Source organism: Puma concolor, chromosome B2, assembly GCF_028749965.1.
Source record: "Puma concolor isolate L17-30 chromosome B2, mPumCon1.1.hap2, whole genome shotgun sequence".
Classification (NCBI taxonomy): domain Eukaryota; kingdom Metazoa; phylum Chordata; class Mammalia; order Carnivora; family Felidae; genus Puma; species Puma concolor.
In genome coordinates, this window is record NC_141671.1 from 42325546 (window position 1) to 42393545 (window position 68000).

The 68000-nt window shown below is 50.8% G+C and overlaps 3 protein-coding genes across 21 annotated transcripts in view; 2 read left to right on the top strand and 1 right to left on the bottom strand.

Annotated features, from left to right (window-relative positions):
* The first annotated feature begins 4406 nt into the window (after positions 1-4406).
* ABCC10 (ATP binding cassette subfamily C member 10) lies at positions 4407-25317 on the top strand. Of its 4 annotated transcripts, none has more exons than XM_086706926.1 (22): positions 4407-4547; positions 4911-5082; positions 7738-8956; positions 10286-10513; positions 11140-11296; positions 11579-11688; positions 13311-13390; positions 14042-14213; positions 15593-15691; positions 16087-16276; positions 17045-17122; positions 17281-17475; positions 17876-18029; positions 18215-18404; positions 20622-20965; positions 21254-21423; positions 21913-22073; positions 22406-22659; positions 23836-23981; positions 24077-24174; positions 24413-24525; positions 24829-25317. In XM_086706926.1, the coding sequence occupies exons 2-22, from the start codon at positions 4922-4924 to the stop codon at positions 24980-24982; spliced, it is 4473 nt and encodes a 1490-aa protein (XP_086563052.1). In that variant the 5' UTR covers positions 4407-4547; positions 4911-4921; the 3' UTR covers positions 24983-25317. The 4 variants fall into 4 exon arrangements, 3 of the variants coding, with proteins under 3 accessions (XP_086563052.1, XP_086563054.1, XP_086563053.1); XM_086706928.1 differs by lacking the exon at positions 4407-4547 and adding an exon at positions 4564-4664; XM_086706927.1 differs by lacking the exon at positions 4407-4547 and adding an exon at positions 4711-4788.
* Positions 25242-29859, bottom strand: DLK2 (delta like non-canonical Notch ligand 2). 2 transcript variants are annotated; one of them, XM_086706929.1, is made up of 6 exons: positions 29637-29859; positions 29009-29138; positions 28676-28739; positions 27559-27689; positions 26965-27109; positions 25242-26163 (listed from the first exon to the last, which is right to left on the bottom strand). In XM_086706929.1, exons 2-6 carry the CDS (start codon positions 29082-29084, stop codon positions 25428-25430), a joined length of 1152 nt encoding a protein of 383 aa, XP_086563055.1. In that variant the 5' UTR covers positions 29085-29138; positions 29637-29859; the 3' UTR covers positions 25242-25427. The 2 variants fall into 2 exon arrangements, with proteins under 2 accessions (XP_086563055.1, XP_025781456.1); XM_025925671.2 differs by lacking the exon at positions 29637-29859 and having other exon boundaries at positions 29009-29476.
* A 16338-nt stretch (positions 29860-46197) lies between these two features.
* The window catches only part of TJAP1 (tight junction associated protein 1), a 23990-nt gene continuing 2187 nt past the window's right edge, over positions 46198-68000 (top strand). Inside the window, exons 1-11 of one of the 15 annotated variants that reach the window (XM_086706938.1) lie at positions 46198-46279; positions 46792-46887; positions 55877-55987; positions 56080-56208; positions 63101-63198; positions 63936-64061; positions 65663-65691; positions 66432-66593; positions 66808-66874; positions 67109-67138; positions 67859-67966. In XM_086706938.1, coding sequence (XP_086563064.1) covers positions 63963-64061; positions 65663-65691; positions 66432-66593; positions 66808-66874; positions 67109-67138; positions 67859-67966 — 495 coding nt within the window. In that variant the 5' untranslated portion in view covers positions 46198-46279; positions 46792-46887; positions 55877-55987; ... (1 more) ...; positions 63101-63198; positions 63936-63962. Of the gene's footprint in view, positions 46280-46354; positions 46888-55876; positions 55988-56079; positions 56209-59766; positions 61195-63100; positions 63199-63935; positions 64062-65662; positions 65692-66431; positions 66594-66807; positions 66875-67108; positions 67139-67858; positions 67967-68000 lie in introns of those variants that run through there. The other 14 variants (XM_086706943.1, XM_086706947.1, XM_086706935.1 and 11 more) reach the window with 14 other exon arrangements.

Consider the following 68000-nt stretch of genomic DNA (forward strand, 5'->3'; position numbering starts at 1 on the left):
AGAGGGCTAGCTACATGGCTGGCAGGTGCAGTGTCCCTGAATAGTTGAGAAGAGAAGAGATCCAATACCCAAGTCAAGTAGTTGGCCTTGGGAGCAGAGACAGTATAGCCATAGCAGGAGGAGAGCAGAGTGTCAGTGGTAGGCGTGGTGGCAAGTGCCTTAATTTTCTCCTTGGATTAGTAAGCAGTGTCAAACAAACAAATGAAACAACCCAAATTTCCATCAACAAGTGAAAGGATAAAAGGAACTTTCACCTACTAACTTCCCCTCTTCTGCTCTTTGGCTAGTGTCAAAGCTCCTCCTGAGGAAGGGTCCTGTGAGAACAAAGCAAAGAGAATGTAGGTAAGAAATATAGCAGATAGGAGCTCCTGGGGGACTCAGTCAGTCGGGTGTCTGACTTTGGCTCATGTCATGATCTCACCGTTCCTGTGTTTGAGCTCTGCATTGGGCTCTCTGCTGTCAGCACAGAGACCGCTTCAGATCCTCGTTCTCCCTTCTCTCTGCCCCTTCCCCGCTCTCTCTCTCTCTCAAAAATAAATAAACATTAAAAAAAAAAGTACAGCAGATAAGGTCACTTTATTTCCTTCAAAGATAAATTCATGGCAAGATGCCATATCTTCTTAGTCTATTTAGCATAAACTTCAGAGTGAGATATTGTTGTTATTACAGGGTCATTATTAACCTGTTTATTTCAATTGGAAGATGACGTATTTGAGGACAGACTTTATCAGTACATTTATATGGCAGACATTTTCCATACATTTAATGAGTTAAAAATATACAGCTCAGAGATTTTGACAAAAAAAAATATTTAAAATATGTTATAAGATAAACATGTTGTATTGTAAATACTTAAAAATTTTTCTGTATGACATTTTAACATGTTAAAAAACCTTTCTGGTTGGGGAGAGACTGCCTCTCCCAGGCTAGCCTATAAGCATGCCTTTCACATGCAAACCAACCCATCCAGATTTTATACTCCCAAATACCTTCTGATCTAACTCTCACACACTAAGCCAATATAGTTGACCCTTGAACTACATGGGTTTGAACTGAAAGTCTACTTATACCTGGATTTTTTTCAATGAATATACAATATTATATATTCAATTTATATATTCAATGAATATATAAATGTACAATCTCTGTCTTATATTTTTCTTAATGACATTTTCTTTTCTCTAGCTTAATTATACGAATACAGTATGTAAAATATATAACATACAAAATATGTGTTAATTGACTATTCACATTAGCAGTAAGGCTTCCAGGCATCAGTGGACCATTAGTAAAGTTTTGGGGGAGTCAAAAGTTATGTGCAGAGTTTTGACTATGCACAGGGTGGGGGATAGGGTGTGTCGGTGACTCTAACCCACACATTGCTCAAGGGTAAACTGTATTTCCCTCACCCTAAATCATGCCAGTTCCCAGTACCAGGTTACTAGGGACCACCCCTATAGCTTACAGCTGACCAAAATTATTTCAAACTAGCCAATTCTAAACTGTTCCTTCTGCCTTGCCTTGCCTTTTCCATGGAAAGCCCAATAAAGGCCATGAACTGTGCTCTGCCTCCTGACCAATGCTGGTGCTTGCTCTGTGGCCCTGCATAGTGTATGGTGACCTCTCTAGGATATGTGAGTATTAAGGTTTGTTTATTTGTCTGTTTATTTTAAGTGCAAATTTGGCCATCCTTCCACTCTACAGATTGTGAATTAACTAGTGACCACTGAGTTCCTCCTCTCCACCTCATATTTGCACCTGGGTGTCACTCCACTTACTAACAACTCCCCCAAAGTGGAAGGAAGCAGACAGACTTGTACCCTTGGCCTCGTTTTTTAGAAACTATGGGATAAAATTTCTCTGGGAATCTAGGTGAAACTATAGGGCCAAATTATACGGACTGGAGAAATAATTTGTTTCAAATGATTTTTCCTCCTCTGTGTTCTGGGGAAAATGTAAATTATTTGGTTGTTTGTGACAGTCAGAAATTATCCTGCTAGAGTGGTGACTCCTTTGCCCAGCTTTCAATGGAAAATTAGGGCACTGGAGTGTTATGAAAGTGAGGGAGCCACATCCTGCACCACCTTCTTCGGATGGTCAGTGGAAACTTGGGCCCTCCCAGTGTGCCTGAGCACCTAGCTGACCATGGATTAGAGTGGAAGATGGCAAAGGAAGAGTAATCTTTAACAGAAGCATTAACTACCCCTCTTACCCTCTTTTCAGAAGTGGACTTTCTAAAGAGTCCTCTTGGTGTGCCTGGGTGACTCAGTTGGTGAAGCGTCCACCTTGATCTCGGCTCAGGTCATGATCTCATGGTTCGTGAGTTGGCAGTGCAGTCTGCTTGGAATTCTCTCTCCCTGTCTCTCTCTGCTCCTCCCCCACTCATTCTCTCTCAAAATAAACATTTTTTAAAAATTAAAAAAGAGTCCTCTTGTCCTCTGGCTCTTAGATCCCCACACTTAACTTCACCCCATCCTGCTTTGTACACAGGCAATGAGATACACTTTAGCTCAGGCGTCTGTATAGAATGATGTATTTATTTACAGTGGCTAACATAAACTTGTGAACATCTGCCTACTTGCAGATACCTCTGTTGTACTGCTTAACTGTCTTCTATATTTCCTGCCAGTAGATAATCAGATGTAGTGACTTGATCAGATTCAAGTTAGATTTTTTGACAAGAATATTTTATTTTTCATAAGGAAGCATACAATGTCTGGTTGTCCCTCTTTTTGTGGGTTAGCAGCCATTGGTGATCATTGCCTAAATGATTCATTAATTATTAGTGGTTGTGAAATGCAAATCTACATTTCTTAAGTTGCAAAAATAGGAACACTAATTCCCGACATTAGAGATATGAGGCATCCTACTGAGATTAAATGGGGTAATCATAGTTATTTGTTGAGCTATTTTTTAACTTTATTTACTTAAAAGTTTATTAAAATTTTTTTAATGTTTATTTATTTTTTTAATGTTTATTTTTCAACGTTTTTTTTTTTTTTATTTTTTATTTTTGGGACAGAGAGAGACAGAGCATGAACGGGGGAGGGGCAGAGAGAGAGGGAGACACAGAATCGGAAACAGGCTCCAGGCTTTGAGCCATCAGCCCAGAGCCTGACACGGGGCTCGAACTCACGGACCGCGAGATCGTGACCTGGCTGAAGTCAGACGCTTAACCGACTGCGCCACCCAGGCGCCCCTTAATGTTTATTTTTGAGAGAGAGAGAGCACACGTTAGTGGAAGAGGGGCCGAGAAAGAGAGACAGAGGATCCAAAGTGGGCTCCAAGCTGACAGCAGAGAGCCCAATGTGGGGCTGGAACTCCCAAACCACAAGATCATGACCTGAGCTGAAGTTCACTGCCCAACCGACTGAGCCACCCAGGCGCCCCAGAAGCTTATTTATTTATTTTGAGAGAGAGTGTGAGTGAGCGGGGGAGGCGAAGAAGCAGAGAGAGAGAATCCTAAGCAGATTCTAAGCTGTCGGTGTAGAGCCCTATGTGGGGCTAGATTTCATCAACCATGAGATCACGACCTGAGCCGAAATCAAGAGCTGGACACTTAACTGACTGAGCCACCCAGGTGTCCCTGCTGTGTGGGGTACCAGTGTCCCTTTTGTAAGGTTCCAGTACCATGCCCAATAAACAGATATAAAACTAAGATGAAGCAATAACTTGTCCAAGGCAGACAGCCTTTCCTTTGCTGTCCTGCTTGCCACTCCCTTGCGGTGTATTCAACAAACTTCTATCTCCCTAAAAAAAAAAAAAAAAAAAAAAAAAGGAAAAGGAAAAAGAAAAAAGAAGTAACTTGCCTGAGATCACACTACTAAATATTCGTGGAGTCAGGATTTAAATCCAGGTCCATCTAACTACAAAGTTTATGTTCTTCCCACTGCTTTTCTAAAATGTATTTATTTATTGTGGGACTACTCTAAGCAAGGCACTTGCCCTAAACACTTTATTCAACTCTCTCAGCAGTACCTTGGCATTGGTATTGTTGCCCACTTTGTACAGGCAAAAATAAATAAAAAACAAAACAAAAAAACCCTTAAGTTCAAAGAGGTCAGTAACTTCCTCAAGGTTATGCAGCCTTGGAGTAAAGAAGTAAATGGCCTAAAAGTCCCTAAGTGGCATTATACGTCCGTGTACCTCGCACGTTGGGCTTCTCAGTTCTGTAAGCTTTAAGAATTAGTGCAATGCACGTGCCTGCTAGTAAACAGGAGACAGATGGGAACTAGTACTCTACCTGAGCGTGAATAAATGACGTCGCAGTAGAGCTGACATCAGTTCCTATGCAAATAAGGTAGCGTAAACCCGCGGCAGGGTGGGACTGCCGCGCCAGCACGCCGGCTCAATGAGACCTTCGGCGGCAGAGAGAAGTGCGCACGCGCGCAAAAGCCTGGCAAATGGGCGGGGCAAACGGTGCCAGAGAGGTCATCCCGCCTATAGGGGGTGCCAAGCGAGCCAGGCTAGCACCCTAACCCAGCAGCAGACTCTTGCATTCACCAGTGCTCGGGATCTTGGAATCCGGTGGCAAGTAGCTTCTCCAGGTCAGAAGTTCCGGATCTCTGGGGGCAGAGACACAAGAGAGGGGGAAAAGCGAGGTCGGATATGTAACCAGCCCAGAAATCCGCCCGCTCGGGGGAGCCAGACTACTTCCCTTTGAGGTGACGCGAGAATGGGCGGGGTCTGGCCTCCGCGCCAAAGCGAGGGGAGGTCCCGGTTCGGGGGCGGGGTTAGAGGCTGGCAGACCCGGCTGTCAGAGCCCTCTGACACCACTCCGGCTTCTTGGTTAGCGCCCCCACTTCGTCTCCCAGGGTGTCGGCTCCCTGCCTGGACTTCGCCGTTGGGAACACGGATTCCCCTCTGTCTGGGAGGAACCTTTCCTCCCTCCACCTCGGCTTTCTCCACAGGTGAAGCCTCCATGGAGCGGCTCCTGGCCCAGCTGTGCGAGACCAGCGTGTTGCAGCCGCTCCCGGTGTGGGAGGGGGACACCACGGGCCACTGCTTCACCCAGCTGGTGCTCAGCGCCTTGCCCCACGCGCTCCTCGCCGTGCTGAGTGCCTGCCACTGGGGCACCCCGAGGTGGGTAGAAACAGGTGCAAGACATCTGTCCATGTGTGCCTGCAGACCTCACCTGAAACCCGCATATCCGAGGCAGTTTAACCAGAATAGTGAGGTCTCCGGAGTCGGGCAAAAATAGAATAGGATCTGGGCATTAGCACTTTGCAGCAGTGTGGCTCTTTTGGGTCAAGTTACCGGTCTTCTCTGGGCCTTATAAGCATTATTGGGAGGTTAAATCAGATAATGCTTTTAAGCATATAGCGCCGTGCCTGGTACATTTTTAAAGGCCAGATGCTTGGTAGAAAGCATCACTTCTGTAGATTTTTAGATGCACAAACCCAACTGCCATGGATTGGAGGCATAATTGAGTGAACAATGTTTTTAGACGGAAAGGATAACTTGTGTTGAAGTTGTAGGATCAGTTTATCACCACCACTTCCATGTATGAAAACTGTGTTCCTTGGGGCTCCTGGGTGGCTCAGTCAGTTAAACCTCCCACTCGATTTCGGCTCGGGTCATGTTCTCATGGTTATTGAGGTCAAGTCCTACATCGGGCTTTGTGCTGACAGTGCAGAGCCTGCTTGGGATTCTCTCTCTCTCTCTCTCTCTCTCTCTTTCTCTTTCTCTTCCCCCTCTCCCGCTCCTCCCCTGCTCACACTGTCTCTGTCTCTGAAAAATAAATAAGTGAACTTAAAAAAAAATTTTTTTTAATAAAAAAGAAAACTGTGTTCCTAGACTAAGAGAGGCATATGTAACCAGCTGGAGAGGAAGCAGTTAGTAGAAGAGAAGAGCAAAATCAAAACTTTAGTCTTTCTGGGTTTGGGTCTCTAAGGTGCAAGTGCCAAACCCACTTTGATTTTGTATTTATTTCCTGTATGACTAGATATGTCTAAAGTTACTGTTACTCTGGCTACTGACAAGGCAGGAGAGAAATCTAGTCTCTGCCGTTGAGAGTCCCTAGTCTGATAGATGGAATGTGTCCCTATCCAAGACCAGTCAGGGCTTATGAATCTCTCCCTTCAGGAGGAGAAACTTGGGATCTGCTTGGTCTGGGGGGGCGGGGGGGGGGGGGACTCTTGATTTGTATTTTACACAGAATGAGACAGAAGTCTAGAGAGGGTTAGTCAGCACAGACATCCAAAACCTGCTCAGAGGTGTATCTATTAAACACAGTTCTTTGGGAACTCACAGTCTAAGGAGCAGGCAAGAAAGACCATCATATAATCAATAGAAACCATGGTTATCTCATTTCACTTACCAGACATTTTGTACATTGCTGAAAAGGTTTAGAGAGATCCAGAATCTCAGACAAGAAAAGACATTAGAGGGCTTTGAGTCCAGACTCCTTACTGCTCACTGTAGAAATGAGGAAAATGAGATGCAGAGAGAGAAGGAGACTTGCCCAAGGTCATAAGACTGGCTGATGGCCAGCTTGGGACCTCCAAGGGCCCAATGTTCTGTCCCCACATCTTAGAAAATAAAATACTTAAAGGTTGACTTATATTCCGATATAAAGCACTCCACATAGCTGTGGTTAGCTGGACTTTTTAGAGGCAATCCAAAGCATGCTAATCTACAGGTAAATTTTTTCAGTAATCCAGCCTTGCTAACAAAGGGAATAATAGATTTAACCTCACTGTGTGAACCTTCAAGGCCTTCTAATATTCACTGCTACAGGTGTGTTATCCTGTACTTGGTTTTCAGTGTAGACAGATCACCCTTTTGTTCGCTAAAACTGTTTTTTGCATGCCAAGAAGATAGAGACAAAACTAAAAAGAGGTTTTTCTTCAGCAAATGGAGTCACGGAATACGATCTATACCACCTTCTACAACCATTGGAAAGACAGAGAGTAGAATATTCTGAGGCTTCATAAAATTTAGGCTATAGTATAAGAGTGTAGAAGCCATATATAAGTTCATCTAATTGTGCTTCAGGTGAATTTAAGGGTTATTTTAGGTAGATAATTTTATAAAAATAAATACTCATTCCTTAGTTGTTATCTGTGTGAAAATTTAGGATTTTAAAACCTTTTTATTTTCATTTAAGTAATCTCTGTACCCTACATGGGTCTCAAACTCACAACCCCAAGATCAAGAGTTGCATGCTCTTCTGACTGAGACAGCCAGGTGCTCCTGGGATTTTTTTTTTTCTTTTTTCTAATTAGTCTTCATGTTCCACAAAACCTTAACTAAAAATTGTTAGTTTCTGGGGCGCCTGGGTGGCGCAGTCGGTTAAGCGTCCGACTTCAGCCAGGTCACGATCTCGCGGTCCGTGAGTTCGAGCCCCACGTCAGGCTCTGGGCTGATGGCTCAGAGCCTGGAGCCTGTTTCCGATTCTGTGTCTCCCTCTCTCTCTGCTCCTCCCCCGTTCATGCTCTGTCTCTCTCTGTCCCAAAAATAAATAAACGTTGAAAAAAAAATTAAAAAAAAAAATTGTTAGTTTCTGTGGCAAAATAATGGTCAGAAATTATATGGGTAGATTGGAAAATGGATTAGGTTGTGACAGGGAGACTTCCTGGAGGAAAAGCCCTGAATTTCAGAGTAAAATGGGATAGAAATAAGGTGTACAAGGCAGGAAAGGGAACTGACTACCTCTAGGTAAGTGAGTTATTATTTAATGTCTGGGTCTCAGTCGGCCATTATGTGCCTCCTTTTCTTTTGCCCCCTTGTCTCTAGGAATCCAGATTACATCCTGCACTGCAGTCCTGGCTGGCGGCTCCGACTTGCAGCTTCCTTCCTGCTCTCCGTCTTTCCACTGCTAGACCTCCTTCCAGTTGCTTTGCCACCAGGGGCAGGCCCAGGGCCAATAGGGCTGGAAGTGCTGGCAGGGGGCGTGGCAGCTGTGGCCTGGACCAGCCACTGCCTGGCCTTGTGGGTGTTGGTTCATTCCCCTCATGGCCACTCCCGGGGACCCTTGGCCTTGGCTCTGGCTGCCTTCCTGCCAGCCCCAGCCCTAGTGCTCACCCTGTTATGGCATTGCCAACGAGGCACACTTCTGCCCCCACTTCTCCCAGGACCCCTATCCCGCCTATGCCTTCTCATCCTGCAGCTGGCTGCACTCTTGGCCTATGGACTGGGCTGGGCAGTCCCCGGGGGACCACGGGAGCCCTGGGCCCAGGAGCCCCTCCTGTCCCAGGAACAGGAACCTGAGATAGCTGAAGATGGGGAGAGTTGGCTGTCACGCTTTTCCTATGCCTGGCTGACACCCTTGCTGTCCCGAGGGGCCCGTGGAGAGCTACGGCAGCCCCAGGACACTTGCCGCCTTCCACACAGGCTGCACCCCACCTACCTGGCTCGAGTCTTCCAAGCATGCTGGCAGGAAGGGGCCCAGCTGTGGAGGGCCCTGTATGGGGCCTTTGGGCAGCGCTACCTGGCACTTGGACTGCTAAAACTGGTGGGGACCATGCTGGGATTCTCGGGGCCCTTGCTGCTTTCCCTACTGGTGGGCTTCCTAGAGGAGGGGCAGGAGCCACTAAGCAATGGCCTGCTCTATGCCCTGGCGCTAGCTGGTGGGGCTGTCCTGGGTGCTGTGCTGCAGAATCAGTATGGGTACGAGATACGGAAGGTGACACTTCAGGCACGGGGGGCTGTGCTGAATATTCTGTACCGAAAGGTTTTACAGCTGGGGCCCAGACGCCCTCCTGCTGGGGAGGCCCTGAACCTGCTAGGTACCGACTCTGAGCGGCTACTCAACTTTGCTGGGAGCTTCCATGAGGCCTGGGGCCTGCCCCTGCAGCTGGCCATCACCCTCTACCTGCTGCACCACCAGGTGGGCGTGGCCTTCGTGGGTGGTCTGATCGTGGCACTGCTACTGGTCCCTGTCAACAAAGTGATTGCCACCCGCATCATGGCCAGCAACCGGGAGATGCTACAGCACAAGGATGCACGGGTTAAGGTGAGGGGCTACTTGGGGTCCCTCAGCAATCCAGAGACCCCGCCCAGCATCCTGGTCCCCAGGTCCTCCCATGCACAGTGCCTGAGGGCGTTAAGATCTCAGACTGCTAAGAGCTAGAAGTTAAGAGCTCAGACTAGAGAAAGACAGACATGGGTTCAAATCCCAAATCTACCACTTACTAGTTTCATCATCCCAGACAAGTTACTTAACCTCTTTGGGCCTCTGTTTCCTCCTCTAAGAAATGACCATAATTATATTAGGTAACACTGGGTACAGGGCAAGTCACAAAGTAAGCACTAAATGAACAGGACCCATTAGTAATACTATAGTATTAGCTTATACAGCAATCCTAGGAGGTAGGAAGTAGCCTGTCTGGACCAAATGGGTTTTTAGTATTAGTGCTAGGACCCGAGCCTCCTGCCTCCTCATCTAAGGGCACAGACCATCCCGTAGCCATAGTACAGAGGCCTGGGAGAACCCCAGCTACCTCTAAGGGGTGGGTTGTGGGGGAGGGAGTAGGTCAGTCTTCGGTCTAGACCAACGCTAGGTGAGGAGGGTCTGGCTAAGTCAATTCTGGGTTCTGCAGTGACTGAGGGATGGCAGGCCTGGAGCTCCACACAGCATAGTTATCAGCCTCTTCTGGGAGTAGCTCAGAGTGCTAACAGGGAGGAGGACTCTCATAGTTGGTTATGGCCCAGGGCCTCTTCCCTTACCCATGACAGCTACAGACTAGATCTCCAGCACCATCTGGGAAGACTCCCAGTGCCAACCTGGCTTGCAGGCTGGGGATGTGTGAGTGTTGGGATCCAAAGAGTTTATCTGGCCCTTGCCCGTCTTGCCTGGGCTCGTTGGCCTGTCTGACCCTGGGTTTTGTTGTGGCCTCTTACACCTGTATACTCTAGCCATGGGCCATACTGGTGACTAGCTCCTGAAACCATCTTCTTCTGGCTTTGGGAAGTAGTCTTAGTCCCTCATCTCATGGAAGGAGTGCTTTTACCCCAGTGTGGTAACACCCCTGTAGTTTCTATCACTTCATCTCCTAGGAAGGTGGGGGGGATTCCAACTCTGACTTGTTCCCTGCTGGAGCACACATGGAGGAGAAGTAAAAGACTGGCAGGGGAAGCAACTCGGGGCTGAAAGGGATTTGAAGGCAGGGTTTCAAGTTAGGGCTGAGGTGGGAAGAAAACCAGGGCTAGGAAGTACAGAGTATCTGGGAGCTTGGAGTACTTGGCCTCCTCTGTTAGGAGCTTGGGGAAGACTGGGTAGAGGAGAATGGACACACATGAGCAGTATTTCCACTTCACACTGCCCTCTGGTCTCTATCCCTAGCTCATGACAGAGCTGCTGAGTGGCATTCGAGTCATCAAGTTCTTCAGGTGGGAGCAGGCCCTAGGGGCCCGAGTAGAGGCCTGTCGAGCTAGAGAACTGGGGCGACTCAGGGTCATCAAATACCTGGATGCAGCCTGTGTGTACCTGTGGGCTGCCCTGCCGGTTGTCATCTCCATCGTCATCTTCATCACCTATGTTCTCATGGGGCACCAGCTCACTGCCACCAAGGTGAGGACCAGGAGAGGAGGGGATGGCTGTAGCAAAGCGTGGAGAGAGGCAGCAGCCAGAGACTGCGATGGAGTTGGGAGGTGGGCTCAGACCCTCGGGACTACTGGGAAGGAGGATCCCTGGCTGCCTTACCCTTTCCTAACCAAGCGGGAATTCTCTGAAGTTTCTGGGGTCTCAGATCTATAACCCTTTCTCCTCTGTGAAGGCATTCCTTTTTTTTCCTCTCTTCCTTAGGCCCAGTCTTCAGGCCTAAGTCTCCATGTTAGGTCTCCTGATCCCCATTCTGATAGCCTTGGGCAAAAAAGGTCCATGATGTAGTGCTGGCTCTGGCCAGGGCCAGATGATGTCTGTCCTTAGAAATTCTGAGAGGGTCTCAGAATGCGCCAGGCCTCTGTGCTTATTGAGGTGCTACCTGGATCCCTGGAGGAACATCTGGGATTTCTAGGATTCTGAAGTGACTACCTTTGCCATCTCTGACCCAAGGATTTTCTAGCCAACCCCTCAGTTCTGCTGCTGCTGCCCTGTTCTTCCCTCCACACACCTGTCCACAAGGCCACCCATAGAGCAGGCCTTCAGATAGCTCCTGGGCTTCAGGTGATGCTTCATCCCCTTTCTATCCTACTTAGGTGTTCACGGCATTGGCACTGGTGCGCATGCTCATTCTTCCCCTCAACAGCTTCCCTTGGGTGATTAATGGCCTCCTGGAGGCCAAAGTGTCCTTGGACCGGATTCAGCATTTCCTTGACCTTCCCAACCAGAACCCCCAAGCCTACTATAGCTCAGGTAATGGGAAGCTAAAGGGAAGAACCTGGCACAGGGTGAGGAGGGAACTGTAGCCCCGAGGATGCTGTACATAGGTGCTGGCAAGAAGAGCCAGAGGCAGCAGAACCCAGGCAGAGCAAGTGGCCATTTCCTGCGGGAGAATCCTCAGACCAAGATAGGCTGAATTAGCACTGGGCAGGTAGATACAAGACAAGCAAGCCAATGACACACTCCTGGTTTACCTCCCCAAGTAGGTAGATTGTGCATTAGAATCCCAAGTTGAGTGCCTTTTTCCCTGTTTAGATCCCCCCACAGCACCATCTACGGTGTTGGAGCTGCATGAAGCCCTGTTCTCCTGGGACCCAGTTGGAACGAGCCAGGAGACCTTCATCAGTCACCTCGAAGTGAAGAAGGTTTGTTGGTTAGACAACCTAGGGGAGTCCCCAGATGAATGAGAGAGATGCGGACTCAGTGACAGATAAGCAAGGATGGTGCCAACCGTAGCTAGGTGGCCTACGTCTCTAATCACTGAGGGAAAGACTGGAGGGGCTGTGGTGAGCAGGTCTACACTTATCTCTGACCACCCTCCCATTAACACAGCTTTGTCAGAGTTGTCCACTCTCTCCCTGGTCTTTAGACAGGTATATCCTCCTAGTGCAGGCCAACAAGTATGTCTGTCTCTCCATTGTCCCTCAGAGGCCAGCAAGTTGAGAACAGACCCCAGAGCTTATTCAGCATCTGCCCCAGGCTGGGACCAGGGGAGAGGCCCAGGAGTCTCTTCTGAGAAGGATTTTGCAAAGAGGGTAGATAATCCTCTATTTAGCCTGGTGAAAAGGAATCACACCTTGTGACTCACACCATAGCATACACCCTCAGACAAACACTTGAAAGAATATTCCTGGCAGGACAGTGACTTCTGTTTACCCAGCTTCTGAGTTTTCACTCTTTTCTGACCCCTATCCAACCCTTTGCCCCACAGCTCAACCCAGCATTCTCTAGTCTCTACCACATTTGGCTCACATTTCTGGCATGGGCTGTATATTTTGTTTTTCTTAGTTCAGGCAAGACAAGGCTGGAATTTTTCAAAGGAATTTTACTAATGTGTCGGTTGGGGCTTTTTGGATATAAGTCATAGAAACAGGAGCTAGCTTAAGCAAACAGGAATTTATAATGAGGATATAAAGATGAATTGCAGAATCCAAGGGCATGCATGCAGCTGGATCTCAGCAGCAACCCAGAACCAGGACTCAACTCCTAGAACTTTCCTTCTGTCTACTTCTCTCATCTGCCTCCTGCTTCTCTCAGTGGACTTGCTCTCCACTGAGCAGAAGATGTGACTGCAGACAGCCCTCCCACTTACAGGCTAAGCCAGAAAAAGGGAGAATTCCCAGGGGAGGGTCTCAGCTTGGTCTGGTGGCCACTCAGACACGGGTCAATACTGGCTGACAGATTGGGGGCATTATAGAGCTTCTGAGAGCTCTACTTCTTTCTTAAAAAGAGGGATTTTTTTTTCCTTTTTGTGCAGGGAGATAGCCCCATGAATGTATGTTACCACTAAGAAATGAAGGGAGAACAGAAAATTTGAAACTGTAAATCACAGAAATGGGCATCTGTGCAAAGTACTGCCTTTTACTCTGAGATAGCAGAAGTCTAGCCACAGGTGGACATAGTTAGCCCAGCATCCAGGCCCCAAAGCCTGGAGTCCCTCCCCTCCCCTCTCCTTCTGGGCTCCCTACCTTGACCTTTCCTGGGAAATTCTGGGCAGATTTCCACCCATTCTCTCTAGCATACTCTCTGGCTTCTCTCCAGAGGCCCTTCACACAGACGGTGAAACTGATCGCTCCTCTGAGTGGGGAGTAAAGCACTATACTTCTCTAGGTGCTGCACAGTGTCTCTGAGGCATAGCTCAGCCTGAGGGCTGGAACATTCTTTCCTTACAGACTAGTGGGGGCCCAGAGAGAACCCTCTGTGGAATGTTTGGCAGCCCAGGGCCTCAGGAGGGAGACCTGATACTTACTGTCTGGCTTCCTTGCAGGGTGCCTTGGTGGGCATCGTGGGGAAGGTGGGCTGTGGGAAGAGCTCGTTGCTGGCCGCCATTGCTGGGGAGCTCCACAGGTGAGCAACCTCTAGTGTCCCGCTGTCCTCAGCTTTGACCTTCAGCAGACACTTGCCTAGTCCCTGCCATGTGGTGGACACCATTTTAGGGTCCAGAGATGCCAAGAACAAGACATTGTCCCTTTCTTGGGAGAGTTTTCAGTCTGGAAAGGGAAAGGCAGTCAAGAAAGTGAGTTATAATCATCACACCAACGTGTTGCAAGTGGTATAATAGTGAGTGAAGAAATAAATGGAAACATCCTGCATCAGCCGCTATTTCAGAAAATGTGGTTATGCAGGGAGGGATCCAGAGAGGAGCAGAAGTATGAAAGAAGGGCTTTTGTCATGAGAACGAGTGAGTGCAGGGTGGTGGCCATGCTCTCCTCTGAGCTTCTGAGCACATCCAGATCTGACAGCTGCTTGGCTGTACCCAAAGAGCAATTTCTTCCCTTCCCAGACCAGAATGACCCCCCTCCCCCAGCCTCATTAGGACGCCTCAACCTCAGTGGCTGCCAATTCAGAGACCCATGTGACATGAAGGGGGACCTGATGTAGAAGTCTAGAGACTTCTAGACTGATGGCAGTCTAAAGAAGCTTCTGGGGGGCAGGGGCTGGGTATGGAGGGACCCAGTGGGAGCTGGCTCCCCATGCTGCTGGCCCTGCTCTATGCAGGCTGCATGGACGGGTGGCAGTGTGGGGGCTGTCCAAAGGCTTTGGCCTGGCGACCCAGGAACCGTGGATCCAGTTTGCCACCATCCGGGACAACATTCTCTTTGGGAAGACATTTGATGCCCAGCTGTACCAGAAAGTGCTAGAAGCCTGCGCCCTCAGTGATGACCTCAGTGTGAGTGCCTGGCCCTGAAACCTCCTGGCTACCTGTTCCCCCATGTCCCTGATACCTCAAGTCAGAGACTTGCTTCTCTGGGAAGGGGTTGCTTTTAGTCAAGCACCATTAACCAAAGACTGGCTGTTAGGTTTGGTCCTCCCAGAGTGTCCAGCTGCGTGGTTCCCCCTTCTGTGTAGGACCCAGAGCCGTGGTAGTGATGGGGTGTTCCACACAGCCACTAAGGGAACCCTGAGGCCTCTGAGGCTAGGGGAGGGTTCCCTCTCAGGCTTCGCCCTACATAGGTTTGGTTCTGATTCAAGAGGCTCCCCCACCTCCCACTTAGAGAGAGGCTTAAGAGAGTCAAGAGAGTCAAGGTTACTCTGGGCAAGTCCATTAGATCCCCTATATCCTATGTACTAAATTTAGAGGGATGAGATTCCAGATTTCTCCTGTGACTTTCCCACTCAATCCCATGTTCCCTGTAGGACTATTATCACCACTACCCTGTCCAGGTAAATGTGGAACTTCCCTGGAAAAGAGGACCTTTAACATTGACCATGGGGTATCCTATGCCCATGTATCATTTATTTCTTTTTCCCTTTTTTTTTTTTTTTAGTTCATTTATTTATTTTGAGGGAGGGGAGGGACAGAGAGAGAGAGGGTGAGAGAGAATTCCAAGCAGCCTCTACATTTTCAGCACAGAGCCCGACTCGGGGCTCAATCTCATGAACCATAATATGGTGACCCAAGCTGAGATCAAAAGGCAGATGCTAAACGCACTAAGCCACCCAGGTGCCTCATATCATTTGTTTCTACATCAAGCATTTCTCAGATGTCTGCTGGGTACTGGGAACTGTTCTAGGCACTAAGAAAAAAGATGAATTACAAAGCTGTTCCCTCAGAAGGAAAAGCTGTCTGGTAGACCACAGGTGCTTCCTCTGGTATGCATACCCCTTAGCTAAGGGGACCACTCCTGAGGCCACAGGAAGACTTGGGGTACATTCCTTCTCATTCCTTCTGGAAAAACCTATGAAAGCTATCACACTGATTTTGCCCATCATCATCCTTGCCTGTTAAAAAGGCAAGGTAGTGAGTGGGACAGGGTGGTTAAAAATCTATATTCATGTCCTACTACTTATGAGCTGTGGAACAACCTTGGGCAAGGTAGTTACTCTGAACTTTGGTCTCATCTGTGAGAGACAAAAATACCAACTTCATGAGGTCGTGGGGATTGGATTATTGGAATTATGGGTTATCCCCTGTGGCTTGCTCACCCAAATTCAAGTCTCCTCAAGCTCCCTGGCTCTCTTGACCCCCTCTACCTCTTCCCTGCAAAGAGATGGAGTAGAAGGTATTGGGGAGCCCACTGACCAGTGCTGGGGGGCCTTTTCTGTCAGATCCTGCCTGCTGGGGACCAGACAGAGGTGGGGGAGAAGGGTGTGACCCTCAGCGGGGGACAGCGGGCCCGGATTGCCCTTGCTCGTGCTGTCTACCAGGTAAATTAAAGATAGGGGAGTCTGCAGCCTTGGAGGGAGGGGGGGTGGAGATATTTTCATTAGCATCTGGTTTCTTTCTTCCTTACTTAATGTTCCTGAGGTGTTGGGCCCTTGGCCACCCCATCCCCCTTTTGCAGATTGAAGGCAGAATTAAAGGCTCTTTAAAAAGCATTGTGTAATTTGAATTGCTGGGACCCAGCAAAGCTGAGCACAGGCCTTGCTTGACTGGAGGGAAGTTCACCCTCAGCTCTTACCTCCTTCTCTTATGCTCTAAGGGTAACCCCTAGGGTTCCTCTCAATTGTCTTCTCTACCTCAAGATTGTGTCCTAGGAGAGGTCTGGGTTCTAACCAGAGGACCTGGACTTGGTGCCCATTGTGCCCCTACCTCTCCCTAGGAAAAGGACCTCTATCTCCTCGATGACCCTCTGGCTGCTGTGGATACAGATGTGGCCAACCACCTGCTGCATCGGTGCATCCTGGGAGTGCTGAGCCACACCACAAGGCTGCTGTGCACCCACCGCATCGAGTACCTGGAGAGGGCGGACGTGGTGCTGCTGATGGAGGCCGGGCGCCTCGTACAAGCCGGTAATGTGGGCCACAAGGGTGGGAGCCCACCCAAGGAAGAGAGCCGTCTGCCCAGGTGTAACAGGGGCAGGTGGACTGTCACATGTAGACTCTGCCACCTCCTCCGTGTGTGGCCTGGGCCCCTGTCATCCTTCTGTCTCATGAAAGACCCTGTCCTGCCTTCACAGAACTGGTGGGAGGCAAGAGAGGAAGAGAGAAAGGAGCACGCTGGTGCAATGCCAGTGGATTTGGGACTTGGGCTGTGTAACTGGGTGCTTTGGGAACACAGAGGCCCAGGATCTCTGAGAACACTCTTGTCCTTTGAGAAGAGAAAGCAATCAGGTTTAGAATAGTCTTTTTATTAAAAATACATACAAAAATCAACAAAAACCCCACCTCTGATGGATTATTATCCAGCGGGACATGACCGTCTGCAAGTTCACTAGGAGAGAAACAGGAGGAAATGAGGCTCCACCAGAGTTTTAAAAATTTCATGTGACATGAGGAGAAAGCTCTATAGTTAGGAGAGGTGACTCTGGAAGAGTGCTCATGGGTGGCTAGGACTGTCCTTCTGGGGGTGAACATTTTCTGTCTGTGCTGCTTGGACTGCAGACACAGAGAGATGGACTTGAGGGTCCTGCTCAGAGTCTGGGGGTCCAGGGCAGGGCCCTGCTAGGGAGGGTCAGGGAAGAGGTCCAAAGAGAACGGGAAGCGAATTGGCAGGTGCATTGAGAAGGGCAGAGTACATACCCAGGACAGCCCCATGCTGATCTCCCTGTTGCCTTCCAGGGCCTCCCTCTGAGATCTTGCCATTGGTGCAGGCTGTCCCCAAAGCCTGGGTTGAGGATGGACAAGAGTCTGACTCAGGTATGGCTCAGGGGTGAGGAAAGAGCTTGCCTGTCACCACCATACTGTAGAGCTACATTTTCCTCAAAGCTCCCCTGCCCGTCTGCAACCCTGAGGTTTAACTGTTGTCCTGCAGACATAACCCCCATCCCCACCCCCCACCTCTCTGATCCTCACAGCCACAGCACAGTCTGGTCAGAACCTGGAGAAAACAAAGGCGGGGCTGGAAGTGGAGAGGAACATATGTGGCCGCCTGCTGCAGGAAGAAAGCAAGAAGGAGGGTGCTGTGGCCTTCCACGTGTACCAAGCATACTGGAGGGCCGTGGGCCAGGGCCTGGCCCTAGCTATCCTCCTCTCGTTGCTGCTCATGCAAGGTTGGAGTGAACCCCAGAGCCCCTCATCCCAGCACAGCCAAGGTCCCCATCACAGCCATCTCTTTGTCCGGATATTACAAAGCCCTGAGACTCACCAGGCAGGGGCAGCAGCTGAGAGAGTCCCAAGGGCGGAAGGGGTATACTCTGAGGCCATCTTCTGATTTGTACCACACCCCCCCATCCCCCAACTAGCCCTGACTCTGCAAATGCCAGATCATGCACTCCTCAGAGCTAAAGGGTGATAGGCACACTGAGGAGGACATGGGATAGTTGCAAGGTGAGGAGGGCCAGGGGGGTGAAGAAGAGTAGAAACCAGAGTCCAGGGCAGAGGAAGGGGGTGTTTGAAGGGAACAAAAGAATGGGTCTCACTTACAGCTTTTCCCTCCCAATCCTCACCCAGCCACAAGGAATGCTGCTGACTGGTGGCTCTCCCACTGGATCTCTCAGCTGAAGGCAGACAAGAATAGCTCCCAGGAGGCACCAGCCCCCAGCAGCCCGGGATCCATGGGGCTTCTCTCTGCCCAGCTGCTCCTCTTCTCCCCAGGAAGCCTCTAGTGAGTGGCTGGGGCTAGAGCAAGCCTGGCAGTCTCCCTGAGGTGTTGCCAGGCAGGGCTTGAGAGGTAGGGGGCTGGTGTTCCAGGGGTGTGTCTTCTGGTGGGGAGAGCTGGCATGGGGGAGGGGAAGGGACACCTGGGGGGCCCTACTTTTGGTTACCCACAGCCCCCTCCTCACCACCCAGCACCTCAGTGTCCCCACTGCCGAAAGCTGCCCCCAATGGCTCTTCAGACATCCGTTTCTACCTCACCGTATATGCGACCATTGCCGGCGTCAACTCCCTCTGCACCCTTCTCCGGGCAGTGCTTTTTGCAGCAGGCACCATCCGAGCGGCCGCCACCCTGCATCACCGCCTGCTTCGTCGAGTCCTTATGGTGAGGAGACGGGAGGGTGGAGGTGGCATGAGGGAGCCCTCTCAGTATCTAGGCTCCATTGGGGCCCCATCCTACCTCCTAGTCCTCAGAAAAAGATAGCCCTCACAGGAGGGTACAGCACTTGACTCAGAAGGCCTGGAGAGCCTTCTACACCTGGAGAGCATCTACCTACATTCAGACCCAGTTACTTAAGCCTATAGCTTTCTCATCTGTAAAATGGGGAGAAGAGAATCTTTCTCAGAGTCACTTCTGTTCTGGACTTCAAGTGCAGAGGCCTGAGTTATTCATGGAACATAGGACACCCCTTAGATCATGAAAGATCCTTTTTTAATTTTTTTTATCTGCTCCCTGTTATCTGCATACCCTATTTCCATTTCTGTCCTTTCCTTGATAAGCAACCATTCTAAGTGTGGTTAGTTAGTATGTGTCTTTGTGGGATTTGAAAAAAAATTTTTTTTTAATTTTTTTTTTCAACGTTTATTTATTTTTGGGATAGAGAGAGACAGAGCATGAACGGGGGAGGGGCAGAGAGAGAGGGAGACACAGAATTGGAAACAGGCTCCAGGCTCTGAGCCATCAGCCCAGAGCCTGACGCGGGGCTCGAACTCACGGACCGCGAGATCGTGACCTGGCTGAAGTCGGACGCTTAACCGACTGCGCCACCCAGGCGCCCCGAAAAAATTTTTTTTAAATGTTTATTGGTTTTGAGAGAGAGAGAGAGAGAGCGAGAGAGAGAGCACGTGCATGGGGGAGGGATAGAGACAGCAAGAGAGAATCCCAAGCAGGCTCCAAGCTGTCAGCACAGAGCCCAATGTGGGGCTGGATCTCACAAACCCAGAGATAATAACCTGAGCTGCTATCAAGAGTCGAGAATCGGATGCTTAACCGACTAAGCCACCCAGGCGCCCCAGTATATATCTTTGTGTTTGTCTTTTTGCAAATGCGTATGTTTTGTGTGCCAGCATTTTTATAAATGACGATCCATTTCTTACAGTTTTTATTTAGGACTGTTTCTAAGATTGATCCCTGTTACTATGTGTATATCTAGTCTGTTGCTGACCCTGTAGACTTACGAGGATTAAATTAGTACATGGAAAGTGCTTAGAATAGTGCCTGACACATACTACTCAATTAGTAATTATTGTTAATGATGTTGTTCTTGTTATAAAGCCCTTTCATGTCCGTTACCTGGGTTTCATAATAACCCTGTGAAGTAGGTACTGTTATCCCCATTTTGCAGGTGAGGAAACTGAGGTTCTGAGAGTGAAGTGACCTGGGCAAACCTAGTTCTGTGAAGAACCAGGCCGTGAACCGGGTACTACATAGGTCTTCCTGTTGCCTGTCAGGTAGTAGCTGCCCACTGTTCTGCCTCTCCTCCAGGAGCAGGGCATCTTCAGGCTGTGATAGAATTCCTTTCTTATAAACTGGCTTTAGGAGGTGCTTCTGAAAGTCCTTTGCCCTAGTCCCCTGCCCTAAGAGGATTGTTCCCCAAGTAAAGGCAGAGAGTTGGGGGGATGGAGAAGGTGAGGAAAGGGACGGGCTGTCTTTGAGACAGTCCCTCACAGTAGCCATCTAAACAGCTGGTGGTTGCTGAGCACTTACTCTAGGCCAGGCAGGCTGTGCTAAGCACCTGACTGCTGTATGTGGCTTTCAATCCTACCAGCAGCCTTGGGAGCTACCATTCTGTTATTATCCCTGTTTCTGAGATGAGAAACAGGGGCCTTTAAGAGATTAAGCTCCTTGCCTGGAGTCTCCCGGTTACATCTAGTAACTGGCAGGGCTGGAATCCGAATGCTTAGCCATGAGATAATACTGACTTTGACTGCTGTCCTTATCACTCTGTCCGCCCACGGGTAATCAGGATGTTCCTCCTGACATCTAACAATCTCACTCACTGGCCTGAAGTGCCCGTCTTCTAGCGAGAGACTGGCTCCCTGCCCTTGAAAGGGGAGTAGGTATGTCTTGCATGGAGGTAGAGGAATGGCCAGCATGGCCTGTTAGGGTCACCACTGGCCAGAGGGATGGGATAGTATCTTTCCCACCCTGGGGTAGTCTCCCTCCAAGCTCCACATGCCCCTCCTCTCTGCCCTCAAACTCTGGGAACATTTTCCTATTCTGTACTTTGGGCCTTTGTCCCCACCCCACCATCCCCCAGTGCTGTTCCCAACCCCTCTTCTGCCAGGCCCTGCCTTTGTGCAACCACACCCCCTCTCCCAGGCGCCAGTGACTTTCTTCGAGTCCACACCCGCGGGCCGGGTCCTAAATCGCTTCTCCTCCGACGTGGCCTGTGCAGATGACAGCCTTCCCTTCATGCTCAACATCCTGCTGGCCAACGCAGTAGGCCTGCTGGGCCTCCTGGCTGTGCTGGGCTCCGGCCTGCCCTGGCTGCTACTGCTGCTGCCACCTTTGAGCATCATCTACTACCGCGTGCAGCGCCACTACAGGGCCTCGTCCCGGGAGCTGCGGCGCCTGAGCAGCCTCACGCTGTCTCCCCTCTACACCCACCTGGCCGACACCTTGGCTGGCCTCGCAGTGCTCCGGGCCGCCGGGGCCACTCACAGGTGTATGAAGTCTGCCTCTCCCAGCCACGGGGAGTGGGGGAGGGATGAGGTGCCAAAGGAGGGGAGAAGGACCCCTGAGAAGAAGGGCACGTGGGTGCGGTGCCCTAGGGGAAAGAGGAAGGAAACAGAATAAAGGGATAGTGAGGCCAAACACTGGCCCCTCTATACCCCTGAGGAGAGGCCTGTGGGTGTGTAGATCAGCTCCAAGAAAGACGTGTTTCGGGGAAGAAGTCTGGATGGGTCAGTGCAACAATGGAGTGGCCTTGCTTCCCTCCTGGCCTTCACCAGGTTTGAAGAGGAGAACCAGAGACTCCTGGAGCTAAACCAGAGGTGCCAGTTTGCTGCCAGTGCTGCAATGCAGTGGCTGGACATTCGGCTGCAGCTCATGGGGGCCACAGTGGTCAGTGCCATCGCGGGCATCGCCCTGGTGCAGCACCAGCAGGGCCTCGCCAACCCAGGTGCCACCTCTCCCCTCAGAAGCTTCACTCTCACCTCAGAAGCATGTTGTCCCCTCACTCCAGACCTCTCCCCACCAACATTTCACCTCCCACCCAGGGGTCCTGGGAGGAGTGTTGTGATTCTCATTGCCTGAATTGTAGAGTTGAGGAAACTAAGTCCTAGGGAGAAACTCGCCCAGGTGGTGGTGGGTCTGGGACTAGAACTGAGTCTTCTAATCTTCACCCCTTTCCTGCTCTTCCCCATCCCCAGCACTCTGTCAGGCCGGTCTTCCATGGTCTTCCCTTGCAGCCTCTCCAGGCCCATTGTGTTCCCTTGTGGCCAGCCTCCTGTGGTTCCTATCTAGGTCTTGGTGTCTTTCTGCTTCTCTGCTGGCTTCCTTTACATGCCCACAGTCCATGGTTTGAAATTCTCCTGTTCTGCCCCACCCCTGCTCCACATGCACCCCCGTGTGTAGGCATCCCTTAGTGGCTTGTGCTCCTCTCCCCTAGGACTGGTGGGCCTGTCACTATCTTACGCACTTTCCCTGACGGGCCTGCTCTCGGGCCTGGTGAGCAGCTTCACGCAGACAGAAACCATGCTGGTGAGCGTCGAGCGACTGGAGGAGTACTCCTGTGACCTACCCCAAGAGCCCCAGGGCCAGCTGCCACGGGTAGGCCTGCACCCCCGCCCCAGGCCTGGGCACTGGAACCCCGGAGGACCCTCCTACCCTCCTGACATGCCCCATCTCTCCCCCACTTCCTTTCCTTTCGCTCCTCACTGTCTTTCTCAGCTCCTCTCACGTCCCCATGTGATCCCCCATTCTTCACAGCTTCCCTCATCTTTGTGCCCTCATCGAGAGGGCCCCATCTCTGTGGCATGCGCCCTTTCCTCTCACACCAACCCTTTCTCTTTATTCTTCTCTCCACTCTCCATTGCCCCTCCTCCTCCTGATTTCTTCCACCTCACCTGTCTCCCTCTCTCTCCCACCCACGGACCCACCAGCTGGGCATTGGCTGGCTGACCCAGGGGAGCGTGGAGTTCCAGGATGTGGTGTTGGTGTACCGGCCAGGGCTGCCCAATGCCTTGGATGGGGTGACCTTCCGCGTGCAGCCTGGAGAGAAGCTGGGCATCGTGGGCCGCACGGGCTCTGGCAAGTCTTCCCTGTTGTTGGTGCTCTTCCGGCTGCTGGAACCTAGTTCGGGGCGAGTGCTGCTGGACGGTGTGGACACCAGCCAGCTGGAGCTGGCCGAGCTCAGGTCTGGGGGAGAGAGAAGAAGGGAACCAGACTACTGGCACTGGGAGGAAGGTCCAGCTAGGAAGGCTATATATCAGTTCGGGGCAGCCAGGGCCAATCAGGGGCGGGATGGAGCATAGGACAAGGAGGTGAGGATGGTGAGCTCCCGGTGATCAGGTCCAGACTCATAGCTGTGGTCTCAAGGTCTGCAGTCTGACCGACCCAGGCCCACCTTTCCAGCTTCACCTTCTATTTCCCAGCACATAGCCTCTGGTTGAGACCCACCAGTCTGTGCCTCCTGAACCCGAGCCTACCAAGGGCAGTGCCCCATACTGATGCCCTCAGCTCTGATGCTCAGCAGGCGGTGCTTGGGACAGCTCGAGACCTGGGCCAGTTGCCCCTAGCCACAAGTGGCCTCTTCTGGGGCTAATCATCTCCTTACCCCCAACCTCCAGGTTTACCTAGTATCATTTTTGCTGGGTTTCATGGTATGCACGAGGTAGGGCAGCTCTGTCTTCTAAAGTCCAATACTGATCCCAAGGCCTGGCTCTGCTCTTCCTGTCTTCTTTTTTATTTTTTTTAAATTTTTAAAAAAATGTTTATTATTTCTGAGAGAGAGGGAGACACAGAACCCAAAGCAGGCTCTAGGCTCTGAGCTGTCAGCACAGAGCCCAACATGGGGCTTGAACCCACGAACTGCAAGATCATGACCTGAGTTGAAGTCAGACACTTAACCGCCTGAGCCACCCAGGCACCCCTCTTCCTGTCTTCTCTTACCTGTGGTGGCCTTATCTTATAGCTCCACCATATAGCTCCTCAGGACCCAATTCCAGGCCCACCTCCAACCTTGAAGTGTCCCCTACCCATTCACACTCTGGTCATTCCTTGCCACTGCTGCCCCAGTGGCTGCTGGAGTCAGGCCCACACAATTTATCTCACTCCTGCTCTCCGTGTCTTGTACCTCAGTGAGATGTAAGTTCCTTAAGGATAGAGTCAAGGCCTTGGATGTCTTTGATATTCCTCTTGGTACTGGCACAGATCTAAGTATGTGGCTGGCCAACTCGGGACCAGAGTGGGAGTTATGTTCGGGTCTTGCCCCAAACTTTCCCAGAAGGGCTAGCTAAAATCCTGTGCTAGGAACAGAAGTGGCCACATCTCTAGTCAGGACTCCATGTCCTGTCCCCACCTTATCCCCCAGATCCCAGCTGGCTGTCATCCCCCAGGAACCCTTTTTGTTCAGTGGGACTGTTCGGGAAAACCTGGACCCCCAGGGCCTGCATGAGGATAGGGCCCTGTGGCAGGCCCTGGAGCAGTGCCACCTGAGTGAGGTGATCATGTCCATTGGTGAGTACTAGGTCCTACCCTGTGGTGGCAGGAAGGAGCAAGGAGGGAGCAGGATGAGGCCCGGGACCTGGGAGTGAGGATGCTGTGCCTTGCAGGTGGTTTGGATGGTGAGCTGGGTGAGGGAGGCCGGAGCTTATCCCTGGGGCAGAGGCAGTTGCTGTGTCTGGCCAGGGCTCTCCTCACGGATGCCAAGGTAAGGCAATAGGAGGAGATAATTAAGAGGGCCCAGAAGAAGGGAGGGGACAGTCAGGGTGAGGAAGTGAGCTGGGGAGAGGTTTTGAGAGACTAAGACAGCTTTCCTTTTAGAGCTCGAGGTGGGGGATCTGTAGGCTGGGCTGGGCTGGACCTGGCCAGGAGGGATGGTGCTTAGGTCGGAGCCAAGGCTAAGCCTCTTCCTCCCTTTCCTCCCCAACCCTCCCCACATGTTCCAGATCCTGTGTATTGATGAGGCCACAGCAAGTGTGGACCAGAAGACAGACCAACTGCTCCAGCAGACCATCTGCAAACGCTTTGCCGACAAGACAGTGCTGACCATTGCCCACAGGTGTGCCCGCATCCAGAGTGAGAATCTAATCAGGGACTATGGTGACATGAACCCAGAGCCTCCCTTCCTTTCAGGGACCCCAGGGCTCAGGGCTCTGGAGATTCCAATCCCTCGTGAATCTCAGCTCCTCGTTCTCCAGGCCCTTTATATAGTAACACATTGTCCAAGGGTATCTCCAGCCAGGAGCTAACACCTGTGGGGCAGACCTGTGCTGTCCAGGGGACGACAGGAGGGACAAGCAGCTCAGCTTTCTTCTTTAGGGCCTTGTCCTCCACTCCCCACTGACCACCTTCTCCCGTACAGGCTCAACACGATCCTGAACTCTGACCGGGTGCTGGTGCTACAAGCGGGGAGGGTCGTGGAGCTGGACTCCCCTGCCGCCCTGCGCAGCCAGCCCCACTCACTGTTCCAGCAGCTGCTACAGAGCAGCCACCAGGGATCCCGCTCCTCTCCCTGAGGGCCCTGAGCCTGACCCCCCGTCCCACAGTCTTATCCTGAGCAGGTACAGAGGTGCTGGCTTGCACCTTGCTTACGTTCTCCTTTGTGGCTCTACCTCTCCCTCATTTCTCAGAGGGGAAAAGGGGACCCTGGGTTCTCCTTTGGAAACTGTGCTTTCTTGGGGAACATAGTCCTGAGGCTTCCCCAGAGCCAGGCCTCTGCTCTGGCCATCTTGCAGCTGGGATTCCAGGCAGGTTTTTCTGGCAAAGGAGCCCACGTGCACTTTCAGAGTTTTATTTGATAAAATTTCCATCTTACAGTCTATGTATTAAAAAAATAATATTTCTGGTGTGAGGCTGAGGTCCCTCAGTGTGTGTACCCCAGGAGAGGGGTGGCGAGAAAGGGCTACTCCAGTCTGAGAAGCCAAGGAGGTGAAGGTGGGGGCCGGAAAGCCCCCACCTCCATCACAGTGCTGTGGTCTTTCCAGGCTCAGGGGGCAAGTCAGGAGACAGGGAGAGCCCTGCTGGCAGCATGCTAACCTGACACTCTTGATCCTGGCGTGCTGGAGCATAGTGTGGGGCAGGGAAGCAGCAGGGTCCAGGGGGGCAGACACCCCGGCGCCAGGCCCTCAGGGTCAGCAACATTGTGGACAGGACCAGAGCAGCAGTGAGGGCCCCAAATACCACCACGGCCACCAGGCTAGCTGCACCTAGCCCAGCCTCTTGCCTCCGCACCACCTCCTTCACTGAGATGCGCAGCAGACCTGCCCCCACACTGTAGGGGACAGGCCCTGTGGCAGGTACCGCCACAGCTGAGGTGGGCCCCAGGGGTATGTCCACTGTGGTGGCAGGATCTGGGACTGGTAAGATGAGCTCACAAGTCTTGCCGCCATAGCCACTGGGGCAGAGACAGTCAAAGTCATGGACACGGTCCCGACAGCGGGCCCCTCTCTGGCATGGGCGGCTGGCACAGTCATCCAGGTTGATGGTGCAGAAACGTCCAGCAAAGCCCTCAGGGCAGAGGCAGGAGAAGCGGTTTATGCCGTCCAGGCAGGTGGCGCCATTGGCACAAGGCCGCATCAGACAGTCGTCTACATTGACCTCACAGCGGGCACCCACGAAGCCGGCCAAACAGCGGCAGGTGAAGTTGAGGGCAAAGCCCTGGTCGTCCTGGCACTGCCCACCGTTCCGGCATGGAGAGCTGCAGTGGGAGTGAAAGACGCTACTGATGCCAACTTGGCACCTGCAGGGTAGCCCAGGTCAGCATCCTGACCACCGCCACCCTTCTACCCCCTTTCTAGCTATGTCCCCTTGAGCCACTGTCTCCGAGCCTTGAACGCCTCATTCTAAAAATGAGAATAAGGGGGCTTCTGGCTGGCTCAGGTGGTAGAACATGCAGCTCTTGATCTTGGGGTTGTGAGTTCAAGTGCCACATTGGGCGTAGAGATTACTTAAAATCTTTTTTAGAAAATGAGAATAGTACCCAGCTTCCCAAACTGTGAGAGTTAAATGAGATAATCCAATGTCAAACAAAGGCCAGGCTCAAGGCAAGTGTGCTATTATTATCCTCATAAGCTCTCAGGCCTGAGGCAGAAATGAGGACAAGTCCAGCCCTGCAGCCCCATTTCTTCATTCACAGTGAGGCACAAGGCTGCTGTGTGCAACATCTTTAGGGGCTGTGTGCCAGCTTTCCCGAGGTAAAGTCCTACGTCCTCAACCTCCCCACACCCACCTTCCCCACCAGAGCAGCCACACATTGATGAGTTACACCTCCAGCTCCTACAGGTTTTTGTTGTTGGGGAAATGGTTCCGATGGTACCCGAAAAGTTGAGAAACTCTGAACTGGGGACACTTTGGCAGACTGGGGTTTTATCCTCAGGTGCCCCCATGTGGGACTTCTCCTCAGCCCTAATACTTCACCACCACTCTCTCTACAGTCCTGCTTCTTCTCTGTCACCAGACTGTCCCTTAACCTCCCACTCACCCCCAGGCCAGCACTCACCCTGCCTGTTCACAGGGTCCAGCCTTGCGCTCACAGTCATGCCCATGGAAGCCTGGTGGGCACACACAGTGGTACTCGCCGCCCCCATCATAGACACACTGGCCTCCATTCCGGCAGGGGGTCTGCGTGGTACAGATGTGCTCGTCTGGAGAGAGACCGGGAAGGCTCTGGGATAGCCCCTCATCTGGCACCCAGACCTGCCCAGGCCCCACCCAAAACTCTGTGGGCGTGACTTGCACTACAAACCCACCCAGAGCTTGTATGGTGCGGTGTGGGGAAACAACACTGAATCGGACTCTGGAGGCTCCTAGCGCTAGCACTGTCAACCTGTCTCAAAGTGATGGGGCAAGTTGTATCATCCATGGGCCTCAGTTTCCTCATTTGTAAAATGTGAGTATATTTTCAGCAGCTGCCTGGCTCACCTCACAGGATTATGTTGAGGCCCAATTTAGGCAACAGGTATAAAGTCTAAAATGATAAAATACCATGTATTTGAGGGTTTGAGCCAGACACAATAGGTATTAAATCTGGATGGATTTTTTCCTAAAACACACAGGGTCCCCAGCCCAACAACTAACCTCTCTACTCCCCTACCTTTGTCACAGAATTTGCCCGCCCAGCCACTGTGACAGATGCACTGCCAGGGCTGGTGGCAGGTACCGTGCTGGCAGCCAGGCATCCTCACACAGCGCTCACAGTGCAGCCCCTCCCAGCCTGGGTCACACCTGATGGGGAGAAGCACAGGAGCAGGGCTCTGGGTAGGGGAATCTGAGGAAATGGATGAGGGAGGACCAGATCTTCTAGAAAACAGGACCTATGAGAGCCCCTAAAGGGAAAGCAGGCCTATCCCAGGTAGGCATAGGGTTCTACAGGGTCAGAGGACATACATATGGAATCAGACCATCAGACGCCAGCATGCAAGTCCTCGTTCTGCACTTTGTCTAACCTTTTTGGGCCTCAGTGTTCTCATCTGTAAACTGGAGATATGCTTGGCAGGGATGGGTTGACGAAGAAATTAAGATATTTGTAAATAACCCCAGTGCCATTCCTAGCATGTCTGAGGTGCTCAGAAATGGTTTAAAAAGAGTGACCTTGAAAGGTCATCAGGACTATCCTCCCATCCTAATTTCAGGACAAAGGTCTGAACTATTTCAGAGTGTCCCAAACACTGCCAGCCCCTCCGGCCCCTTGCTCTGTCAGCTCATTTCCTTATGTGCACTTTTCTCCTACTACAGACTTTGCCCATCCCCCACTCCAGTGAGTCAATTACTCAAATGCATCAAGAAAGATCCTCTTTCCTGAGTGCTTCTCCACAGCAACCCTTCCGGAGCTTTTCTCAGACTAAACCCATTCTCTTTATATCATTATCTCCCCCCTTTCCTCATGGGCCCCGATCTCCAAACTCTCTCAAGCTTCAGGTCTTCCTCCTGGTATCTTGAGGAGGAACATTTCAGAATGCTTGGATCAGCCTTGGGAGGGTAAAAAAGTGGGGAGGCATAAGCGAGAAGCAGCATTAAGAGAGGCAAAGCAGAGAACTGGGGGTAAAGGAGAGGCTGACTAGTCTGTCCTGTGGCCATGAGGGAATAGGGAGTGAACAGCAGGATTCTAAGCCCCTAGACATTCTGCCATGGGGCTTGACCTGGTTGTGGGTGTGGACCTGCTGGGAAACGGGGAACAAGGGGGTTTGGGAGCACGTGTTCGAGAGAGCTACCTGCAGGAGCCGTCAGGCGCGCAGCAGCCGTGGGCCAAGTCACAGTGGGAGCTGCAGTCATCGGCTGCAAGAGATTGACGTAGGACGGGTGAGACCGGGTTAGGGTTCGTCTCCCTGAGATGCGGGGCTTGGAGGACGAGGGGTCTCAGTAATTGGGGAGCTCCCCTTTGGGCTCAGGCAGAACAGAGACTCCTCGAATTGCAACGGGACTACCTGGGTCTCGCCAACCCCGCGGGTCGAGCGGCTGCAGTGCCGTCTCTGGCCGGCAGAGGTCAACGCGCAAGCGAGGGATGGCCGGGCAGGGCCGCGACCTGAGTCCGGGGGCGCGCTCACCTCGGGCAGGCTGAACGGGTGCCCCCAGGATGCACAACAGGCACACGAGATGTAGGCAGCGGCAGCCGCTGGGCATGGTCAGCGCCGGCCCCAGGAGGACGGACGGATGGACGGCCGGACTTGCGGACACCTGTGGGACGGCACAGGCTGGGAGGCGGCCGGACCTGGATTCCGGTTCTGAGTGATAGGAGCCGAGGGGGAAGAGGGGCGTCCGGACAGAAGGAGGTGGGGGCAGCAGGAGGGCGGAGGCGGGGAAGACTGAGCAGGCGAGGAGACTGGAGACAGGAGCCCGGGAGTGGGCTCTGTGGGAAGGAAGCGAAGGATGGGCAGCGCCGAGCGAGGTCAGGCGCTGGAGGGGCCCGGGCAGGGAACGCAGTCCGCAAGGAGGACTCCGTGGGGATGGGGACAGCGTCGAGAGATAGCCTCGGGCACGAAGGGGACGCGGGGGCCGGTTCCGGGCAGCGAGCAGTCTCCGCCCCCCACCTCAACCCCCCTCCCCCCCGCCCGCCCCGGGACTTGCTCCCACGTTCCCTTCCTATCTCCCCCGCACTCGGTTCGGCCGCGGCGCGGGGCCTGGACTCCCCAGAGCGCCCCTAGCCCTGCGCGCCCCTGCGCTCGCGGTGCTCACCTCGGGCTGGGAGGCAGCGCGCCCCGGGACGCAGAGCGGGGCCGGATCCGACGGGCTCCGCCGAGGGCCGGGGCGCTGGGCCGCCCCTAGCGGGCCTCGGGGACGGGCGCCGAGGCGGCTGCCATGCGAGCGGAGCGCTCAGGAATCTGGGGCTCAAGGCGGCCCCGAGCGGCAGCGGCTGCGGCCGCTCCTCGCGCGCGATCAGGCCGCCTGCCAGGGGCGGCGTGTGCCGGCGGAGCCCGCCTCCCCCTCCCGGAGCTGCCGCCGGCCCGCCCCCCACCCGCCCGCGTCGGGCGCCCACCCCCGGCGACGCAAGGCGCACACCTCGCCTCTGCGCTCGCCGGTTCCCTGGCGCCCCCCGCGCCCCCCGGGGCCTCCACCCTCCGCTGCCACCTAACCTCTCCGAACCTCGCTTTCTTCAAAGAAAGGAGGAAATTAGAGGGATCTAGATGGAAGCAGACTGCCAAGTGCCGGCCAAATGTGCACAGCCGTTATTCTCCCATCTTGCATCCCCGCTATCCTGACCCGCGCCCCTCACCCAGTGCCCCACCTCTGCTCTCGCCAGTCAGCTTCCCATCACGCTTCTCTTTTATATCCCTTGTACGCTTAGGGCACCCTTGCGCCTCCAGGCCCTCCTCCTGTCACCAGCCCACGCCTCCTCCGTTTGTAAATCCTACATCACCTGCTTCGTCGGTCTGCTCTTCTCCTCCTCCACGCCCTCCGCTTCTTTCTTCATTGCCATCCGCGGCATTCCAGGATTGACCCTTGCCAGTCTAAGGATCAGCCTCATCCCTCCCTCCGTCAGATCTGTCTTTTCCACCCCATCCCTTTCTGCGACCACTACTGGGAAGACTTTCTGGACGGGAACGCCCCTGACTTCTGTAGATGTGCCCCCCGCAAGTTCCCACCTCTGTACTCGAGTCATATCCATTCTTGAACTCAGGCTAATTGTCAACTGCCCAAATCCAGAGCTCATACTGAGAGAGTTAATCTGGAGGTGGGGGAAGGACTACTCCTCCAGGCTGATGGCTCAGAGACACCTGTGTAAGGCAAGGACAGGAAACAATTTCCTGTTCTCGAAGGGCAAGAGGGCAGAGGGCAGGGACGCCATTGCCCATCTTCTAGTCCTTCAGATCAAGATTTCACCATCTTTAATTTCAAAACATTGGAAGGAGGAGTCCCTAGCCCGTGTAGAGCAGCTGCCTACAGACACCCGCAACACACAAGGGTGGAGCCCCCGGACTAATTTTTCTTGCAGCCTCCATTGCACCCACCCCATCTCTCCAGCCAACTTCCCCGAAACTCTGATCATCTCTTTTCCGAAGAGCTTTCTGGATTTGAGTAATACCATGACTCAAATTATTCATTTAAGTGTTGTTGTTGTTGTTGTTGTTGTTTTTAGTGAAAAATTGCAAACGACCTACGCTGTAGGCCAAATAGATTATGGCATGTAAACACTACCTGACTACTAAGAATCACCTTTTGAAGTCCAAAGATGTCCAAAGAGCTAAGAATATGTTAAGTGTGTGTGTTGGGGGGAGGGGAGCAAGAACAAAGCAGAACTTATCTCATTATTGGCAGTGATTTTTTTCTGAATGATGGAATTATGGATTTTTTTTTCTTATTGATGCTTTTCAGCATTTTCCACAATGAATGCGTACTTTTTTTATTATTATAAAAGAAATGCAATAATATTTAAAAAACTTTTAGAATAAAGTCAAAAAGAAAAAAATCACTCATTATCCTACTGGCCACTGTTGTTGTTTTGAACATTTTTCCCATCCAGATGTTTTTATACAGTATCTATAATGTTGTATCCTGCTTTTTGAAAAACTTCATGTCATATATTGATTGACAGCCTCAAAGGCATAACTTTTTATGGCTGCAGGGTATTCCATTAAATAGGTATACTGTAATTTTTATTTAATCTAGCCCTCATTATTGGATATTTAGGTTGTTTACATTTTTTGCTATGATAAGTTCATTCAACAAATATTTACTGAGCATCCATGTGCTTCTACTATATGCCAGACATCATTGTAGGCACTGGGGATATGGCTCCCAGATAAATAGTGCCACAAATTTTCATGCATACAGTTTTTTCCATGGTTTAAGTTATTTTCTTAAGATAGAGTCTAAATTGATGAGTGACTGAGTCAAAGAAGTTGTGAAAAATGAACAGTTCCTTCTCATTAATGAAATTCATTGACATTCACCAATGAAACAATACAGATATTTGAAGCTTTGAAGTTGATGGCATCAGATTACATTGCTCACTACTCCCTCATGCTTTGAAGATTTTAGCACCTGGCTTGTTGTCACTCTCTTTACTCCCACTGGCATCAACTTCTCGGTGATTCTTGATGACTCAGTATCACATAGACAATTCTTCCAATAAGTGTGATAAGTTTGTTTGCAAAGATGGCCACTCCACTACCTCCTGTCCCACATGACCCTTCGTAGTGATTTTGCTTCTCCTCCCAGCAAGAAGTGGAGTCTGTTTCTTTAACCCCTTGAATCTGGGCTGGCCTTCTGACTTGCTTTGATTAATGAATGGTGGCAGAAATGACATCTTGTGAGTCCCCAGAGTCTGGGCCTCAAGAGACCTTGCAGCTTGCCTCTTTGCCCTCTTAGAAAACTTCCAACAAGATGTAAAGAAGTCCAGTCTGGCCTACTGGAAGATGAGAAGCTCCATGGAGCCTTGAGGTGCCCTGGCCAATAACCACCAGACATGTGAGGTCACATTAGCCATCTCCAGTCAAGCTTCCAGATGACTGCAGCCACATGAATGAGCCCAGGCAAGACCAACAAAAGAACTACTGAACTGAGCTCATATTACCATGGGTTGTTGTTGTTTTGTTGTTGTTATTGTTGTTGTTGTTTTAACATTTATTTATTATTGAGAGAGAGAGAGAGAAGAGCACAAGTGGGGGAGGGGCAAAGATGGGGAAGACAGAGGATCCAAAGCAGGCTCCACACTGTGAGCACAGAACCCGATGTGTGGCTCGAACTCCTAAACCATGAGCTCATGGTCTGAGCCAAAATCAAGAGTTGGCCACCTAACCAACTGAGCCACCCAGGTGCCCCAATGGTGGTAGTTTTAAGCCACTATATTTAGGAGTACTTTGTTAATATGGCAATAGATAACTGATAAAACTGGCTTCCATTTCCTTGATTTCTTCTCCACCAACGGGAAGGATGGTCACCAAAGCCTTTTTACTATAAGTAGCTTCACATACTTCATAATCTCAGTTTTAAGTATCATACTTTCTTTTTAAAAATTTACTTATTTTTTTTTAAGTAGACTCCATGCCCAACATGGGACTTGAACTCATGACCTTGAGATTTGGAGTCACATGCTCTACTTGCTGAGCCAGCCTAGCACCCTTTATCATACTTTCTTATTATCAACTCTTCTGTTTTCAGCCCATGCCCTTAGTACCAGGACTCAAACAATTCTAGATATTTAGATTATGTTTACTTTTTTGCCATTATAAATGCATTCAACTAATATTGAATTGGATCCACTGGGATGACTCCTAAGGGCCACATTACAATTTTTGTGAGTTCCAGGCACTTCATCTTCATGGGTCCCTCTGAAAAAGGATATTAAAAATTATATTTATGATTGCACTGGTATAAAGATGAATGTAATCCTGGCTGGATTCATTATTGTGTATTTGTTTTTATTACAGTCATCTTTTCTTCTAATTGTTTTTATGTTTTTATTTTATTTTTGAGAGAGAGAGAAAGTGAGAGAGAGAGAGACAGAGAGACAGAGAGACAGAGCATGAGCAGGGATGGGGCAGAAAGAGAGGGAGACACAGAACCTGAAGCAGGCTCCAGGCTCTGAGCTGTCAGCATAGAGCCCAATGCGGGGCTCGAACCCACAAACTGTGAGATCATGACCTGAGCTGAAGTTGGATGCTTAACCGACTGAGCCACCCAGGCACCCTATCTTTTCTTCTAATTTTAAAATGAAATTAAAACATTTTGTAGACCCCTAAAAGTATCCTGGACCTCAGGCATTGTGCCTCCTGTGGATAAACTGACCTTGTCTCTTATTCATTGATGCTATCTCCTTGTTGTTGTCCCCTACCCCCATCACATCCAGCTCTCCCTCCTTACTCTACTCTTATTCCACGATCTATCATTACCATCAATTCTTTGCACACACCAACTTCCTGGCTCCTCTCTCCCATCATATTCATCCAGCAAAACCCCACCCCTGTGGCTTCTCCAGCCTGCACCCAAGTGGCCAAAGGCGGCTGGAAAAAACACATCTCCAGGCTGACTGGGCTCACTTAAAATCCATGCCCCTCAAAGGTCCTTTGTGTTAACCACCAATGCTCCTGCATTTCCTCAGTTCTGTGCACTCTCCCACCTTCCCTGAAAGCTGTTTTTACCTTCTCCTCTCTCCTCCAACCTCCAACCACTCCTCCTTTCTCCTCACTCTGCTGGTGGTCTTGCTTCCAACTTCATGGAGAAAATAGAAGCAATCTGAAGAGAATTTCTACATGCTTCTACCGCCTACATGCAGCTGTTTCCATACACTGCCATCCCTCCTGTTACCATAGATGCACTGCCTGTGTTCTTACCGAGGTATAAGCCCCTCCACCCGGGCTCTGGTTCTCATCCTTTTCACAGTGTAACTACAGGGTTTCCCAGTTCTCCCTATCTCTTCTATATCAGCAGTTTGCTATGGGATCCTCTTTCCCATCTTAAAATAAATAAATGTCCTCGCTCAGTCCCACGTTCTCTTCCAGCGACATTTTCCCGCTCCCCTTTACTGAAAACTCTTCAAAAATATTTGTCTGGGGTACCTGGGTGGCACAGTCAGTTGGGCAACCAACTCTTGATCTCGGCTCAGGTCATGATCTCACAGTTCATGGGTTCGAGCCTCACAGCAGGTTCTGCACTGATAGTGTGGAGTCTGCTTGGGATTCTGTCTCTCTTTCTCTCTGCCCCTCCCCTGCTTGCACTCACTCTCTCTCTCTCAAAATAAATAAACTTAAAAACACAGATTTGTCTGTGCTTGTTGTCTTTACCTCTTCTTCTCTCAATTTCTCTTGAACCCTCTCACCCCACCACTCCACTGGAATTACTCTTGTCAAGGTCACCAATGCCCTCACTGTTGTCAAATCCAATGATGACTTCTCAGGCTTCATTACAGTGGCTCTGTAAGCTGCATCTGACACAGTTGTCCCCGGGCTTCTAGGATCCTTCTCATTGGCTTTTCCATCCTACCTCAATGGCTGTCCCCTCCCCACACCCACCCCCAGTCTCCTCTGCTTTCTTCTCATCTTTCCAATTTCTTCTGCATCCCCAGGGCTCAACCTTCAGACCTCTTCTCTTTTCTACCTTCACTCATTTCCATCATGATCACGTCCAGCCTAATGGAGTCTTAATTAAGTCCTAGCTATAAGCTAAGTTCTTATTTCCCGAGTTCATACTTCCAGCCAAGATTTCTTCTTGAAATACAGATTCATGTATCTGACTGCCTACTTGACACCTCCACTTGGATTATCCAACAGGCAGCTCACACTTACCATGTTCAAATACAAACTCTTGACTTTCAGCCTCAAACAGGCTTCCTATGTTAGTCTATCTAGATCAGTAAGTGTCTGTTCCATCTATTCAGTGTTTTAGACCAAAATCTTTGGCATGATACTTGACTTTCCTTTTTCTTTCACATCCCACATCCTGCAAATCCTGTTGGCTCTGCCTTCAACTTCATCCAGAATCTGACCACTTTTCACAATCTGACCTCTGACATCTGGTCCAAGCCCCATCATCTCTTGTTGCCTGGACTACCACAACTGGGTAGTTGTAGGTGATCCTGATAAAATAAGAAGCCAGCAAAATGCAATGTGGTATCCTAAATCAGATTCTGAAACAGAAAAAGATCATCAGTGGAAATACTGGTGAAGTCTGAGTAAAATTTGGAGTTTAGACTACACTAAGGTACCATTGCTGGCTTTTTCAGTTTGACAAATGTACCACAGTAATGTCTAATATTAACTCTAGGGGAATCTGGGTAAATGGTGTATGGGAACTGTCTATTATCTCTGCAGCTTTATTTTAAATCTAAAATTATTTGAAAATAAAGTTTATTTAAAAGGTGGAAGTTAGATGATGTCACATCTCTGCTCAAAACCTTCCAGTGGATCCCATCTGGCTTTATCTCCTATATTCTCCTTGTTTTACTCTGCTCCAGCTAAACTGGCCTCTGTGTTGATTCTTGAACACATCAAGCATGCTCCCTGCCTCAGGACCTTTGCACTAGCTGCTTCCTCTGCCTAGAATGCTCTTACCCAGATATTTTCATAACTTACTCCCTTCTTTCATTCAGTTCTCTGCTCAAGTTTCATGGTAGTAAAGAGGCCCTTGCCGATCACCCTGTGTAATAATCCCACCCTCACCCTGGCATATTTCCCTTATCCTGCTTTATTTTTCTCTACAATGTTTTTCTCTACCTGGCATACACATCTATTATATATTGACTGGTTCCCTCCACTCTGTGAGGGCAAGGGCTTTGTTTTTTGGTTGCTATTTTTCTTTAAAGATTAAAAATCTTTTTTATGTTTTGTTTTATTTTTGAGAGTGAGACGGCGGGGAGGGTCAGAGAGAGGGAGACAGAGGATCTGAAGCGGGCTCCATGCTGACAGCTGAGAGCCCAAGCGAGGCTGGAACTCACAAACTATGAGATATGACCTGAGCCAAAGTTGGACAATCCAACTGATCAAGCCATCCAGTCGCCCCTAAAAATTGTTTTGGCCCCTAAAGATTTTTTTTTTAAAGCTTTATTTATTTATGTAAGTAATCTCTACACCCATGGTGGGGCTCAAACTCATGACCCCGAGATTAAGAGTGGTATGCTTTTCTGACTGAGCCAACCAGGGGCCCAGCCCTGTTTTGTTTACTTCTATAAGTAGCTCTTGATCTATCATGTCATGTCTTATACTGTTTGGCACTGAATTTGCACTCTTATTTGCCTTAGTTTTTGTTTTTATTGAAATTCGAGTCTATTTCATGGGCAGGAGGAAGGATTTAGGTTGATGGTGTGCTCCCTGCTTTCTCATAACCTGGAAGAAGAAAAAACAAAATTTCTATGGGCCGGGCCCTTCTGTTGCATCCTCCCTACAACCCTGCAAGATGGGCATTGCTATTGTTTCGACTTTGTGGATGAGGGAGGAGAAGATAACAAGGGCTTGGGTGCCTTCCCCAAAGTCGCAGAACGAGTGAGTGATGAAGCCAGGTGTCAGACCCAGGCGTGCTTCTCCCGTGCCATTGTTCCTAGGCAATTGTGCATGGGGGTGGCAGTTGCATTTTCCAAAGATGGCTGCCACAGATCTCCCACCCCACATACTCGTCTTATAATGTGACTTTAAAACAAAAAAAATTTTTTAAGTTTATTTATTTTGAGAGAGACAGAAAGAGCGATCAGGCAGAAGGGCAAAGAGAGAGGGAGTGAGAGAATCCCAAACAGTCTCTGCACAGTCAGCACGGAACCCGATTTGGGGCTTGAACTCGTGAAACGTGAGATCGTGATCTGGAGCCAAAACCAAGAGCCTGACTTAAACCAAGTGCTTAACCGACTGAGCCACCCAGGTGCCCCTTTTATAATGTGACTTTGACACTCCTCCCATTGCGAGGTAGGTTCTGTGTTCCTGTTCCTCGACTTCAGGCAGTCTTGGAACCATGATGGAAGTGAAGTTATGTGACTTCTTAGGGTAGGTCACAAAAGATGATCCAGGTTTGATGTGATTCTCTGGAGACACTTGCCTTCAGAGATCTGAGCTGCTGTGTAAAGCATGTGATTACCATGAGGTCACTGTTCCATGAGGAAGCCCAAACTAGCCCCAGTGGAGAGGCTACCAGGAGAGGACTTACGTGGAGAAAGAGAGAGGCCCAGGCAGTCCTTGAGTGTGTCTGCTGTTTTAACTCCAGCCACTGACTAACTACAATTGCAGGCATGAGGGACAAAGTCAGAACTGCCCAGCTGCGCCCTTCCTAAATCCCTGACCCGCAGGAATCTGAGAGAGAAAAGACTATTGTTGTCTTTTTTTTTTTTTTTTTAATTTTTTTTTTCAACGTTTATTTATTATTATTTTTGGGACAGAGAGAGAGACAGAGCATGAACGGGGGAGGGGCAGAGAGAGAGGGAGACACAGAATCGGAAGCAGGCTCCAGGCTCTGAGCCATCAGCCCAGAGCCCGACGCGGGGCTCGAACTCACGGACCGCGAGATCGTGACCTGGCTGAAGTCAGACGCTTAACCGACTGCGCCACCCAGGCGCCCCTAGACAATTGTTGTCTTAAGCCACTAAATTTTAAGGTAATTTGTTATATGCAATGGTAAACAACTGGAACAAAGGGATGACAAAATGTCAGAAGTATTCGGTGGGCAAGTCACTTCCTTCTGGGCTTAAGTTTCCCTTGTAAACAGTAGGCATTAATCCATGGTCTCCAAGAGTGGTTCCAATGCTGATGTTTAGTGCTTATCTATGATGTTACCACATCCTCCACTATCCATTTTCACTCCCCCTTTAATACTAGATCATTATGCCCCACTCTATTATTTCCAGAGAGAAACGAACACCCCTGGACACCAACGGATGTCTGTGGATCTGTTGGGGAAAAGAAGTGGGCGCCTCTGGACCCAATTTCCTTGAGATATCTTGAAATGGAGGTGTGGTGTATGGAAGTAAAATGAACAGGATTTGGAATCTGGTCACTGATTGACATTGACTGTGTGACCTCTGAGAAAGTGTCATAATCTTTTGGGGCCTCAGTTTACTCATCTGTAAAATGGGGAGGATAGTACCAGCCTTACTCTCTCTCAGGGTGGCTATAAGGATAGAATGAGATAGTGAACGTGAAAGTGCAGGTATGTGAACAGGTGGCGGGAGGGTGAGGCCTGGGGGTGAGAGGTTACTGAGGCTTTGGGGGTTCCTGGTAAAGTCAGTGTCCTGCCCTGGAGTAGGGAGGGGGTTGGCAACAAGAACAAAAAAATGGGACGTTGAACTGGGCTGTTCTGAGCTGTGCTTGTCTCTTAGCAACTGTTTCTGAGGCAGTATCTCTGAGAATCCATCCACTACTAGGGATGGAGGCCCCTTGATATAAAAGGCAGCGTTTCGTCTCGGCAAAACTGCTTTTCTTTTTGAATGTTTATTTATTTTTGAGAGAGAGAGAGAGAGAAACAGCTCGTGCAAGCAGGGGAGGGGCCAAGAGAGGGAGAGAGAAGATCCAAAATGAGCTTTCTGCTATCAGAGCAGAGAGTCCCATGTGGGGCTCGAACTCATGAGCTTTGAGATCATGACCTGAGCCAAATTCAGATGCTTAACCCACTGTGCCACCCAGGTCCCCTCCCTTTTTTTCCCTGCAAAACTGCTTCTAACTTACACTCCCTCCCCCATTTAACAATGACCCAGGAAAGAGGGCTTGTCTCACTGCTTGGATTTCCAAGAACCCCCCGGGACCAATCATCAGTTTCTGGCAGAGATTCCCATTAATTTTTGGATAACTGAGGCTTAAAATCTTAAGGCCATCCCTAATTCCTCTCTTTCCCATTCCCCTGTTCTGGCTGCTCACCAAATGTCATTGGGTCTTCCTCCTGTGGTCCCAGGTTCATTCTATCCCACTGCCTCAGGCCTTATTAACACCTTCCTGGCTACAGTAGACTCATGACAAGCATTTCCTAAGTGGTCTCTCAGGTCCAGGCCTGCCCCTTTCTCCCGTGCATCCATTCTGCCGGGTGTCTTGAGGATGAATGTTCTCACACCACCCTTGTCATCTCACTCCCTGGCTCAGAGCAGCCCGGGATCACTCTGATTACTCTCCAGGCTGTGCAATGTCAAGGCAAGGGTACCACAAGCTGCTGCAGATCCTAGCTCCAGCATTCGTAGCTGCGTGACCTTCAGGAGACATCCAGCTTTTCTGAGCCCGAGGTTCTTGCTGGTAAATAGATAAGCACTTTACATGCATGAACGCCTTTGAGCCTCACAACAACGCCGTGAGGTAGGTACTGTGCTTGACCCACTTTATAGATAGGGAAACTGAGGCACAGAGAACTTCAGTCATTTGCTTATGTTCATGCAGCTCGTTAAGTGATAGAGCCAAGTTATGAACCCAGACAGGCTGCTTCAGAGACCCTGTTCTTCAGCACTGTCCTATCCTTGGGAGAAGTGACTGGCATGGGCTATGCGGTGCTGAGAGCCCTCTGGCTGATGCTAACCAAACCTTAGCTTTAATTTTTGCTTCACAGTGCAATTTAGGGAGGACTTTGGCAGTGGATTGGGCAGGGAGCCTGATCACTTTAGTGTCCTCCTAAGCCTACCCTAATAGTGGCCTCTGTTTTGGGTAGGTGCCAATAGACATAGGAGGTTCCCTTCTGACTTTCATCCCAGACCTGGACAGTAACTATGCTCTAGAACACCCCATTCTCCCAAACCTGTGGGGTTCTCCACTTCCCTAGCATTTCTTTCCTGAGTACCTGTCAATAAATCCCTCCTCCAGGGCCCCCAGCTACATGGGTTCATCTTTCTTGGCCTCTCTGCTGCTCACTTGAAGGGTGGGTCCCCAAGTTACCCTCTTTTCTCCCTAGCCTCCTTTCCAAACAAGTTTTGGGTACTACCAACACCAAATAGGGGTACAGAGAGAAGAAAATGGGGCGCAAGGGGAGGCGGTCATTCATTCATACATTCGTTGACCCACTTACAAATATTTCTCCTCGTCCCTCTCAGAGCCTAGCATGATAGTAAGCGCTGTGGCCAGAGGTTAGGAGGGGACCCCAGAAGCTCAATAAGCGTGAGTTAAATAAGTGAATGAATTAATATGATTGAAAAGAAGTGCTGGGCCCTGACTTCAAGCAGCTTATAGCGTAGTAGGGCAGGCACACCCACTCACTGTCATACATACACTTCAGATAAAAGGGGGACCAGACACACCTGAGGGCCCTGGACCTCATGGAGACCCAGGGGCATGCAGGCCTGGCTCTAGTCCTCACCAGCTAAGGGCCAAGCACCCACCTGCTTCTTTTGTCCTACTACCATCTCTCCGAGCCAGTCTGACCAGCCCAAAAAGTGGAGGCTGCAAGTGGGAGCGGAACTGGTGCAGGGAGGATGTCAGGCATATCCAGATAGTCCACTCCCTTGATACTTTCTGCCAGAGCAGGGACCTTTAGGTCCCGAAACCAGTGTCCTCCCCCCTCGTTGTTTCCTGTCCTCCACCCCCACTCCTATCTCACAGCAGGAGTTGGAGCCGGCTGCTCAAGGGCTGAAATCCAAACCAGCCATTGTGTCCCACCTTTGGGCGGTGTGTGACAATGTGTGTGTGTGTGTGTGTGTGTGTGTGTGTGTGTGTGTGTGTTGGCAGGGCCCGCTGTGTGCCTCAGGGGCTGGAATGCTATGTCTCAGGCCCTGGGATGCCATGCTTGGGGTACCAGAAGATACCAGCTCACAAAAAGGGAAGAAGCTGGGCAAGGTAGATACTGACTCTGTGCTCTGGTGTTACTTGAGAAATGGCAGAGGGGAGATACTTTACCTGCTGGTGAACCCAGTATGCAGTCATGTAGCCAGTGTCCAAAATGTCAAGAGAGGGAACATGTAGGGGTGCCTGGGTGGCTCAGTTTGTTAAGCACCTGACTTCGGCTCAGGTCATGATCTTGTGGTTCGTGACTTTGAGCCCCGCATCGGGCTCTCTACTGTCAGTGCAGAGTCAGCTTCTGATCTTCCATCTCCCTCTCTCTCTCTTTCCCTCCCCCACCTCGCAATGCTCTCTCTCTCTCTCTCTCAAAAATAAATAAACATTAAAAAATTTTTTTTTAAATATCAAGAGAGGGAACATGTCTATTTGGAACCACCAGAGTGTGCTGACCATGAGCATAGGCCTGGAGAGGCAAGGGGTTCACCCATATCCAGAACTATGGTGTAAAGTATAACAGTACCAATTGTTCACACACACACACACACACACACACACACACGTAAAGCCCTTGCTACCCTGGAACCACCCGATGCCCATGATGGAGTGAAAGAGGCATCAATAGCCCAGGCAGGTCATGCTCCAGCTGCTCCCGCAGCTGCTGAAAGAGGTTTATTTGAGGCTTCTAGAACCTGAGCCTCTTCTCTTAACCTTTCACGTATAAAGAGTTGCTTAATCTATGGGATAGCACATTCATTCAAAGCCAAGTTTTGGGTTCAACAAAGAGACCAGGAGGCTGCAGAACTATCCAGCCCCTATTGGGTCAGAGTGAAGCAGGGCCTGGTGAATGGGTCCCAGTACCATCCAGAAGACTGAGATAAGCTGTTTCTTCTGTACTTTCTGAGCTTCCCCAGGACTCAAAATTGAAGTGTGAGAGGGGAGGCACAGGATTTTATCTCAGGGTACCCAAAGTCTGAAGGGAGAGTCCCAAAGTCTGCCCCAGGGAATCCCTGCCTTAGAGTTGGGAGAGGTAAGACTCCACCAGAAGCCAGAAAACAAGACTTGGTGTCATGTAAAATTTATGGAATATGTATTTTAAGTAGTTTTTTTCTTACCTTGAAATATGTTCCGTTATGGTAAAATATCCATAATATAACATTTACCATTTGAATAGTTTTTAAGTGCACAGTTCAGTGGCATTGGAACTGATTGCCAACATTCAGGCTACTGGGCAACCAGCTTGACTATCCAGCTCCAGAATTTTTTTATCTTTCCAAACTGAAACTCTGTACTCATTAAACACTAACTCCCTATCCCCCCTTCCCCACCACTTGGCAACCACGGTTCTATTTTCTGTCTCTAAGAATTTGACTACTCTAGGTGCTACCTCATGTAAGGGGAATCCTACAGTCATTGTCCTTTTCTGATTGGCTTATTGCCCTTAGCATAATGTCCTCCAGATTCATCTATGTTGTAGCATGTGTCAGAATTTGCTTCCTTTTTAAGGCTGGAAAAATATCCCTTGTATGTATAGACCACATTTTGTTTATCCATTTATCCATTGATGGACATTTTGGCTGTGGTAATAATGCTGATATGAATAGCATTATTACATATATGGGTGTAGAAATATTTATTTGGATTTCTGCCTTCCATAAGTATTTTCCAAGAGTTAAGTGGCTCTAAGAATATTAAAGGCTGCAAGATCCCACCAAGTTTCAAGGTCTTTAAAATGATATTTCTGGGGCTCCTGGGTGGCTCAGTCGGTTAAGTGTCCGACTTCGGCTCAGGTCATGATCTCGCAGTTTGTGAGTTCAAGCCCCACATTGGGCTCTGTGCTGTCAGCTCAGAGCCTGGAACCTGCTTTGGATTCTGTGTCTCCCTCTCTCTCTGCCCCTCCCCTGCTCATGCTTTGTCTCTCTCTGCCTCAAAAATAAATAAAAACATTAAAAAATAAAAAAATAAAATGATATTTCTTAGGTTCCCATCAAATTCAATACCCTAAGTTAGGAAAAGACAATTACCTATAATAAAAGCTTATCCACCTGAGTGGCAGTGGTAGATTTCTATGAATATAAGAATTAGGAAATGTGGATAACTTTTTTAAAGTTTATTTATTTTGAGAGAGAGTGTGTGTAGGAAGGGCAGAGAGAGGGGGAGAGAGAATCCCAAGCAGTTTTTGCAATGGCGGCACAGAGCCCGATGCAGGGCTCGAACCCATGAATGGCGAGTTCGTGACCAGTGAGATCATGATGTGAGTTGAAACCAAGAATCAGACACTTAACCAACTGTACCACCCAAGTGCCCCAGGAAATGTGTACAGCTTAAATCTAGGGAAGCACACTAAGTTATCACCTCTTGAAGTTTTGAAATCATTCTTCAAAAAACCACGTAAATAGGGTTCAGCATGTCCAATCAGGGTCATAAATAAGAATATAGATTTCAAAATGTTAGTAGACAAGGTCAATTGCAACCAAAAAAGTTGCATATGACCTATAGCCCTTCTAGCTATCATGATGAACAGTTCAAAAGACTCTGGGGCTGAGCCCTGGCCAATTTCAAGTCTTTCCCCAACAGTTTCCTCCAACACCTGGAGCTCAAATTGCTGTTCTTGTCCAAGATGGCACTTCTAGTCCAAAGCCCTCTGCACCTACGTAGTCTGTCAGGCCAACCCTGAACTCCACATTGACACATCCCTTCCAGCTGGGAGATTAGGTCTACATAAGTGAAATCAGGAGAAAGAATCATCTTGGATCTAGGTGGATTGTGTGTTAGGAAATATTCGATGATGCTCGTACAGATGGGCCCTGCAGCCCCCCAGTCCTGTGGACACCAAGGCACAACCATATGAAAACTGCCATCAGAACATAGTGAACCTGACTCTTCTGTAAATTGCATCTAGTTCGTAAAACCCTGAAAGCCTAGAAGGGGTCGTTAATCTTCACCCCCTTCCTCACGGGTCTCTTAAGTGATGGTGAACAATGATGTAATTGTGGCTTAATGAGTATAGAGGCGTACACATGTGCATTTTTATATCCACAGAGTGGGGAGTGATGAGGTAAAACAGTGTCATAGTAAAAAGAACTTAATCTCACATATCCTAGAAGCTTGAAACTGTGGAGGACTGTGGCTCCCCTTCTTTTCAAAGGTATGTTCACGTTTATTGATCATTTTCCTGTTTACAAAATATAAACTTGGGTTACTTTTCAAATTTATATATCGTAAGTTTGTTTACCTGAGAGTTCACGGGCTTCCCTCCCGATGTAGATCCGAACGCAATTTTTGGAAAGGTAGAGCAGGGATCTGAAGGTTGTGCCTATTTAGAAAAGAAAACCAGCTTCCTCTGTTCTTCCTTTCAGACAAATTTCTTTTAGGAAATTTTCTTTTAGGACAATGGTAAAAGTCATATTTCAAAAAAAAAAAACTGAGTTTGTGCTCTTGCAACGCAATGAATGTCACATTTTGAAAGTACTGTATGGGCAATTTAAGGGAAACCATGTGGAGATGTATAATGATTGGGAGTCTTTATTTTAAGCTCTGCAAGAACCAATATGATTGATTCATTTAGTGTAATCTTATTAAGTTAACAATAATAAAAAGTTGTATGGGACTGAAAACCATGGACAGGATGGCAAATAAAGATGACTGACCCTGGGAGTCTCTGCCAAGGTTTTATTTGTGTGTGTTGGTGGAGAACTGAGGGCTTGAGGCCAGCTCCATTAAGGGACAGACCCAGCTCCCACCCGTAGGCCCAGGGAAATGGGATACCTCTCCGTTCTGAATTGTTGATGAGCTGTGGAGGGGAGAAGGACAAGAGAGCAGATGGAATTCCTGGACAATTGTTCCAGCTGTCACCAGAGAGGACAGGCAGGAGGGAGCACTGGATAATTTACAGAGGAACAGATGCTAAGGCTTCTCCGGAACCATCTGGCCAAGAGGGGCCTGGGCTTGGGGTGGATGTTGTCTTTAGATCTAAGTAAACTTCAGCCTCCAGCCCACCCCATTCCTTCTACCTGAACTGTGGCTTTCCCAAGAGGGCTCTGCTCCCAGAGTACACACCTCCAGAGTTCCATCTGGCTCTCATCCTCCTCCCTCCTTTGCTGAGCCTGGCTTTTGTCTTTCCTACCATTCCTGATAGGGCCAAGTCTGGCCCTGGAGGCCTGTAACTTCCAACTATGCATTTCCCCATTTTGTAGTATTTTCAGCCCCTCCTCCCCACCAAGATATCCCCAAATCCCTCTATCATTTATCTCCATACCATTCTTTCATTCAGTAAATGTTTATTAAGCACCTACTCTGCCTTGCATTGTTTCAGACACTGAGGATGCAGCGATGAATGAGAAAAAGTTCTAGATCTCTGGAGTTTGCATGATAGCAGGAGATGGTCAATAAACAAATATCAGATAATGAGTGCTGTGAAAAGAAATATTAAAGCAGGGTAAGGGTGAGTGACTGGGGATGCTGTTTTAGGTAGAGTGACCAGGGAAGGCTTCTCTAAGGCACTAACATTTGAACAGAGATACTAATGGGAGTAATATCTAGAGGAAGAACATTCCAGGCACAGGGAACAGCAAACCTAAAAAGCCCTGAGTATGCTTAGTGCATTGGAGGACACCACGCTATTTATTCATTAAGCATTTACTGTGTGCCAGGCACCTGCTAGGGAATATGAACATACAATCAGACACAGTTTTTGCCCTGAAGGAGCAGCAGCTTAGTGAGGGATGCACCTAAGTGAGGGCTTAATGGCCTGAAAACACAGGACAATTGAGAATCTGAAGTCTCTGGGAGAGGTGGGAAATTAGTCGGGTGAAGGTGGAAGAGGGTGGGTCACACGGATCTCTGCGTGGCAAACTGAGAAGCTGCTTTCATTCTTTGGATGATGGGGAACCAGTGCTAACACTATTCCAACCATATTTTTGTGTTTTTTCTCTTTCTTTTTTTCTTTAGTATCAGAATCTTTCCTCACCCTTCCCGCTATTGCCCTACCCTTGACACCTCCTTCCTTCTCCACCCGCCTGGCCTCCAAACCCTACTCTCCGGAGATCCCATCTTTCCTCTTCACCTGGTGCCCTAATTCTCCATCCCGAAGCTACGCCCCTAGCCACACCCCCCGATGACGCTCCGCGCCCAGTGCGTGGGGATTCCCGCGGCCTTGGCCGCTACCCGGCCTGCCCCGCGGCAAGATGGCGGCGTGAAGGCGGCGGGCAGCGGCAGAAAGTTTGTTGTGGGGTTGGAGTAGTTGGGCCGGGAGGCTAGAGTGGGGGGGGATCGTAGGGACACTGGCGCGGAGTAGGGGCGGAGGAGGCACTAGCTCCGGGGTTAAGAAGAGGAAATGGAATGGGGGAAGGTTGGAGGCGGAGAGAAATAAAGAGGGAGACAGGGGCGGAGGGGAGGGGGCCTAGGATCCAGTGGCGGCCCTGGGGGAGCGGTCTAGCGCCGGGGAACAAGAAGTAGGTGTGCAGGCCCTGAAGAAGCAGTCACGAATTGGAGGGGAATTTCTTAACCAAGAGTTAAGAAGGAAGCCTGGAGCTTGTGGCCGAGGCCCGACTGTACCCGCCCGGTAGGAGAGAGGTCTTTCCCGTGGAGGAGGATAGTGGGGAAGGGGAGAAGAGAGACCTGGAGGATGTTGGGCAGGTTTGATAAGGAGGGAACCAAACCCAGTCAGATGACCCTTCTCCAGACTTAGATCAGCCTTTCCAGAGTTCCTATAGCATCTGCCCCAATTTCAGCTGAAGACTCAGGGGCCCCAGGGACTGGAAGAAATCACAGTGCCTGCTTGGAAAGAAGAAGAGGTAGCGACTTGCCCCAGCTCAACCCCAGAGCGGGTAAGGTGGCCTCCAGTGACAGGCTGGCATGCTCCCTGCAAGCAGGATGCATGAGTTCAGAGTGATACTGAGAATCATTTAATCTGAAAAGGGCTCTCTTCTATAGAGGTTACCTTTTGCCTGTGGTCTGTAAGTTAGTGTTCTGTTTAGATTGTATGGTGATTTTTTGAGAATTGGGTGTAGATTTGAGCCTTGGGTGCTGTCACCTGTGCAAATGAACATGGTCGGGGGCCTAGAGATCAGGCTGAAAGTACTTGAACACATCCCTGTCACAAGCAGTTTCCTACATGCTCCCTGTGTCTTTTTCAGTCTCCCCATCACATCTTCACTTTGTCATCTTACCTGAAATAGAGATTTGTGGTGACAGATTGGGGGGAGGGGGAGTCATGAGAAAAAGTGTGATTGCGGTCTGTCACCAACTCATGAATTCATTCTTGCTGCAGGTCTACTTCTTTTGATCTTTCTTTTTGTAAGAAGGGCTCATTAGTGTTCCTTTGGGGATGTGGATTTGGTGGGTAGGTGGGGTCAGTGGAGAAGGAAAATCAGGTTGCGATTAGGGAGAAGAAACCCAGATTAGTTTATGGTAAGGGGTCAAACTGACTGGTGTAAGGCTCTGGGAATATTTATTGTATCAATCTCTGTCCCTGAGATCCCTGATATTCGAGAGCTGCTTTACAGAGCGGGTCAGTGTGGTGATGGAAGGAAAGGATTGTATAACTTTTCGGGTAGCTTTCTTCTCCTTTGTAGTCTCCCTGTCAAACCACATTAGAAAAAAAAAATCAGTGTCACTAACCAAACTAAACATGGCTTAAGAGATGGTGGATTTGGGGTTGGAGAAAAGGGAAGAAGGGGTCTGGAGCCACAGAGCGCAGTGAATATGGTCCTCACTTCCTTCCATGCCCTGTGGGTATGCCCAAGCCAGAATTGGGGACAGCTTACTGAAGCTTGTTTCATGACTGGTATCTGCTGCATGATTAGATTAGCAGATCTCATTTGATCCAGGACTCCTCACTGACCATCTCCTGCTCCCTCCCTGCCCCCCCCCCCCAAAAAAAGAGGCTTGCTACAGACAGACCAACCCAAGTCACTGTCACTAGGTCAGCTTCAATACCTTCAGGTATCTGACGAACTGATGTTATTTAGCTGTGACTCTAGAAGGTTGGGAACTTTCTCTGAGGACAATTTATGGATGCCCCCTTGGAAACTGAACAGCAAGGACAGTGTGGTGAGCACACTTAGGGGTTAAGAGCACTGACTCTGGAGCCAGAATGCCGAGTTCAAATTCTGGCTTTGCCACTTGTAACTCTGTGACCTTTAGAAATTGCATAGTTCTCTATGCCTCAGCTTTCTCATCAATCAAATGGAGATGGTAAGAGTACCCATCTCATAAGGTAACAACCTTAACCTAAATGCATTAATATATTTAGAACAGTGACTGACTCTCCGTACGTATTTGTTGTTGTTACGCTGGTCAGATCTCAGTACTAACTTCTGCTTTATGATTGAACCTAGTGTCTCTCTTTGGAGGCCCCATACTGGTTTGGGCTGCTGTCTTGATGTTAGAGAAATGGGGCTTAGCTTTTGGATGTAGTGAGAGCATCTTCATCAAACTATTTAAAGTGACATTAAAATGCCCATGATTTGGGGCGCCTGGGTGGCTCAGTCGGTTAAGCGGCCAACTTTGGCTCAGGTCATGATCTCGCGGTCCGTGAGTTCGAGCCCCGCGTCGGGCTCTGGGCTGACAGCTCAGAGCCCGGAGCCTGTTTCAGATTCTGTGTCTCCCTCTCTCTGACCCGCCCCTGTTCATGCTCTGTCTTTCCCTGTCTCAAAAATAAATAAAACGTTAAAAAAAAAAAAAAATGCCCATGATTTCCTGTTTGAAGTTGTGAGGCTTTAGGATTATCTTTGCATTTGAACAGTAATAATAGTGGTGCTTACTGAGCACATTCTGTGTGTCTGGCACTGTTGGAGTGCTTTAAATGTATTAACTAGGGGCGCCTGGGTGGCGCAGTCGGTTAAGCGTCCGACTTCAGCCAGGTCACGATCTCGCGGTCCGTGAGTTCGAGCCCCGCGTCGGGCTCTGGGCTGATGGCTCAGAGCCTGGAGCCTGTTTCCGATTCTGTGTCTCCCTCTCTCTCTGCCCCTCCCCCGTTCATGCTCTGTCTCTCTCTGTCCCAAAAATAAATAAACGTTGAAAAAAAAAATTTTTAATGTATTAACTAATTTAATTTTTATAACCTTATGAAGGAAATACTTTCATTATCCCCATTTTACAGATGAATAAATAGAGGTGAAGAGTGGTTAATTTGTTCAAGGTCACTCAGCTAGTAAGGGGCAGAGCTAGGATTTGACTGTCTGGCTTCAGCAATTGAACTTTTGAGGGGGGCGGGGGGGGGGTTGGTATGAAGTTAACTTTATTAAATATGCCCAGTGGCAATTTGTATCTTTTGTTTGTCACGATTGTTAGATTGTAGTAGACTTTTTTCAGTTATTTAAAAAATGTTGTAGATGCTGAGCTCTTCACCACAGCTCTCTCCCCAGAGATTAAAAACTGGTGCAGGGACTGTGGTGAGGGAGCCCTTTGCCATGGTAGCCACATCTGGACTCCCTCTTCATGATTTGGCTTTGGTGACTGTCATTTGGAAAACCTTGGGCCTGGGTTGGGTGAGCAGACTGACCTAAGGATCCACTCTTAGCATACCTTAAAGGGGTGTGTGTGTGTGTTAGTGTGGACATTAAGGCTCATTTCTGACTTTGATTACTGACATGAAGTGTTGAAGTAACCATAGTGTTAAATTCATAGACAATCTGGATGTCATCTTTGTTTTAAAAATAGCAGGTAGCAAACTACAGAGGAAAAAAAAAATAGGTGGCATTTTAAATACTCACCCTCCTCCCCCCCAGCTTGAGGGGAAATGGAAAACAGATGTGCTTCTGCTGAAACTTGTGTTGTTCTGGAAGGTCCTGGCCTAGTGCTTCTCTCTTTCCTTTTAGCCAAGCGGGAGGCTGGTGTGTAGCCTTGGGGCAGAGGTGTGCCCAAGGTTTGATTGACTGGCTTTTCCTTTGCCCTGCACTTAAGACTCACTCTTCCCCTCCTTCTGAGTCATGTCCTGTCTATTTAACACACCCTCAGGGCCCATCTTTTTCTTTACTAAATGACTCTCCAACTTGCCATCAGACTAGGCACGCGTCTGAAGTCTGACCAGATTTCAGGGTAATTGGGGGCTCAGGACTTAGGGCTTTTTCTGGGAATTCTGACCCAGCCCTCAGATGACCTTTTTCTATTGTTATGGCACATGAAGTTTGGAATTAGTATCTGTCTGTGTCTGTTGCCCTCCACCATTACCTGAGGAGCCATATATCTCAGAAGAATGTACTTTATCTCAATTTGTGATGCAAACAGCGTGCTGAAACGTGTAATCTCCAGAGTACACCTTTGTGTGTGTGTGTTTTAAGTTTATTTATGTTGAGAGAGACCTAGAGAGCGCAAGTTGGGGGGGGGGGGGCAGAGATCAAGGGAGAGAGAGAAAATCCCAAGCAGGCTCTGTGCTGCCATCACAGAGTCTGACATGCGCCTTGAACTTACGAAACCGCGAGACCATGACCTGAGCCAAAACCAAGAGTGGGACGCTTACCTGACTGAGCCACCCAGGTGCCCCTACACCTTTGTGTTTTGGTAGAAGTCCTCAGACTTTCAGGATTCAGGTCTCATTTTCGCAAATGAATGAACTGTGGTGTGAAGGCTGATAGATTTGGAGCCAGTTCTCTGCCTTTACTGTTCTGGTTTTGTCATTCTTAAAGCCACTTTCTTCACACCCCTTAATCATGTGTAATCTTTGCATCTAATCCCTTCACCACCTTTTTGTCACCTCCATATTTTGAGTGCTGAGGATGTCTGGGTAAACCAGGTCTTTGTTTCTCACCTGGATTCAGCCTCCTAACAGCTCTCGGAACTTGTTCTCTCTAGCTTCTGGGCCTTTGCACATGCTGGCCTTTCTGGGATGCGCTCCCCCTCCACCCTTTACCTACCTCTTTGTCCTCTAGACAAATGTCACTTTGTGTGGGGATCCTCACTCCTTCTGCCTTTCCTCTGTGCTTGTGTTTTAACGCTTAGGCTGCATTGTGATTGTCTGTTTACTTGTCTGACTCTTACAGGGCTGTGAGTGTCCTGTCCACAGGTACTAGGTCTTATTCATTATTGTATTCTACTATTTAGAATAGTGTGTGGTGCTTAATAGGCGCTCTACCATGCGGTGGGGCTTAGACAATGAATGAAATGTGGTGGGCAGACTCTCTCCACTCCTGTAGCTTCCAAGCTGCTGTGAGAATTATTTTCCTGTGAAAAACAATGTTCTGTTCCCTTAAAAATGCCATGGTTTCTGCCTTGTTTAGGATAAAGTCCACACTCTAGCTCAGCATGCGGGAAGGTTGTTTATACTCTGGCCCAGACTCCAGCTTCTGGCTTGAGATGCTGTCACCTCTACTTCTGTCCTGTGCGTCATTGCTCCTAAATTTCCCACTGCTCCTGGACCTGTCATGGCCATCCGTTTACTGTATTCTTCTTTGCTTGTGCATTTTGCTCTCTCTGTAATGCTGTCTCTAAAACTCTGCTCATCCCCCAAGACCAGCTCCTGTGTAACCTCCAGTGAGAAGACTTCCTGCTTTCCTTTCTTCCTCTCGACCCCCAGCAGCACTTTGTGTGAGCGGCCTCAGTTCTGGCATTTCTCATGTTGTGTGGTGATTTCTCTGGTGCTTGTTGGCCTCTTTCACTGAGCTGACTCTCTGTAGAGGAGGGTCCCTCCCTGATTGTGGGGTGAGGGTGAGTCTGATTTTGGAGGGAGGCAGACCTGGTTTAAATCTTGATTCTGTCACTTACCAGCTGTGTGACTTCAGGCAAGTTGCTTAACTGGTAGGATTCTTTGTCTTGTCCCGTATAAAATGAGGGTGACATTACCTTTTTTGTAGGAGTATTGAGCATGTAGCATGGTGCCTGTCATGTGAAGGATACTCAATATTTGTTGAATAAATGAATGCCATTTTGGAAAACACAGTGGATAAGAAAAGGCTTTGTTTTATTCAAGTTAGAATCAGCCTTTTGATTTCTGCCAGGTAGCCAGGAGCATTTTGAGGTGGGAGTAAAATTGAGAGAGTCTCTTTTCTTGTGATGAAGCAATAATAAAAGGTGAGGTTGGGGACATCATCAATGAGAAACCCGTGCAAAACAGTTGATGTTTCTCCCCATTTTTTGTGTTGTAATGATTCCTTTGATGGATCACGTTTTTGTGAGATTGGTAGTGACCTTAGTGGATATAGGTGGGGGTGGGTAGGTGGTAGATTTGTAATGTAGTTAAGTCTGTGGGTGACTGGATGGGGTGTTTAAGGATTCATGTTCCCTGGTGTTTTATGGATTGAAAAATATTGGATGAAGCTGATAGAACACATCTGGGCATTCAGGAAGCTACACTTCTTGGCCCTAGTTTTCTTAGGGCTTTGATGATCTTGTGTCACAGAACAGGCTTAACTTAGATGTTCCCTAGAAATAGGGCTGGTAGCTGGGAGTTCACTGTCCATTCTTTTTGCCTTTTTGTTTTTAGTGTAGTTAATGGGGGTAGTTCTTAGGGCACCAGTTCCCAACAAACACCAAAGGAATGTGTTTCCAGAAGTCTAGACCTCTTCATTGTGTAATGCCAGGTGGTGCTCCAGTGTGAGTTTACAGTCCAGAAGAGGAAGATGTGTTTGAGTTTTTCGGAGGGCAGCCTTCTTGTCTGGTCCTTGAACCCCTGCCCCAGCCAGGAGTCTCTCCTCTGGCTCTCCAAGCACATACCAAACTGTAATCCAAATGGCTGTTAACCTGTCTCTCCTCCACTTGGGGTAAGATCTTTCTTGGGGCCCTATGCAGTAGGTGCTGAGCAGTCTTGGTTATTGTGTGACCCAAACCCGTTCTTCCTTCTTGAAACAGAAAGCAGATAGGATCCGATTGGCAAAATCCTTTGAACTCTTAGGAAGGAAGGTCCTGCATAAGCAAAAGGTGATAGATAGTATTAGCAATAGCATTACTAATTATTTTCTAGAGTTAAGTTAAGGTGGTTAAATGATCATCCAGGTGCTTGGCTTCAGCTGCCTCCCTTTTCAGCCCTATATTCTTTTTTTTTTTTTTTTTTTAGCCTTCTTATCTTCTAATAACACATCCCTAAGCCAGCAGAAAAGGTTAAGAGCAGAGGTGAAGTACGCTCCCGTATATTTTCTTGCTAATCACTATCTTCTAAAAAGTCTGGCTGCTGGCATCTTTTTTGTTATTCATTAAGCTCCTTTTCATGCCCCATAAGCTGCTGGCTTTTCTGGCTGTATGGCTCATTCTGTCCAGGTATGCTCCACACTCACAGCCAGGACCTACTACGACCTTAATGCCGAGACAAATCAAAAGAATGAGACCAGTCGCTGAAAGTGGAGGGATGGATGGGGTTTTCCTTGGGCTCAACTCCTTGTCGCTCCGTGTGGGAGTGCACACTGCAGTGTGGCATTTCTTGGCAGGGCTGGTAAGCTGCATCGTATGTTCGGCAGATTTGAGAGGAGATTGGGTGAGCCAGCAGGACTGGCTTGTGCTGTGTACTTTTCGGTTTCAAAGAGGCTGAGTCTCCTGGACGGGCCATGAGTGGAAGAGTGGGACCTCTTCTTTGTTAGTACTCTCTCATAGGTGCCGGCTGTCTGTGAGGTAACACGTGGAATCTGTAAAGGACATGCACTCTATTTGTGAAGAGCTTCTGTGCTTTCCCAGTGAACTGTGGGAGGGGGGACTCCCTGAGGGCCGGGGCCGCCTGGCGGGAGGCAGTCTAGATGGTGCTCAGCTGACGGTAGGATAGAATGCTGGGCTGACCATTTTGGGTACTCAACCTCTTTGCACCTTCACAGGTAAGCCCATGGGGACTTCAGTCTCAGAAGCCTTTGAGGGTGTTTCCATCAGGGCAGAATTGTCATGGCTTTCCTATGGCTCCCTAGAGGAGGCATCTTTGCCCTGGGATTGGACACAGAGGGTTCTCGTCCAGTTCTGTCTGTGGTCTTGGGCAAGTCACTTGTCCTTTCCCTTCAGAATAGGAGAACGCCACTTGTTCTGTGGGCCTCAGTAGGCCACGAGGATCAAAGGACATATAATGGAAGGGGAAGTGTTTTCAAGATAGTAAAAACACATGGCAGATGGAGGGGTTTGTCCTGTTTGTCTAGGAATTCGGTGTTTTCACCATAAGCATAATATATGTCCTTGTAGAAAACACCAACCATATGGACAAATATACAAAAGAAAAAGTAAAAGGACCCTCTCTCCCTTTCCCAGAGACGGGGAACTATCATGTATCCTTCTGCTCATTTTTGTGTGCTTCTAGACATTCCTCATCACGTATCTTTTGTAAAATAAACAAGACTCAATAGTGGTACATGCTCTGTTCTTCAGCTTGCTCTGTTCACCTAACAAGTTCAGGAGGAGGGTGCCCCCCTCCACGTTGAGCAGCCTCGTGTTGGAGCCTCCTTCCCAGCATTGGGCCTTCCTCTGGGGCTGGCTCCTTGGAAGGGGTAGAGAATCTTCCCTAGGGGTTCTCCCCACAGCAGGTACCCTGGTTATCTGAGGGGTTGTTTTTTATTCTGAGGTGAAGTAGTCTGGCAGGAGTGCCCTTGAGTGGGAATCGGGACGGTTGTAAACGCGGCGTGGGCCTCACCACTTCCGTCTCCCGTGTGTTTCTCCCTTTGCTCTTGTGTTATCTGTGGCTGGGAAGAGAGTAAACTTACCTGATTTCTCAACCTCTCTTTCAATGCAGAGAGCGTCACTGATTTCTGGACCTTTGGGTTTCCTAGGTGTTTTGCTGCTCTGTGTTTTGAAATCAAGCCAGACCCAGCTGATGTTTTTTGGTCTTATTTGTGGGTGAGGATTCTGAAGGTAGCCTGTCAATGGCCATGCATTCTTCCCGGTCTAGGGAAGAGGTCAGAGCCCACAGGAAGAGTTGTCTTCTCTTCTAGATGGTTATCTCCCCCTCTGTGGTAAGGCCTTGGCCTTTGGAGCTCCGGGGCTATTGTCAGAGTAATACTGGGAGCCCGAGGAGTAGGCAGTTCGGAATGATTAACTTGGGCTTGGGAGAAGGGCCAGGCCCATAAGTAGCGCCAGGGTGGTCACTGTTCTCCTCTACCCTGAGCCATCTCATCATCTGCGGGGCTTTCCAGACAGAAGGGGAATCCTTCTGCTTTTTCTCGCCAACATGCTGCCCTTCTCCATAAGCACAGGCAGTGTTTGCTGATACATTTGCTGTAGTTTTCCTCTCCTGCTGCTCCATGGGTCACATCTTGTGGGGGTTTGGGGATTCCACTCCTGTGGCTCCATCTTCCCTGAGATCTCTAAGCCAGGGTGTGTCCCTTCCCCTAGGATGGTATTGGAGGCTTCAGGAAAGGTGTTTTCTGTTGTTTCCTGGGCTTTCTGTGATGGGAACACTAGCCTCTCTGGCATTGCTCATTCTGAGCGGGTGGAATAGTCGCTGTTGGAGTCCGAGGAGCCTGGCTGCAGCATAGCCTGTATCCTTGCTCTGTGGGTTCCTCTGGGGCCAGCTTCTTGGGAAGCGCCATCCTCCCGCCCCTTTCAGAAACTGAAAGGTGGCAGTGTGCCACCCCTTCCCTGGCTGGCCCAGCTCCGGGCTGGGTCATACACTGCCCCATTGTATTGTGCCTTCGATGCAGTTCTTGTTGCAGCCTCTGATCCCTGGGCCGGTTCCCTCTCGGCCCCATTCCTCAGAGCCTGTGGGAGGTGGTGGGGTGGACTCTGCTGGCACAGGCAGGGGATGGGCGGCAGCTGCAGCTGGGGCTGGCTTTGTTCTGACACCCCAGCTTTCAGAGCTGTGGTGCAGCCTGGCAGCCGGGTCCAGGGAAAAGGCAAGACGGGGGAGCTCCCCACCCCCACTCCCGCAGCAGTGCCCCCTTCCACCACAGCTCTCCTCTCTTTTTGTTGACCAACCAGAGAGCCCTGTTACCTGGGGTCAGCAAGCTGGACTCCCTTGTTGGCAGGGGGCATGCTGCACTTCCACCTGGCATGGTTTTCAGATGGGAGAAAGCCCCCGAGGCTCTAGTGGTAAGTCTGCAGGAGCTTCCCCTGTCGGAAGAGCGCGGTGTGTACCCTCGGGCATCTCGCAGCTTGGCATTCCTTCTGCTCTCTCTTTGCAGCTCCGGAGTTGGGCTGCTCTCAACCAAGCTGTCTGTTTATATGGAGTGCCTGGAGGGCGTCTGCCATGAGTCTGTCGCTAACCGTGCTAACCAGGAGAGCTGGCTGGTTGGGGAGAAGACACTAACCCTGTGAGTCTGACCTGGGCCAGCTAACCTGCCCTGGGGGTACCACCAGCAGTGCCTCTCACCCCTCCTCCCCCTAGCCTGGCTGCCTCCTCCCCTTGGCTTGCCTCATGCCACCTCCTCTGCTCTCTTGTCCTTACTGCTGGGTTCCCTCCATCTTCCCAGTCTCCTTGCTGTGGGTGGGGACATGCTCCCTCTAAGGCCAGAGGAGGGGGCTTTCCTATGCACAGACACCTGCCAGCCAGCCTGCTGGCCTCTGCCCACCTCATGATCCCCTCAGCACCGCGTTGCCCGGTTCTCCCTTAAAACAGAATTGGTTGGAGTTTCTGTTCAATCTGCTTTAAGGGTTATGGAGTTTGAGAACATTGCGCAGTTACCACGCTCTGTTTCACACCTCAGAGATAGATGGAGCTAGAGTGGGAGGGGGATTTTCTTCTCGACTGGATAGTTGCTTCCCTTTGTCAAAAGGGGAAGATTGAATGGTGTCCCCATTAGTCTCACCCCGGGATAATAATTTAGGGTCAGTTGCAAGGTTCTCCTTAAGGTTGTTGTTGAGGAAAACCGCGGTCTGGCTGTGGGAAATTCCCAGGGCCTTGAGTGAAGCTACTTAGGACTAAAAGCTGGAGCCCAGAACCAGGTACCCACCTGAGACGTAGCTCGTGGTGTCCGTTGCTCCGGCAGGTGGAGTGGGTGGAGTCAGGCTCCCCACTGCCTTTCACATGTGGAACTTCAGGTGGACTTTGGCCAAGAAGGGCTGGAAGGGCGCCTTAGCCACGACGGGCGGGACCTGGGTTTGGACTCCACAGTGGGCCTGGGAGAAGCCTTGGCCTCAGGCTGGGAGACTGGTGAACAGCTTGCCATGGGGAAGTTCCCACCAGATTGCCTTCCAGGTTTGGAAAGAAGGGGGCTCTGGGGATAGCAGGAAGACTGAGTGCTCGGGGGTCTCTGGTGTTCTGCACAGGTAGCTCCTTAGATGGGCTCTCTGGCTGCAGCCTCTGGAGGCAGAGCAGTATGGGGTAAACTGGGTGGGGGAACTTGGGATCCGAAGGCCCTCTGGGTAGGCTCTGTTTCCCTTGGCTCAGGAGGGAGAGGCAGGGAGCTTCCTGTGAGTATGAGGTGGGAATGTGTAAACGGGAGAGGGTATAGGTGTTGCACAGATGTGTAGGGACCCTGAGTAGGGAGGAGCAAGCTGGAGGGGTGCCTGGTGGCTGGGCTGACCGGGAAAACAAAAGGGGCCTGGAGCAGAAGGCTGGTTCAGGACCACCCCTTACATTGCCTTTCCTGAGGTGAGGGCTTGGGGACTGCTGTCAAGTGCTGGTTGATCTTGGGGACTTTTTGGCCCTCCCTTTATTTAGGGGAGGTTGCTTGGATCATCATCAACTGTTGTCTTCAGCCCCTTTGTTCTGTCAGGTGTTTGCTTGAATGAGACACCAGCTGGATAGACTTGAGGTATTTACTCAGGTGGGAGCCAGGTGAGCTCTTTACAGGTCCCCGGCAGTAGTTTGGAGTCCTCAGGATTACTCTGGGGCAGAATAATTCCCACCCATTTTGGTTTTTAAAAACCTGTCTGTCGATTCTGCTTAGAGCAGGCAGAGGGCCAGGTCAGGGCCGCAGGCAGTTTGTCCCAAGAGGGTGAGGTTGTACTTGCCCAGAAAGGTGGCAGGCATGGCTGTTGGAGGGGCAGCAGGGCTGGTCTGGGCACAGACTGGCATCTCCCGGCCTAGTCATCGGCCCAGAGCGGAGCCTGCTCAGGCCCCACCCCATGCTCTGCTGGCTGCTTGCCTGCCACGCGCCCAGGATTGCTGAGGGCTTTGCTCATGTACCTCAGGAACAGCTGCATGCCGGAAACTGGGGGCTGGTAGCAAGCAGGAGGGGCACCCAGGGGTCAATGTGGAGAGGGCTGAACCCAGCCAGCTTTGGTGGGATCTGAGGGACTGACAGCCAAAGTCGGGAGGGGCTGTGTTAATGGGGCGGGAGAGCCCTTGCGAGCGATCCCCAGGGCCTCTGCTCAGTCACCTGGGTACAGGGCTGACCCTTGCAGGTGGGGGTTTGTGTTTCTTGGGCCTCAGTTGGATGCAGACCCTGAATTTCAGAGGCTCAAGAAGCAGCCAGACTTGTATGGCTGGAGTATGTCCTGCCCCCAGAGGTGCAGTTTCCTCCAGGCCTACAGAGTTCAGAGACTCTATATCCAGGGCTTATAGCTGAGGGCGATTCCTACGGAGGAGACACTAGTCCCTGCGTGATCAGACATTCATGTTGTAGCCATTGATGAGGGGCTTTAGGAAGGTCCTGTGTTTATTTTTATTACTTATTTGTATCCTGCTGGGTTCCATGGGAATTAAGGCAGTATAGAACACAGCTGAGTGTTCTGGAAAAGGGCCAGTTTCCTTTTATTCTAAAAGCAGTAGTGATTGCTAATGAGTGATTCTGTTTGACTTCTTCAGGTGAATTATGAAGAATTTTAATGTTTTTAGTGGTGCTGTGTGGCCTCTCTCTGATGGTCCCTCATTTGCTTGAGTCAGTGACAGCTGTGAGTAGAAAGGAGTATCAGTAGGTTAGGAAATGGTCTGAGCCCAGATAAACTGTTGGGGCCATAATTTCTTACAGAGAGTGTGGGTGATGTGGGGAGCAGGGGAGGCGGTTGGTCTCTCAAGGGCAGGGCAAGTGAACTGGGGAGGGTGGAGGGAGGTAGCAGTGCAGAACTTGGGGGAGCTGGATGAGATGTCCACGGGGGCAGGCTCAAGTTTGAAAAGCCAAAGAGCCCCACCCATTTTGGTTTCACTCCCGTCTCCCTCAGTAGGGAGAAAGCTGGGTGCTCGGACCTCCCCTCCTCTCCTGCACCTTTGACTTTGCCCTGGGCAGACCCGCAGAAAGGATGGTGGAAGGAAGTGAGAGGGCGTCTTTGGCTCTTGGGCTTGAACCTTCTTGCTGTTGCCTACTCTGGGTGTTGGCAGAGAGTGGAGTAAGGATATGGTTTGGAGAAAATCAGGATGCTAAAGGTTTTTCCTTATCCTACTCCATCTCCAGCAGCGGTGACTCCTAACCATGATGGAAGCCCAGGTCACATATGGGCACTTACCCGTGAAAGGGCACAGGTGTGAGTCCCATCTCCTGACTTAAAGAGTGATGCTTGGCAGATTTTTTTGTCCTTTGATTAAAGGATACCGCTCATCCAGAGTCTGGCACACGTTTCTCCTTATATCTGCCCCTGACTACGCTCTCTGCTCAGCTGTTCAGTGGGTTCACAGTGCAGGTTTGCTGTGCGTGCTGAGTCCCATTTCTAATGAAAGTAGACTTTGTTCTCAGGAGGCAGCTAATCGTGCCCCATGGGCTGTAATCAGGGAGAAGGTATTTAACACAGGGCAGGCGGCAACAGGCGGCCGCACTGACTGGCAGATTGCAACATGGCAATTAGGAAGCTATCCACCCCCCTTTCCACCCCAGCAGAGCCAGGCTGAGTCTATCTGAACTGAGTTGAGTGAGTGAAGAATGAATGCTATGCAGAGGAGGAAGGGGGAGGCGGGGCTAGGCAGGGCTAGGCGGGGCCGGGGTATGAGGAGAGCAGCTTTCCCTTCCCACTGCTGCTGTGGGTGTCTCCCTCAGCAGTGCCAGCGGAGCCCCAGACCACACTGGGTCAGCCAGAGGTTTTAACCTAGGCCTCAGCCTTTCTCCTGGTGCACAGCTGTTCTTGTAGTGCAAACCCAGCCCATGACCTGGTAGCCCTACGTCCTGAGTCCTCTGCCCCTACTTCTTTGAAGCTCAGGTGGTTTGGGGTGAGGGTTGGGAGTGGGATTCTTCTCGGTCAGTTTCTAGACTTTCCAAAAGACCATTTTCTTGGAGGTACCCTGGAACCAGGCCAGCAGCCAGAGGCCAAGAGACCCCAAAGGCTGCTTGCTTGCTTATGGTGGCCCGTATCTCATTCCGAGTTATCTGGCTACTTTCCCTGGGGACTTCCTCTTCTTGACGTGGGATTGGGAAATCCTGTTTGGGCTGAAACACTCCAAGGCAAGACGGGAATCTTTGGGTGAAGGAGATGTGACCACTGGAGGCCGAGACCGGTAGCTGGGTCTTCCTGGCGGGACTGCCCTGCTGTCTTGCAGCCCACCTTTTATCTTCCCCTGGCTGTGAGCCTGGTGTCCAGCTGCTTCTTGCTTTGTTCTCCAGTGCACCTGGCGTTGCTCTCACTCTAGGGTCTGTCCTTCCCTGCCACACTCCAGTCAAGGACAGTGGCCTGTCAGCCCTGTTGCGTTCCTGTTCAGTGATGGAATCGTCCCACCCCCACCCCTACCCCCTGCTGCTGTGGGCCCCAACACGTACTGGTATTTATGGACATGGGGCAGGGAGTGAGACAGACTCTCCTTCGTGGGCTTGTGTTTGGGACACTGCAGGCTCCCTAGCAGACTGTTTCCCTGGTGGGCATTGCCTTCTGCTTCCCCAGTTGGGAGTGGTTCCCTTTCTTGTGTCTCTGCTGTGTATGGAGAGAGCAGGATCTGGCCGGGAGAGAGAACTGCCTGCCATCGCTGGCACCACTCATCCTGGAGCATGGGTGATTGCGGTGCTCCCTGTCTCCCTGCCTCCCTGCCAGCCACTTCCACACTGTCTGTTCCCTCAGCAAGCCAGGTTATCCAGCTGGGAAAGCCCTGGGAGTGTGTGCTGTGGGGCCCGGGAGTGGGGACTTGAGGTCAAGATGAGCCAGGATGTGTGACAGGTAGAGCTAGGGCTTGTGGGCTGTGGAGTGAAGGCCTCCCTCCTTCCAGGGAAGATCCCCAGATACATGAGTGCGTCAGTTTGCTTCCTGCCTGCCCGCCTGCCACCTAGTCAGGTGTCCTGGTGCCTAGAGGCCAGTGTGGGTATTGGTATGAATAGGGCTAAGGAAGAAAAGAAGAGGCTGAGAATCAAGGGGGCCCACAACGTGGCCTGCAGCTGATGGGGATGCAGATGAGTAAGGGAGCAGGCCCAACTCTAGAGTCTCCCTCCCTGGATTTTGCAGAGGTTCTTGGCTACTGTATCTCTTACTCTGTGTTTCTGGCTGTCCTTTTCTTTTTTTTTTTTTTTTTTTTTTAAATTTTTTTTCAACGTTTATTTATTTTTGGGACAGAGAGAGACAGAGCATGAATGGGGGAGGGGCAGAGAGAGAGGGAGACACAGAATCGGAAACAGGCTCCAGGCTCCGAGCCATCAGCCCAGAGCCCGACGCGGGGCTCGAACTCACGGAGCGCGAGATCGTGACCTGGCTGAAGTCGGACGCTTAACCGACTGCGCCACCCAGGCGCCCCATGGCTGTCCTTTTCTAACTCATGTCCCCCACACTTAGGCTCCCTGAGTATCAGCACCCAGGTATCCAGGATGGCTTGTGACTTTCTGGGCCTCTCCCTCAGGCCATAGGAGCTCCCACCCTGGGGCCCTCAGGACGGGCCCCAGGGAACCTGCGGGGGTGTCTTGTTTGCTCCCCCACACCCCAGGAATGTGCTGTCCTTTTGGGCCCGCCCGGATTCCTGTGCAGGGAGTCAGCCCGACACAGCACGCTGCTTGTGCCCTGTGGGGACATGTCCGCCTCACCATCAAAGGGGTGGAGGTTGGCGGCTCGTGCCTGCTGCCATGCCCCAGCTCCCCCCAGAACCCCAAGGGAGAGACCAGGCTGCTCAGACAGAGAAGGGAGGCCACTCCTGCTTCCCCGCCCTCCCTACCCCCACTGTTCTTCCTGCCTCAGGCTCTGTTGGAATGTGACAGGAGTTGGGGCCAGGGCATGTCCCGACAGCAGGAACACATGCTTTAGCCCGCAAGGCTTCCCTCAGCCCCCAGCTCTATTTATGTGAATGGTGGCGGGAAGATTGTTTATGCCCAGAAGGCCACCTGAGGTTACTGCCTCCGTTGGTCCCTGTGGTGGCTGCTGCCCCCGTGCTGTGGCCCCGCTTATTACAGGTAGGCGCAGGGCTCAGCTCAGTGCTCCCACGAACCTGGACAGGACCTCACGGGTCACTCAGTCTAGCCACCTCTGTGTGGAAGAGAAACCAGTGAGGGACTTAGCCGGGGCCACACAGTGTGTCAGAAGCAGCATAGCCTGGAGCCCTGTGTCTCAGCTCCCCAGAGTTGGGCTATCTGCCCCAGAGCTTCTCAGCCTGGGCACTGTCAACCCTGTGTGCTGAGAATTCTTCATCATGGGGGGTTGTTCTTTGTGTTACCGGATGTTTAGCAGCATCCCTGGCCTCTACCCACTAGATGCCATTAGCACCCACACCATTGTGACAGCCATTCAGACATTGCCAGGTATCTGGGAGGGGGAGGGGGCAAGTGAGAGGGGGTGTGGGACACCAAAATCTCCCCCGTTGAGATTGCTCAATCATTGCTCTGCTGCTTTTTCAGAATTTTTTCTCCTCGACCTCCCCTCCCTAGTTGCAAAGTCTGTTTACCACCGTTACACACAGAAGCAGTCTTTGGGCTCCTGGGAACATTGCTAGGAAGTTTTCCCCACATCTTCTTGGTCTCTGCTAGGCTTTTTCCTGGTGTTCTCTTCTGCAAGCCATGCTCCCCAAATCTCTTAGTTTCCAGACTCTGAGAAGCCTGAGAGATGAACAGGACAGGTGTGGGGTAGGATCGGGACAGAACAGGGCCAGACCTATTCCCAAATCAGGCGTGTGGTCAGCAGAGACCACGAGCACATACATGACACACATGTGTCTTGTGTGGGCCTGTGACAGTGCTTTCACGGGGAAAGGAGCCCAGTGCTTCCAGTCCTCTCCCGCTTCTTCTCCTTTTTCCAGAACTCCTGGTCCATGACTTTTCTGCCTGGCTCTTCCTGGGGGGCCCTCCAAGTCCTGGACTGGGTAGATCAGTCCGTGGCCCTGACAGACACGCAGCTGACACCTGGTTTCCACTTTCTTCTCTTCTCCGGTTTCAGGAGCTGTTGGCTAGAGGAAGTGGAGGGGCCGTGGGATGCAGAGAGCCGAGGGCTAACTCTGGGACAGCGGAACAGAGAGAGCTGCCGACGATCAGACGGTATGTCCCTGTGAGACCTGCTCCCCACCCCCACCCCCAGGGCTCCCTTCCTGGGAGGCTGGCAGGTAAGGGGGCAGGCAGGTGGCCTCTCTTGGTGGGGGCTGGTGAAAAGAGAACGGTGGAGGCCAGAGAGGATTGGCCTTCAGGGCTTACAAGCGTAGAGACCCCACTGAGGAAACTGGGTTGGAGGAGTACCCTCAAACCCTCACTTTCTGGTTACTGGTGTGTTTTGTTTTGGTTTGGTTTTTTTGAGCTAACACGAATGTTTCCTAAATGCCAGGTAACTGTAAAAAAGGTTAGTGGTTTATGTAATCTTCACAGAAGGTGTATGAAATTGGTGCTCTCCTCATCCCCAGTTTATAGTTGGGGAAACCGATTCATAGGGAACAGTTTTTCCCTCTGAGGCATTTTTTTATAAGCCCACAAAGGTGAGTGGTGGGCCATTCTTAGATATACTGTCCCACTCCTAGACCATAATCCGCTCTTCCTGGTGCCCAGAACCTAGGCCCTGCCTTTCCCACCCACCTGGCGCATTGGGCCCTTGTCGCCTCCAGCACTCCCCTGACCCTTGGGCATTGAGATACCAAAGTCCAGGTTTCTAATGATCCCGGCAATGGTCCAGGCCTGTCTGCCTGCCTGGTGGCTCCTACACATGTCCCTTTTACTGTCCTTTTTTCCTCAGTCTGGGGGCCTCTTGCCCATGTCTCTGAGCCTTCCCCTCCCTTGCTTCCCCTCAGCAGGTTGAGGAGCCCTCACCTCCCAGGATGACCAGCGCAGCCCCTGCTAAGAAACCGTACCGTAAGGCCCCACCTGAGCATCGGGAGTTGCGGCTGGAGGTTCCTGGATCCCGGCTGGAGCAGGAGGTCAGAAGACTGGTACTCCTGCCCTGGCTGCCAGATGCAGGCCCTTGAGGCTGGGTGTCTGATTGACTTCTCCCACCTGAGGAGATTCTAGTCCCCCAAGTTGGGGTGTGGGTGTGGCATTGCTGGTACATGTTTGGGGTCTCCTAGCTGCAGCACTGCTGGTGGGGGCAATGTAGGCTTATAGGGGACAGCTGTGAGTACATGTCCACATGTCAGGGAACCCAGAGTCTTCATGGCTCAACAGAAATGATCCCAGGCTATATCATTCTTCCTGCAAGAGGCAGCCCACCGGACTGAGGGGTCCTAACTTGCTGGAGGCTGGGTCTCTGTGGAGGAGGTCATGCTCCGGCTTCTTCCCCACAGACCAGCTGTTCTTTGCTGCCCCCAGAAGTCCTGGCCCTTCCTCCAGCTTTGCCTTGTTTGGCCAACATTTGTTAATACATGCTCCCAGCCAGGAACTGTTGTTAGGTTCTTAGGAGGCCTTCTTCAGGCAACTGTAAAACATTGTCCAAATAGGCCTCCTTCATTCAGCTTACTCTCAGGAGGAAAGGAGCTTGCAGTTTAGGTCCCTTGCTACTGTGTTTCTACCCTGTTGCAGCATGTTGAGCACATTCACAGAACTTGAGAGATCATCATACATGCATACATCAGGCGTACCATGGCCCGCTTTGGTCAGATTCAGGTCAGGAATGCTGTGACTTGCCTGTTTTCAGTTCAGGAAACATTAAATAAAAAGGCCAGGTATTGTGCTAGATGCCACCCAGTGGGCATTCCCTTGGTTTTGTGGATGAGGACGCTGAGGCTCAGCAAGGCTAATGTAAGCAGAGTGTGGCAGAATAGGATCAGATCCAGGTGTCATTAGCTTCAAAGTCCATGGTCTGGGCCATCCCAGGGCCAATCCCCTGGGATTGGCATTCTGCGGCAGTCAGCTCCATTTAGAGTGGGCTGCTTGACATTTCCCTGCTCTGTGGCTGGCTGAGCTCTGGCTCTTGGGCTGTAACCAGTGTGGGGGCTTGGGGAGGATGGGGCAGGAGGTAAAAAGCCGGATAAGGATGAGACTCTTTACTCCTCTCAGTCAGGCTTGGCCTAAAGGCTGTCCTTCATCTATGTACTTGTTCCTCTGGGGCCTCTGTAAGGGCCTGATTCTGCCCCCACTTCCTCCAGGGCCAAGAGGGCTTTGTTAGAGCTCAGAACCCTACTGTAGCTTGCCTGACTTCTTCACTTCTCTGGAATGTCTCTGCCATGCCTGTAGGGCCCACGGGGAGCCCAGTGAACAGTTGAGAGGCTCTCTTTATCCCTGGGAGATGTGGCGTGGGTACCAGGACTCATTTGCAGCCTGCTCTAAAGTTATGAGGGGGGTTGGAAGTGGTGTGGGTAAGGGTGAAGGTCGGAAGGGGTTCTTGAACCTTCTCATTGGCATGGCAGAGAGTAGTCTAGGCTCATCCAGGTGATACTGGATTGCCTCCATCTCTACAGGGCCCACTTTGTGAGATTGTTTGGGCTTTAGACATGGTCCTTTCCAGGTCTCTTTGGAGGATGGGCAAGCAGGGTGGGTCAGTGGTCTAGGGCTGAGCCTCAGGCTTCTGTTCTTTTGTGCACAGGCGCCCCTGACCGATGCAGAGAGGATGAAGTGAGTATCTGCTGCCTGAGAGCCTGCCCTGCTTTGCCTCAGCACTTCCCTCTTAGCGCCAGGCAAGGCTGTTGGTATAGTCGGGGTTTCATTGGATTAGGTAGAAGTAAAGCTTGGTGTGGAGCCATAAAGGGCTCTGAGAGGAGGCTGGATATGGATATTCCTTCCGGAAAGAGTTTTTGTTCCATGGCTCCAAGAGAACCTGGAACCAAGGTGCTCTGGAGGCCTGCTCTTGCCAAAGAGCCTTCCCCCAGCTCCTGGCTCTCTTGTGCCAGCTGCCTCCCTGCAGCCTTTTCTGTCAGCCACGTGAGGCCTTTGGAGAGGAGGGCAGTGCTGGGCTGGATTTCCAGGAGATTAATAATGGAGTAGCCTGATTGTGCAGTGGGGAAACTGGAGCTGGAGGGCTTGGTGGCCGGCTGGCTTGGGCTGTAACCAGAGACAGACTGGGAACTTTCACGCCTCACACCAATTCTGTCTTCTCATTCTTCTTCCGGGTGGGAGTGGATTCTACCATCCCCTCTGCTTCCCGCCCCTGCCCCCAAGCCAGGCTGTGTTCTCAGGGCCAGCAGGCCTATGGGATATGCTGCCCCAGACTGAGGCTCAGTCTCAAGGAGTCCCCTGTCCCCAGTTGCCTGTGTTCATGTCATCCCTACTCCTTCCTTCCTGAGTCCAGGCTGGGGTTCCAGGGCTGGTCTGTCTACCTCTGATGCTCCTCTGCCCTTGCCCCCTCACCCCGCCAGGCTGTTGCAGCAGGAGAACGAGGAGCTCCGCCGGCGCCTGGCCTCAGCCACCAGGCGCACCGAGGCCCTGGAGCGCGAGCTGGAGATCGGGCAGGACTGCTTGGAGCTGGAGCTGGGCCAGAGCCGCGAGGAGCTGGACAAATTTAAGGACAAGTTCCGCAGGTGTGGAAAGGAGGGGCCAGGACACACCTGCATGCAGCCCCCACCATTCATAGGATTTTAGCTGGAAGAGGCCTCTGAGATCATCTGATTCTGATGGGGAAACTGCAGTTCGGGGAGGACAGCCTGCCCAAGATCCCCTATCAAGGAGGGGCTGAGCGAGCAGGGTCTGAAGAGCAGATCTTGACCCAGGGGTCTGCCTCGTGTTCCTCCACAGGCTTCAGAACAGCTACACGGCTTCCCAGAGGACCAACCAGGAACTGGAGGACAAGCTGCACACACTGGTAATCTGTCCGGGGTTGGGGGTGCGGTTTCGCTGGCACTGTGCTCATAGCAGAGCAGGGGGCTGGGACTTGCTGGGGGAATGCCACTGGGGCTTGGGGAAGGGGTTGGGACGGCGGCGGGGAGGGGACCGCAGTGTGCTGTGCGCGTCAGGACTGTCTTAGTGCTCATACTGTTTCTCTTCTCTCCCGTCTTCCCCTCATGCTGCCGCCGCCGCCGCCGCCCTCTCCTGTCAGGCCTCTCTTAGCCACAGCTGGATCTTTGCAGTTGCGTCTGAGTTTGTGTGTTTTCTCCCTTGCCCTGGCCTTCTCCTCAGATGAGCTCTGGGGTTGCCGGGGCCCCTTCCCTGTCCCTCTGCCCACTGCTTTCCTCTTCCTTACGTGAGGCCCATTCGGTACAGTGCCTCCCTCCTTGGCTCTGGCAGAGGAACCGGTTGATGTCACCACTGAACACTCACAGCTTCTCCGCTGCAGTGGCAACAAGCCCAAGCCATTGAGGGGGGAGGGGGGGCTGTAGAGCCAGTCCCTGAACTGAAGATCAGAAGGCCGCTGCTGAGCCTGCCGCTCCCTCCTGGCTCAACTAGATAATCTCACAGGCGCCCCCAGCTGCCTCCCAGCCCCACCCCTCCCTCTTCCTGGCCTGAGCCTGGAAGCAGCTCCACACGTAGGCTTCAGTCCCTGGGTTTGCACACTTACTTCTCTAGTCCAGCTGCTTTGCCTCCTCTGTAGAGCCCCTTGAGGGGCAGCTCTTGCCTCTGTCCTGGGCCCAGGTGGCAGCAGGTTATATCCAGAAAGCCCCTTCCCCACAGCCAGCCCGGAGAACAGGAGAGGTGGCTGGTCTTCTTCTGTCTGTCCATCGTCTGTCTACTTCGTCCGCCTTGGCTGCCCCAGCACCTGTGGCTTCCTGTGTCTCTGGGCCGGGAGGAAGTGGAGGGGAGGAAGGCCGGCTGGGGTGAGGGCGGGGTTCACACACGTTTTGTGCCTCAGATCAAGAAAGCGGAGATGGACAGGAAGACGCTGGACTGGGAGATCGTGGAGCTGACCAACAAGCTGCTGGACGCCAAGAACACCATCAACAAGCTGGAGGAGCTCAATGTATGGCGGGGGGGGGGGGGACCCCTCCCGTGTC

Coding starts and splice junctions, on each gene's coding strand:
- ABCC10 (XM_086706926.1), top strand. CDS start 4,922: ATGGAGCGGCTCCTGGCCCAGCTGTGCGAGACCAGCGTGTTGCAGCCG. Junction 20,966..21,253: donor GCCGCCGGGGCCACTCACAG/GTGTATGAAGTC, acceptor GGCCTTCACCAG/GTTTGAAGAGGAGAACCAGA. Junction 21,424..21,912: donor GCAGGGCCTCGCCAACCCAG/GTGCCACCTCTC, acceptor CCTCTCCCCTAG/GACTGGTGGGCCTGTCACTA.
- DLK2 (XM_086706929.1), bottom strand. CDS start 29,084: ATGCCCAGCGGCTGCCGCTGCCTACATCTCGTGTGCCTGTTGTGCATC. Junction 28,740..29,008: donor ACCCGTTCAGCCTGCCCGAG/GTGAGCGCGCCC, acceptor AATCTCTTGCAG/CCGATGACTGCAGCTCCCAC. Junction 27,690..28,675: donor GCGCCTGACGGCTCCTGCAG/GTAGCTCTCTCG, acceptor TCTCCCCATCAG/GTGTGACCCAGGCTGGGAGG.